This window comes from Sarcophilus harrisii, chromosome 6 (assembly GCF_902635505.1).
Source record: "Sarcophilus harrisii chromosome 6, mSarHar1.11, whole genome shotgun sequence".
In the NCBI taxonomy this organism is placed as follows: Eukaryota; Metazoa; Chordata; class Mammalia; order Dasyuromorphia; family Dasyuridae; genus Sarcophilus; species Sarcophilus harrisii.
The window spans coordinates 170,084,507-170,149,376 of record NC_045431.1 but is presented as its reverse complement, the minus strand read 5'-3'; the positions used below and the strand labels follow the sequence as shown (position 1 = coordinate 170,149,376).

General features: G+C 37.2%; 1 protein-coding gene across 1 annotated transcript; it reads left to right on the top strand.

Annotated features, from left to right (window-relative positions):
* Nucleotides 1-13,894: 13,894 nt before the first annotated feature.
* On the top strand, nt 13,895-60,091 carry ADAD1 (adenosine deaminase domain containing 1). The gene is made up of 11 exons (XM_012551895.3): nt 13,895-14,999; nt 17,387-17,575; nt 21,445-21,612; nt 22,640-22,708; nt 34,642-34,767; nt 36,992-37,115; nt 38,779-38,949; nt 40,956-41,185; nt 44,952-45,189; nt 48,598-48,730; nt 59,752-60,091. The coding sequence occupies exons 1-11, from the start codon at nt 14,804-14,806 to the stop codon at nt 59,863-59,865; spliced, it is 1,758 nt and encodes a 585-aa protein (XP_012407349.2). The 5' UTR covers nt 13,895-14,803; the 3' UTR covers nt 59,866-60,091.
* The last annotated feature ends 4,779 nt before the right edge of the window (nt 60,092-64,870 follow it).

Below are 64,870 nucleotides of genomic sequence, written 5' to 3'. Positions count from 1 at the left end.
TTTAACAATAGGCTCTATGGGAGAAAGTATACCCAGGAAACACTTTTAAGTCCAACAATAAAAAAGCTCCATCTGGGTTGATTTCTGAGATATAATGCTCACACTTATAATTTAACAATAGGCTCTCTCAACCCAGTATAGGCTCCCTCCAGCACACTACTGGATATGAATCATAATCTCAGCCTCTGGTTTCATCGAATAAAGCCTGGAATTATTCCTGGATCGGGCCTCGGTATGCAGCTCTTACTTTTGTGATAATTTAGGTGATATTCTGAATTCTCACTGGAATGGCATGCTCCATTTTGGAATGTTAGCCATTCCTAGGTTAACAGAATTTTTATTCTATGGCAGCTAGGTGATACAGTGGATAGAGCACCAGGTCTATACACAGAAGTCATTTCCTGAGTTTAAATCTGGCTTCAGATACATTTGGGCAATTCACTTAAACTCTGTTTGCCTCAATTTCCTTATCTGTAAAATCTGGAGAAGGAAATGACAAACCACTCCAGTATCTGTAATGCCAGAGAAACTGAGGCAAGATAGAGATTAGAGGTTTTTAAATATTTTATTAATGGAGAGCTTGGACTAGTCGGCTGGATCAGACTATTGTTTCAAAATATCCAGTAAGGAGCGAGGGATTCCAGGGATACTTATAGGGCTTCATCAATAAGGGGAACAAAGGCAAAGTGGGGTAGAGCATTGGTGAGCAGGAACTTCCAGGAATAGACCATAAATTCGATATTGACAGGTTGGGGGTAAGGAAGCATCATAAATTCTGATAAGTTGGGAGGACTAGTAGCCACGATGTCTGAGCTAGAAGAAATGCCTACAGATCTTGAGAGAAACCATCTGTATTTTATGACTTTTTAGAATGCTAGTGGTCAGGGCTCCTAGCCCTAATTATCTTAGTCCTAATGGCCAGGAAGGGGGGTTGCCACTAGAGACTGAGGCAGAACAATTCAGGGAAATTGAGGTAGGGAAATTGAAGCATAACATATCTGTGTCAAGAAAACACCAAATGGGATCAAGAAGAGAACAATAACAACAATAAATAGCTTTATCCTAGTTCATAATACTCAGTATTGTTTTAAAGAACCATATATGGTCCTTGGAAAGATTAGCATCTATCAAGTGATAAAATGATGCAGGTAAATTAAATTGGTCCACTTTTTCCAGAGGGAACAAGGATAGGATATATATTATTTTTTATTTATTTATATATATGAGAGAAATAGCTAGAATGATTCTCTGGGTGTACTCCCTGCACCAAAAGTATTCTATTGTTGAGCCCTGGATAATAAGCCATAGCCATCCCTCTCCCTTGCAATTAAAACTGGGAAAATTCAGTTTAGAAAAGAACCCAGGGATACTAATACATTGTTGATAAAACTGTGAATGGATCCAGCCATTCTAGAGAGTAATCTGGAACTATGTTCAAAAAGTTGTCAAACTGTCCATACATACATACCCTTTGACCCAGCAGTCTCTCTACTGGGCCTGTATCCCAAAGAGATCTTAAAGAAGGGAAAACGTTTGTGGCAGCCCTTTTTGTAGTAGCAAGGAACTGGAAACTGAGTGGAAGCCCATCAATTGGAGAATAGCTGAATAAGTTGTGGTATATGAATGTTATGGAATATTATTGTTCTGTAAGAAATGACCAGCAGGATGATTTCAGAGAGGCCTGGAGAGACTTATATGAGCTAAGGGAAATGAGCAGAACCAGGAGATCCATTATACACGGCAACAACAAGATTATATGAAGATCAATTCTGATGGGCGTGGCTCCTCTCAACAGTGAGATGACTGATGCCAGTTCCATTGATCTTGTGATGAAGAGAGCCATCTACATCCAGAGAGAGGACTGTGGGAACTGAATGTGAATCACAACATTAACATTCTCATTCTTTTTGTTGTTGTTCATTTGCATTTTGTTTTCTTACTCATTTTCTTTCCTTTTTGATCTTTCTTGTGTAGCAAGAGAATTGTATAAATGTTACACATATTGGATTTAACAAATATTTTAACATGTATGATATATATTAGATTGCTTCCCAATAGGGGAGAGGGTGGGGGGAAGGTGGAGAAAATCTGAAAAACAAGGCTATGCAAGGGTCAATGTTGAAAAATTATCTGTGCATATGTTTTGAAAATAAAAATCTTTAAAAATAAAAAAAGAATAAAAAAAAAAGGAAAACAGCCCAGGAAAACCCTGAAGCTCTGACCACCCACCCCGCCCCCTTTACATACCATTATGTCATAAAAGTCCAGGTGCATTATCTCCATCTTTTCTAGGATAATTCCCCCTCCTTTTGAATAATTGCCCCATGTCTCACTGTTTCCTGTCCTAGACATTCTTATCTTGACCCCTATCCTGTTAGGTTTAAGGTATGATCCTGTGAGAAATGCTGAAAAGTTGGGTTTTCACAGTGTTGCAAGCTTTGAGGTAGTGTGAGATAGTGGATATCACTGACTAAGAGGTTTGCAGAATGTGAGAAGTTAAGGAAGCTTAGGATTCACAGAACAATTAAGTGAAGGCATGGGTAGATTCAGCCAATCAGAAAGACTCCTATAATTTTGAGAAAACCACAGTTTTAAGATAATAACCCATCCAGCCCAAACTAGTTGGGGTCAATGACCTGACTTGACCAAATCACTACTTGTCCCTGCTTTATAGACTAACTGAATATTAGACAACACATTCCAGAGGAGGAGTTTTCTGTCATTTTTAAACATAAGATGTATGATGGGGGGGGGGGTGTCCTATGTTTTATACATATTAAATGGAAATATGTAGTGTGCATATCAGAAAGACTGTAACCCAGATATAAAAGGGACTAATCCATTTTCTGAAGGGAAGAGCTTGCATCATAAAAACAAGTATAAAGATTTTCCCACTTTGTATTTGGGGCTCCCTCTTCCTGAAGAGAAGTGGGGTCAGCTTCTGGCCAGAAACGTTAAGACGATTCCTTAAGATTTTTCTTTAATAAATTTTCCTTGATATCTGATTTTCAGTGTCAAGAGTGTTATTTCTAACAATCCTTTCCTGGAATTATGGCTTGTCCATCCTCTCAATGTCCTTGTCCCCCCCCCCTTATCTGCTTTTGTTTCCCCTAAAGCTGCAATATGTTAGAATAAAATTGTATACTCAGGTTATGGATTCTGTTTACAAACTCTAGTTAGCTAAAACCCTATATTAAGCTCTCTGTTTCTGTTTATCTGTACCAAATGCTTTGGATTGTAGTCCCATTCAGTCAGCTAGCTTAAACTCTTCATAATAAAATTAAAAACCAATCTCTATTTGCCTCAGTTTCTCTAGTATTACACTATCAATCCTATCATTCATTCTAATCTAGCCTGTTCATAATTCGTCTCTTCATAGGTACCTAAGATCTGCTTAGTACAGATTGATAAAGTTGTAAATGGCTCTGACTCCCTTCATTTATCTCTGTATAGAACACCACAGACTTTTCTGGGGTTTTTTGTTGTTGTTCAGTCATGTTCAGCTCCTCCTGGGGTTTTCTCATTAAAGACACTCAAGTGGTTTACCATTCCCTCTCTAGCTCATTTTACATATGAAGAAACTGAAGCAAGCTTATTAAGTGTTTTAGCCAGACCAGCAGTTTATAAATGTCTGAGGCCAAATTTTAACTCAAAAAGATGTCTTCCTGATTCCCAGAGCAGGACTCTTATCTACTGTACTACCTTACTGCCCTAACTTTTTTTTTTATTTTATTTTTTTTTATTATAATAACTTTTTATTGACAGACTGCCCTAACTTCTCAGGCTACCCAAATGTTTCCCCCCCCCCCCCAGGATTGCAGATTTAGAGATGGACTGAATCTTAAAGACCTCTCATTTGTTCAGGATAGGACCAATTCCCTGGGGTTTTTTCCCAAAAATCTGGGTACCAAGAGTGGTAGTGACGGAAGCACATGATTCTTAATAATGCTGGGGTTCAAGGAGCCCCAAAATGTTGGGGTTCTAGACTTGTATCTTGAGGTATCTCAAAAGAATTTGTAGTCTTAAATCCATCTCCAAGTCAAGGAGCAAAGTTTATTATAACTGTAATGCCAATTAAAGTGGGCTAAGTTCCAAAAGAAGTTAACAAAGAACCAGGGATAAGAAGATAAATTTGTAGGAAAAAGAAAGAGAAACCAGGTACTTCATATGTCACTGACATGCTAATTTTATGGCTTAGAAGTGGAGTTGAGTAGTGTGGCCTGTTTCTGACTTTATGTGCAGGTATAATACCCATAATTCTCTGGGCAGATCTGAGGGAGGGGAACCTCCTGGAGGTTTTTAGACTTGAAACATCACTAGATTAAATGGTGGACACCCAATTTTGTTCTGCACCTGCACTGATTTTAAGTACCTCATTATTGTTGCTCATTAATCCCAGAAACTCTATTACTGACCAATAAGCTGTTATCTGACAGCCAGCAAAATTTATAGCCAATTCATCCTGGTCATATAGAGTAAACTGGGGCAGGATAACCTAGAGGAAGAAATATATCATTTCCAACTAAACTACATCAGCCCCAGGTCAGATGGCCTTAAGGTTATTGCTATGCCTTCCCTATTATTATTTGGATATATTTCCAAATTGTGAGAGTCTAGTTCACAGTGAAAATCTAGTTCATCCAGTCACTCAAGAGTGGGAAAGACCTAAGCCATGCCAGATCCTCTATCACATTTTAATCTAGATCCCCACAAATTACACATTTGTGTTTGATACACAACTCTATCTAGTCCAACTCTGTCACTTTCCAGTTGGGGAAAGTGATGCCCAGAAAGGAAATTAATTTGTCAAAGGTCCTAAATGGTAATAAGGGTCAGTATTTAAATTCTAAAAGGAACACTTTTGGATGTGTTACACAAATTTTATCTGCCTGGTGGCAAAAAAATCTTGACAAGCTATAAATTCAGCAAGGGGCAGTTTTCACAGGTTCTGTCAGAATGTGGTCAGTATTGCTATCTAGGAACTATCTAGCACCATTTACATTGGGACCAAGCAGAGGGATGGGGATAGACATTTGCTGGTGATAAAATCTTTGGTTGTTATTAAACAACATCAAGTTCAGAAAAATTGGAAGGAAGAATTAATATTTCAGAGAAGCACTGGGTTGACCAATCATCAGGAGTTTAAAAGCCAACATTGCTAACTTCATTTTTTCTATAGTAAAGAGTCCATTCAATCTACATGTGAATAAATAATCCTCTCAGGTCATTTGAAGTTGGGAAGGAGTTGGGATCCTTTGCAAAGAGAGATATGACTAAAACTGGTTATGAATGATGATGAAATGAAACCATTCCCTTAGGACTCATCATTCTACAAGATGAAATCCACCCTAAAATTCATGACTCTTGCTCCTGGGGCCCTTCCCTTCTTCTTGATGAAAAGGCTATAAAGTGAACATCTGGGAACTTGTCCCTGATCCTCCATTATTTAAGAAAACCACATAGGGAATTTGTCATATCACTTACTATGGGGCTGGAAACTCACCATTCTGCAAGATGAAATTAACTTTCTTTTTTTTTTTTTTTTTTTTTTTTTTTTAAATTTAATAGCCTTTTATTTACAGGATATATACATGGGTAACTTTACAGCATTAACAATTGCCAAACCTCTTGTTCCAATTTTTCACCTCTTACCCCCCCCACTCCCTCCCCTAAATGGCAGGATGACCAGTAGATGTTAAATATATTAAAATATAACTTAGATACACAATAAGTATACGTGACCAAAACATTATTTTGCTGTACAAAAAGAATCAGACTCTGAATTATTGTACAATTAGCTTGTGAAGGAAATCAAAAATGCAGGTGGGCATAAATATAGGGATTGGGAATTCAATGTAATGGTTTTTAGTCATCTCCCAGAGTTCTTTTTCTGGGTATAGCTAGTTCAGTTCATTACTGCTCCATTAGAAATGATTTGGTTGATCTCGTTGCTGAGGATGGCCTGGTCCATCAGAACTGGTCATCATATAGTATTGTTGTTGAAGTATATAATGATCTCCTGGTCCTGCTCATTTCACTCAGCATCAGTTCGTGTAAGTCTCTCCAGGCCTTTCTGAAATCATCCTGTTGGTCATTTCTTACAGAACAGTAATATTCCATAATTTTCATATACCACAATTTATTCAGCCATTCTCCAACTGATGGACATCCATTCAGTTTCCAGTTTCTAGCCACTACAAAAAGGGCTGCCACAAACATTCGTGCACATACAGGTCCCTTTCCCTTCTTTATAATCTCTTTGGGATATAATCCCAGTAGTAACACTGCTGGATCAAAGGGTATGCACAGTTGGATAACTTTTTGAGCATAGATGAAATTAACTTTCAAAATTTTAGTTCCTTAGATCATTTCTCACCCTGACTATAGATTTTATCATACTGCTATCTTGTCTTCCTATTAGATTATGAACTTCTTGAAGGCAAAAACTATCTTATGCTTTTCTTTCCATCCCTAGGGCTTTGTGCAATGCTTGGTATATGATAGTTCCTTAATGTTTATTTTTGTTGTTATTCTATAGTTTCGGTAATGTCTGACTCTTTGTAACCCCATTTGGGGTTTTCTTGGCAAAGGTACTAGAATAGTCTGCATTTCCTTCTCAGGCTCATTTTATAGAGGAAGAAACTGAGATAAACAAGAATAAGTGACTTGCCCAAAGTCATACAGCTAATAAGTGTCTGAGGTCAGATTTGACCTCAGGAAGATGAGTCTTCCTGACTTCAAGCCTGGCACTACCCACTTGCCACTTAGCTGCCCAAAGTGTTTATTTACTTTGCCTCTAACGTTGTAGGTCATCCCAAGAACAATGGTTGGGGCTATAACATATGAAGAATCCACTTACTATTGGGAGAACAAGTCTTCCTCTCAGATCTGTGGAGAAGGAAGGAATTTATGGCAAAGAAGAACTAAAGAACATTATGAATGCAAAATGGATAATTTTGATTATATTAAATTTAAAAGGTTTGTACAAAGAAAACTAATGCAGACAAGATTAGAAGAAAGCAGAAATCTGGAAGAAAAATTTACATCCAAGGGTTCTGATAAAGGCATCATTTCTAAAATATATAAAAAATTAAATCAAATTTATAAGAATATAAGCCATTTTTTCAACTGATAAATGGTTAAAGGATATGAATAATTTTCAGATCAAGAAATTAAAACCATTTCTAATTATATTAAAAAAATCCTCTAAGTCATTATTGATCAGAGAAATACAAATTAAGACAACTCTGAGGTACCACTACACACCTTTCAGATTGGCTAAAATGAGAGGAAAAGATAATGATAAATGTTGGAGGAAATGTAGGAAAACTGGGACACTAATACGTTGTTGGTGAAATTGTGAACTGATCAAACATTCTCGAGAGCAGTTTGGAGCAATTTCTAGAGGGCTAGAAAACTTCTGATCCAACAATACCCATCCATTAGGTCTGTATTCTGAAGAAATCATAAAAAAGGGAAAGGGACCCAGATGTGCAAAAATGTTCATAGCAGTCCATTTTGTAGTGGCCAGAAACTGGAAACTGAATGGATACCCATCCATTGGGTAATGGGTGAATAAGTTATAGTATATGAATGCTATGGAATATTATTGTTCTATAAGAAATGATTGGTAGAATGATTTCAGAGAGGCCTGGAGAGACTTACATGAAATGATTCTAAGTGAAGTGATAGGACTAAGAAAACATTGTACACAGCAACCACATGATTATGTGATGAACAATTGAAATGGATGCAGCTCTTTTTACCAATAAGGTGATTTGGGTCAATTCCAGTAGACTTGTGATGGAGATAACCATCTGCATCCAGAAAGATAACTGTGGGAAATGAATTTGGATCATAACATAGTATTTTCACCTTTTTGTTGTTGTTTACTTGCTTGGTTTTTTTTTTCCCTTTCATTTTTTTTTCCTTTTTGATCTGATTTTTCTTGTGCAGCATGATATTTCTGGAAATATATATAGAACAATCACACATATTTAACATATATTGGATAACTTGCCATCTAAGGGAAGGGGTGGAGAGAAGGGAAGGAAAAAAGTTTGGAACCCAAGGTTTTGCAAAGATGAAGGTTGAAAACTATCTTTGCATACATTTTGAAAATAAAAAGCTGTTATTTAAAAAAAAATCCCAGGGATCAAATGAGATAATATTTTGAAACCTTAAAGCACTATAAAATGATAAATTAAAAAAAGAATCTACTTGCTCCAATGGCAATGCCAAGAGAAGTAGGAAAAAATTCCTCAGCATGTTGGGTGGACCCTAGGCTTCAGATATATAGGAAATGGATGGATGGAATTGCAACAGGTTGAAAAGGCAATGATGGGTCCTAATTTGCATTTGTAAGATGAGTACCCATATTGATACATGGAAACATGAAAATACTTTCTTTCTTTCTTTTTAAGCTAAAGGAGAGGTGATTTGACTGTTTCTTAAGAACTAGAGCTGGACTAATAAATTTACTTTCTGTTTATCCCATGACTATTGAGATTCAGCATGGGTAGGTATTAAAGAAAAAAGTGAATTGTGGAATTCGGTAAATGAGGGATTGGGAATGAGAAGCAATTTCCAAAGATAGAAATAGGGCCTTATAGCAGAGATTTCTGGTTTTTGCAATATGACCTTCTTCCAAGTCACATGCATAGATCTGCAGAAAAAGTATATGTTGGATAGAGAGTTTTAGCCTTGATGACTGATAGACTAACAAAAGGAATAACTACTGCTCAGAAAAGAATGCTGATCACAAAGCAAGAAAAACTTCAAAAGAAGAGATATAGATTTGATCAGACCAGCCCCAAAATACTTGTAATACCTGCCCATGGTTGCAAAAATGCTTTGGTTGTGGCCGATATGGTTTCCTGATAATGTTCCTCTACCATACTTCCACAGCCTACGGGATGGCAAAAATCCTCAAAGAAAAACATCATTCCATTATAGAAGGTTCCTAAAGAGATTTATAGCAAGAGAAGTACCCATTTTATACTTAAGCTGCTTTCATCCTAGCCCATTACTCAATGTCTCCATTATGTCTATCACCCCAGTCATCAGGAATAACCATTCCTGATTAGAGTTAAGGGGGACTTAAAACCTCCTTTGCTAAATTGCTCTGAGAAGCTAAGTATCCTCCTGGCCAGAGTCCTTCCTGTAGCCGTGCTAATCCTTAGGTGCAGACCATTTGATTCTCATAAGCTCAGTTCCTATGAGATAGTAACATAGCCCAATGCCTCTGCACCCATGGGTGGGAAGCATAGCAGTAAAGGCTCCTTCCTACAATACTGTACCAGGTTGGCTCAGAAAATATCAGAGACTTATCAATTTGTCTCATCTCATTCTTTAGAAATTCCAACTGATGTTCATGTCCTGTTCCAACTTTTTGGCTGGTTCTCCCGGAAATGTCAACTCTGAAAACACTCCTTGAAGCCATAGTGGAAAGGTCTCTGAAATTCTGCTCACAAACCCCACTGCAACCAAATTCCAGGGAATAGAATCCTTGAGCCACCTGTCACATCTCAAAAAGTAGATTAGACTGTAGAATCTGCAGGTGACTTGACCTTGAAAATCAAACAGTCCAAAGCAATCAACATCTTCTGAAATAGATAGCTGTTCCCAAAAGCCCCAGGCAGATGATGGTCAACATGTATGGATGCCCTGCTCTCACTGAATCACCCACTCAGGAGCCCAATAGAATACTTCTCAAGGACACTTAACCATTGGGCCCAAATGCAGGGCTCCACCCTCCTGAAACTTTAGCCAAAGCCACCCTGCTAGAAGTCTGGCTGATGACCACAGTAGTCGGACTCTATTTTACTGACCCTCCAAGACTGCATGCTCCTACAACCTCTTTTCCTTCCCAGGTTAAACCAAGAAACCCCAATCTGTGTCACAGATCAGTAACTTGTGTAAAGGGAGCAGCTCATAAGCTCTATCCCTATTCTTATGACACCACCATAGTTGTAAGCACTAAAACACCTGCCTATAGGAAAAAAAAAAAAAAGAGTGCCCTGAATGAAGGTTAAAAGACTTCACCATAGATTTTAGAGTCCCTAGTATAAGCAAACCCTTACCTGTAGGGTCCATTACACTCTCAAGGGTCTTCTTAGAAGTTTTTAAAACTTCTTTTTAGGAGTTTCTAAAAAGACTCGGGCTCTGCTCTACATACTAGGTACAAGTGGCAAAATGGGCCTTTATCTTGGATTTCTAAATCTCATGCAATGTAATTCTATCTTCATTCTGAACACCTCATGGATTGCTCCCCTAATTACCCTGACTTGACCCCTCTGGCCAGCTTCTGCAAGCCATAGATTTCCCTGAATGGAACTGGGCCATTTTATAAAATTGCAGATGTTCTCTGTAGGAAGTGGAGTATGGGAACCTGCCCTAACAAAGGAGACATCAGAGTTTTGATCTTTATTCCCAGTAAAAGCAATTAAAGGAGTCTATTCAATTTTCAGAATCCCAGGAAGGCTTCTAGCTCTATCACTTTCCAGAACTAAACATCTATACCTGAAAACATTCTACTCCATAAGATTAACTCACTCTGCCTACGATTCAACTTCTAATCCCTATATCTTTGCCACTGAATCGCCTTTTTCCATAGTACTATTTTTCTTATGTGGCTCTATTCTATATTGCAGTCTCCTTACTTTCTAGGAAGGCCTCTGTACTCGTTTATATTCTATCCAAATTATCCCTTTTTTAAGGAAACCACTCTGCTGAAGTTCCTCTCTGGTTAAGACTGTCCCTCCACTGACAACAGAGGCTTGTTTTCCTGCCCGTTCTGGCCCTATTGACATCTGTTGAATCTCTGCCGGTACAGAAGCCACCTTTGGCACACTGTACCTATATGTTAGGAACTTCTCAGAAAAATTAGCCATGACCCTGGAGTATACAGGGAAACTTGTTACCAGCTTACAAATACAGGTTGATTCACTAATCCTCATGGTTTAGAAAAATTGATGTACTAAGGGAGAAGGAAGGAATGAGCCCATCCTTGGGGAGGAATGTTGTCTCTTTGTCAACAAATCCTCTCAAATAGAGGAGATCTTAGCGGTAAATAAGCAAGAAGAAGACTTATGGAACAGGGGCCAAAACATTCTGAAGCATGTCTCCCCCTCAACTTCCTTTGATCTACTCTCCTGGTTGCCTGGAAACCTTGGCAGCATTCTCCATTCTGCCCTTCTTGGTCTGATGTTTCTCTTATTTGCCTTGCCATCTACCTCGGAAACTAGCTTTTTCTTACGTAAAATCAAAATCACGTATCAAATGAATGTTCCTCATTGATCTTTAAGAATTGTTCCAACATTTGATCAAAAGGAGGGAAAGTGAAGGCAATTATGATTTTCATATTAAATAATATGATATGCCCAAAGAGATTATAAAGAAAGGAAAGGGACCTGTATGTGCACGAATGTTTGTGGCAGCCCTTTTTGTAGTGGCTAAAAACTGGAAACTGAATGGATGCCCATCAGTTGGAGAATGGCTGAATAAATTGTGGTATATGAATATTATGGAATATTATTGTTCTGTAAGAAATGACCAACAGGATGATTTCAGAAAGGCCTGGAGAGACTTACACGAACTGATGCTGAGTGAAATGAGCAGGACCAGGAGATCATTATATACTTCAACAACAATACTATATGATGACCAGTTCTGATGGACCTGGCCATCCTCAGCAACGAGATCAACCAAATCATTTCCAATGGAGCAGTAATGAACTGAACTAGCTATGCCCAGAAAAAGAACTCTGGGAGATGACTAAAAACCATTACATTGAATTCCCAATCCCTATATTTATGCACACCTGCATTTTTGATTTCCTTCACAAGCTAAGTGTACAATATTTCAGAGTCTGATTCTTTTTGTACAGCAAAATAACGTTTTGGTCAGGTATACTTATTGTGTATCTAATTTATATTTTAATATATTTAACATCTACTGGTCATCCTGCCATCTAGGGGAGGGGGTGGGGGGGTAAGAGGTGAAAAATTGGAACAAGAGGTTTGGCAGTTGTTAATGCTGTAAAGTTACCCATGCATATATCCTGTAAATAAAAGGCTATTAAATAAAATAAAATAAAATAAAATCTGCCCAACAAAAAAATAAATAAATAATGCGATATGTGCAATGATAACAATTTACATTTTTCAGCGCTGTCTTTTCTGACTTGAGAGTCAGAAACTCACAATGCAGCTTAAAACTATCAATCATTCCAGCAATTGCTATATTCTTGTACCATACTGCATTTGTGGATGATAGATGAAGTTTACAGAAAACTGTTTCCATCACAGAATTCTGTTTCTGTGCCCTAGGTGGGAGGTTGTCAGGATCCTCAAGATTGGTAATGACCGTCGTATCATCTTCCATTTACGGGCTTGTCCCGCTAAATCACTCAAATCTTGGGAACTTTTGTAACCCACTTATATGATTTGTGTGTAAAATCCCTACTTTTACTGCAACAGATGAGGTCTTCCCAAGAGAGCATCCAGTTTGCAAACCGCATCCCTCACCCCGAAAAAAGATTAATTAAACTGCAACTTGATCCCCAAACACCTTTCTCTAAGCCTGCTCCAGCTAGTCACAGTTTAAAGATGGATGCAGCAGAATTCTGTTAACCCCATAAAGGACTGGAAAATTCCAAGGACAATAGGAATTCTGATCTAAAAGCATTTAATTTAGAATGAGAAATGATTCTTCAAGCTCTTAAACCAGAACAGTCAGCCGTTGACACACCCGAACATGGCCGTATGGAAAAGCCCCGTCCCTGGGGCCTATCAGTGATCACTTGGTTAATTGCAGGCAGCGATAAGGAGGGTTGGAGGTTCAGCAGACGGGGAGGCGGGGAAGCCAGGCCTGAGGAGCTGAAGCAGTAGGCCTGGAAATGGGCCAAGCCTCCGCAGGAAGTGCTCCCCTTCTTCCCCTCCCCCTCCCCCCCGCCCCCTTTCGGTTTGTGGCAGGTTGCGGGGAGGCTAGCTGCACAGGGCGCTGTGGCCCAATGAAGAGCGTCAGCCTGGCTCTTGCCCCCTGTTTTCGGGGGGAAAAAATTGTAACTCCCAGCGCCGGACCCGCAGGGAGCGTTTAATATACGTTTGCGAGGCACCTGCAGTCCCAGTGAAGGATCCCGGGAAGGCGGGAGCGCCAGACTCCACGTATTCAGCGTGGCGAGGAGCCCCTCCGCCGGCGCGCGTCCGCAGGCGCACTCACGAGACGCAGGAGGTATCGCGCCTCCGCCCCCATCCCCGCCCACCTCGTGCGTCCGCGTGCTGCCCGCAGGGGGCGGGGCGCACCGAAGCCATGAGCCAGAGAGCTTGAAGCATGATTGGTCGCAGTGGCGGTAGGGGCGGGCCAAAGCAGGCGTGAGGCGGTTGGTGATTGGGCAAGCCGGCGCGAGCGCGGCCCGGTCCCGCAGGAGGCGCCCGCCTATTTGAAAGACGCGACCTCGCGCCCCGGGGCTTTCTTCGACCCACCTTCCACCCTGGTCCCAGCGGCGGCGTCGGCGACGGAGGCGGCGACGGAAGCGAAGACGGAGGCGGAGGAGGCGGCAGAGGAGGAGGCGGGGGCGGCGGCTCCGAGGCAAGGCAGAGCGGGCCAGCGGGGGCTGGGGCGGGCTGTGTGCCGCGGCGTCCGCCGCTGGAGGCCCGGGCCCTGGGTTCGAATCCCGTCTCTGTCGCCCCCTCCCGGACCGCCCTGGCCCACTCCTCGGGCTGGCCGGATCTTTCTCCGATAGCTCTGAGCCCCGGAGCCCGACATTAGGTCCCCCGTGCGCCCCTCCCCCCCACGTCCGGCGCTTTTACAAAGAAGGAAACTGAGGCAGCGTCCACGAGGCTGGCGGCTGGGCCCGGGCCGAGGAGGGATGAGGGGGGTGGGGGGGTGGTAGTCGGGATTTGCAGACCAAGCGGTGCTGGCGGGAGGTCTTAGTTGGAAAAGTCGACCGTGCAAGGCTGGGATTGCATCAAACCGGAACCTCTCTGATGAGCCCATGCTGGGGGTCTGCACCTTCTGGTCCTTCCCGGGAGGTTGTTGGAAGGGAGATCATTTATGAACCGCCTACTGTGTGCTAAGAGACCGCGGTGAGGTGAAGGCTCCAGCCGGGAGTCACCGTGAGATGTGAGAGTCAGAGACTTGAACCAGTATCTTTCACTCCGGCTGTCTACTTTTCTTTCTCCCACAAATGCAAGGTCAAAGATGGGGCCCCGGACCCCAGAGCTCACGGACAGAGAGAAGACCCTCCCCCCGGGGACCTAGCCGCTTTGCAATTCAGAGTTTTAGGGAGAAAAATTAAGTGCTTCATGTGTTACGCACTTAGAGGCCAAATTTGAACTCAACTCTTTTTTACTCCTCCACCCTGCCCTCTCCTTTTTTTGGTTAAGTTTTAAAATGCAAAAGAATCCTCTTACCTATTAAAAAAAAAATACATTGTTACAACCAGCAAAATCAACTTTTTATACCGAATGGTGGATAAATAAATGACTCTGAATGGGCAGTTTTTCGCCTCTTTTTAAAAGGGTTGAGGATTTGAGTGAATCACCTAAGCAACTATGAATGTGTTGCAATCAGTACTAGTGGAGGGAATCCTGACAATGATTAGTTCTTGGTTCCATTGGAGTAGAAAATGGGAATGTTAATGGCTGCGGAGATATTTATTGTAAATCCATAAACTTTCAGATGCTTTTAAAATGCTGTTATTGATTTTTAAATTGATGGTTTTGCAAGGCATTTATTGAATTGTTCTTGTTTAGTTGACAAACTTTTTTTCTGTCTTTTTTTCTTTAATCCTAATTTTCTCATGATTTCTAGGCTCAAGAAAATGTCTGGTAACAATGATTGGTTTCAGAGTTCCCGGGTTCCTAGCTTTGCTCAGATGTTGAAAAAGAACTTGCCAGTTCAACCTTCTTCAACAACAGTCAATCCTCCTCCAGGATATTCATCATCAGAGAACTATAGTGTGTCAAATTTAGCTTCTAAAGTTACACAAGTCACAGGTATTTGTTTGCAGTAATACCTGGTTCTTTTAAAGTTGCTAACATCTGTTGTATTCCTTTGAAGGGTCTTTTCTTCCTCAGTGTCCTTCTTAAGCCCCCATGGTTCAGATCTTTGTCCCTTTTAGGCCTATACATATTAGAATGGTAACTAGAAATTTACATTAATATATTAGGCCCTCACTGGCTTTTGTGACCAAATAAATACCAGCCATATTATTGCAGGCCTGCTTCTGAATTTTCTATCATAAACAGGTTCTTCATGCCTTCATTCTTTCCCCCTTCCTTTATATGGTTTGGTATATAGATGCCTAATTGACCCTAGTTTATAAAAGCTCTACTTTTATCTTGTTCAAAAGTTTTTCAGCCTTCAAACTCATTGTCCCTGGATTTCTGGAAGCCTGAACTTTTCTAGATTTGAAGGTTCTTCTCAAGTCACATCCCGGAATTGCATGGGCAACAACATGACTCTTTGGCGCGGCTTCCCTTAGGCTAGTTTTGCTGTACCTCCAGCAGACTATGACATGGTGTCTGGTAACCATGATTGGTTTCAGAGTTTCCAGGTTCCTTCTGTCACCCTAGCTTCAGAGGATCTGGATTCAAGTTCTGCCCCAATGCTTCCTACTTGGGTTAGCTTGAGCAAATTATTTCATCTCCTGAGCCTCAGTTTCCTTATTTGTGAAATGAGGTCAGACGAGGGTGATCTTTGAGGTTCTTTGCAGTGCTAGTTCTATGATTCTCTATGAGTATTCTAGCGCTTGGGGAAAAAGCTGAAAAACCAGCATTTTCATCGAGAAGAACCCTGCCAGCTGAACTTGATTTCCTCTTTTGACAGGGTTCCTATTGTGGTTGATGAACAAAATGTAAAGTTGGAGTCTACTTAGATTTCATTTGACACAGAGTCTTATGCTTTTCTTGTGAAGAAGTAAAGAAAAGAAACCTGATGATGGAACAATTATTGAGGGGATTCAAACTTGAACCAGATACAGAATCTTCAGTGGTGGGAATGTCATAGGCTTGGCTCTGTGCTATATATGCCTGTGCCATTTTTATCAGTGACTAAGTGTCCTTATCATATTTTCAGTTAGTATGAAGCTTGGAAAGGTCTCCAATTCATTGGATAAGGAGTGTCAAATTCAAATAGAATAAAGATCAACTTAGAAAATCATATATTGATAATATTTATGTTCCTACTGTATGTTTATTTTGTCCCATCAAACCAGTTCATTTGGTTTGAGCAGTGAGTTTGACACCACCGCATCAGATGACCGATTGAGTATTCAAAAAGTTCTCAACAAATTAGAACATTTAGCTAAATCTTATAAGATGAAATTTTAAATTGTGTGTGCGTATGTTTTTTTCTATACTTAGTGGCGTTTTTTAAGACCCTAGTACAAGTTGGAGGAATTGTGGCTAAACAAAATTTCATTGTTAGGAAGAATTCTAATAAATTGTAAGCTTGCTATGTGTCAGCAGTAGACAAGTGATCATTCTTAGTTTGATGTCTGGAATCTGTCCTCTATACCTGGATAGCTTCACTATACTAGCATATTTTACCCTAGGGAAACCATAGATTGGGATGTGTGGGATTCTCCCAGGATGCCAGATCTGTTTACTGCCTCTCATATAATAGAAAGGAAGTCGGTAGGGCGGGGCCTAAGGTTTCCAATGCTCACTTCCATCCTTCCCCTACTATGTTATGCAGAGAAAGGTTTCAGCCGGACAGGTCTTTAGGCTATAGGATTGTAGAAATAGAGCTGGAAAGGGACTATAACACCATTTTGAATAGAAGAAATTGAGGCTGAAGATATAAAGTGACTCCTCCAAGGTCATGCCGTGCCCAATCTGGGGCCTCAATTTCAGAGCCAGTGCTGTCCACTAAAATGCAGACTTCAGGAGAGGTTCTCTGATTATCTCACACATAAGACACCAAGATGGGACAAGGTAGGATGGAATTAGGGCAAAGAAGATAAGAGATGGAAATTTGAATAGGGAATAAAAGTGATGTTTGTATTATTTCAAAGTGCATACTCATTTTGTGAGTGAAATCACTGAGCTCCATTTTCCACATCTATAAAATGTGGTAGATTAGAGCACCAGATCTATATCAGCTGCAAAATAGTGTAACTATTAATTTAGATACCCTTGATGTTTATTGTTGCCTTTCTTGCAATTAAATGTTTTCATAGATTGTGCTTAGCATACCAGAATAGTTTACTGGCACCCTGTTGTCTAAATGGCAGAGTATCTATGATTGAATTTTATTTATCTAGACCTAATGTCAGTATTGGTTTGGGCGACTAGAGGAAAAGAAATCTTAAAGGCAAGGCAATAGGCTTTTTATTCTGCTTTATCTTTTTTATACTTACTTGAAGCTGTTTGTGTTTTAGGCAACTTTCCGGAACCACTGCTTTCCAAAGTAGTCCTACCTAGTCCAAATACCGTCCTTCCTCCAAAGAAGATTCCCAAGGAATTCATTATGAAGTACAAACGTGGAGAGATAAATCCAGTGTCAGCCCTCCATCAGTTTGCACAGATGCAGCGTGTGCAACTTGACCTTAAGGAAACTGTAACAACAGGCAAGTATTTGCTAAAGTTGTCTGGTCACAGAAAGAATAAATGAACAAAAGAATAATATTTAGGAAGTGTTTTTTAGGATATTGTGCCAGGCATAAGGAGACAAGCAAGACAAACTTGTAATGGGTAGGGATAGAGGTGAAAAAAATGCCTCTTAAGGTCCTTTTCATTTATTGAATTTTTGGCAGGGCCCAAAGACATGGAGGCCAGATCTTTCTTTTTTTGTGTAGTCAGTAGTGGTGATTACTAGGAGTAGGTTGGAAATGGCTTATGATACCCACCAAGGGAGTTGCCAAGTAGCAGTTTTTTGGATTTTGTTCCTGGATGATGGCTTTAAAGGTAACACTACCAATAGTGCTAAATAGAAATACAGTGACCTTATTGCTGTTACCCCTTAACTGAGGTTTGGCAGAAAGTTTTGCTGGATTACCATTAAGCAGTTTTGACATTCTTTAAAAAATTATTTAACATTCTTTTAAAAAAAAAAATAGTTTGTTTTTTTCAATTACCTGTAAAAGACTTTTTAACATTTGTTTTTAAAAATTGAGAATTTCCATTTTTCTCCCTTCTCCTACCCCCTCATTGAAAAGGGAAACATTTTGGTATAGGTTATACATATGTAGTTATAGAAAACATTTATGTATTAGTCATGTTGTGAAAGAAAATACCAAAAAAAAATAATAATAACCCCAAGACCCCTAAGAAAAATAAAGTTAAAAACAAAAGAATGCTTTATTCTGCATTGTTTTTTCTCTAGCCCTAGATAGCATTTTTTCATTGTGAATCTTTTGGAAATGTTTTCTTGTATTGCTGAGAGCAGCTAAGTTTGACATTCCCCCCCCCCCTTTTTTTTTTTTTTTTTTGGCAGTTTTGGTTTTAGTTTTCGTAGTCTCTAAAAGGGAATCTGCAACTGGTGGGTGAAGTGCTTTTTTCTGGGCATAAGTTCTCTACACATGTACAGGAGATTGTGCATGAATTCTCAGCATCTACACCATTTTTGTAGTGTAAGAAATATCATGATTCAAGTATAGGTTTGTCATGGAACTTAATTATGGCCACTTGTAGCAATATCTGAAAAGCAGCATTTAAATTTTTTGTGCCTTCTAAGGAAAGTACATGTGTAGTTGCAAGGTTCTTTGATTTCGTTTTCATTAAGTACCTACTATGTTCCCCTGGGCATACAAAGACAAAATTTGAAAAAAGCCCCCGAGGGTGCTTATATTCAACGGAAAGAAACTATATGTGCCTGTAAGTAAACATAAAGTAATTTGGGAGTAAAAGAAGGCAGAAATAATTGGGAAAGTTGGTAGGTTGAATTTATACCAGGGATAGATATGGTTAGTGTCACTTTGAGCTGGTGTATGTGATCTAGGGCTCTTCCTTAGGCCCAACCTGGAGTGCACAGGCCTCTCTGCAAAATACAGGAGGGCTGTTTGCTTATTGGACCCTGAGGGAGTTTTTCAGATATCAAAAATGTGGCATCCATGTCTATCCATGGTTAGTGAGTATGCCAAAGTCTGAAAGGGCCATTCAATAAGAGGACTGCCTGAAGTACTTCTGTGCCTGGGGTGCTTCATTGCCCAAGAACACGAAGGACCATCCACTGTGAGAAGTCAACAGACCCTGATGTATTGGTCTCATGATTTTGAAGGGATAATAATGGAAAAAAAATATTGCTAAGAGGTGTTACTGGCTGTGAGATGGCCAGGAATTGTTGATTCTGTCAGGTAAATTCTATTAATGAGACCTGGAAACTTATCTGAGCCTGAAAATGTAGTCAAATCATGCAATAAAGAATGAATTGCTTTTCAGATATCTGGATTTGTGATTAAAAATTGTCATGGAGACTGTCACATAATAAGAAGGGATCAGAGGGGTCAGTGAAGATTGGTATCAGCTACCCCTTCTTGATAGGGGTTTTCTCCTCCTACCCTGTCTCAAAAAGTACCCCAGAAGGAAGTGGGGATCCTCTCTATGTCATCTACTACTTGTATGCCCCAGTTCTAGGATAGATGTGTTTTTGCTTTCCCTTCCTAGTATATCTATTCTCTCCTCTCTTTCTCTCTCTCTCTTTTTTTAAAAATTCATTAGAATGTAACAAAACCACTTATTTATTCCCTCCCCTCTCTCTCTTTTTTAAAATTCATTAGAATGTAATAAAACCACTTCCCAAATTCCTCTCTGAGTTCTAGAGATCTGAGGAGTGGCTTGTTCTTTCTGAAGCAGCTCATCTGTCTCTGGAACTTTTTTAACTTCTTTAACTCCTGTGTTTTTATTTGTTTGTTTGTTTTTTACCCATTTTATGGCTCTCAATGACATAAGGATTCTGAAGGGGAATCTTGTACCAGTTCCCTTATTAGAATGGAAGCTTTTCATCCTTCTTAGGCCTCACTTTTAGGGTAATGCCTAGTACAGTGTAAGTGATCCTGATAGTGGCTCTTTGATACTTGAACTTTTTTTTTCCCTAACTGCTTGTGATTTTTTGAGGATACTGATAGATTTCATATTCATTTTGTGCTCTGGTAGTTTTGAATAGTTTTCTTCTATGATTTCTTCAGATACTTTTGTTCTTCTTTTCATCATGGTTTTCAGGAAGCCCAGTAATTTTTTAATCACATCTCCTTAATTTTTTCCTAATCACTTATTTTTGCTATGTTTTCTTCAATTTAAAAATTTTTTCAGTTTTAAAATTATTATATTGTATCTGCATGTAAGGGAAGGTATAGATGATAAGGGTGACTCAGGCTTTGATAAACTTAAGTAGTAATAATAGGTAGTGTTAAAAATAGAAAAACTTCTATCTAGCAAAATGAACTCATCTTCCCCCCATCCCTGAGACCCCATCCAACTCTCAGTTGAATTTCCTACAGGGCATTACCTTTCTTATCTCCTAGTGTGGTAGGTGAAAGATAAAATGACTGAGGAAACAAAGGTTCAATCTTCTGAGCATATGATTTATTAAACAGTGTATGGCAATTATTTCCCAACCATCTGGGACCATGTCTCTTTAGCTTAGGCCTAGACTCAGAATTCAGAAGGAGACAGACTTTTAATATATTAGAAACAGTCAAATTAGAGCAATTGGTTAAAAGGAAAATACAGCATTAGGTAATCTGATTTCTAATTGGGTGAAAGATAAAGGACTTTCTAAGTTGGGCAGGGGAGAGTAAGACATGTCCTTCTCCTCTTAAGTTTCTATAACAAACCAAAGGAACATGGAAACAATAATTGATTGTATGGAGCCAGTTGTCCTAAGACATATGAGTTGTTTGAGATGTACAATTGTGAGAACTCCTTGCATAACTCTGTTTCTGTGTGATTTTAATTGTGAAAAAATTGGGAAGGACAGATGATGTTGATCATTTCCAATGATGCAGCATCCAAGGAGCCAAAATCAGGGTTGGAGACCTTTATATATAACATACCCTTTGAAATCTGAATACCTAGTTTTTGACATTTTGACTTAAACAGTAAAACACGATAAACATTTAGCCACACAGACTTAAAATGTGGAATGGAGTGCCTTATGTTTACTTCTCTGGTAGGTCTTGAAGCAAAGCCTGTATAACCATTTCCTGGAGATATTTCAGGGGGATTCTTAGTTAGGAGCCAGATAACCTTTGAGGTTCCTTCTGACTCTGAGATTCTATGATTCCAAGTAAAGAAAAATAGATAATTGGCTAAAAATAATCCCACAAGTGTTACATATCTATGAAAAAAATTTAAAGCAGCAGTATGGAATTAATGCTCTTATTTTTAAAATAATTTTTCTAAAGAGAAAAAATTACTTTCTTTTGAACCTTTTAATCAGATTCTGAAGATTTTATTCATAATTTAAATTTATACCAGTAACCCTGGATATTTCTTTCAGGTAACGTTATGGGTCCTTATTTTGCCTTTTGTGCTGTGGTGGATGGTATTCAATATAAAACTGGACTGGGACAAAATAAAAAAGAGTCTAGATCCAATGCAGCCAAGCTAGCCCTTGATGAGCTTTTGCAGTTGGATGATCCTGAACCAAGAAATGTAGAAACGTCAGGTGAGTGCTTTGGCCATCAAATAGTAATTCTCTCCCTTCTTCTCACACCTCTCCTCTCCTCTGTTTATTCCCCTTTTCCTTTCTCTATCTCCCATAAATAGGGAGTGGGCCTGTTATTTCATTCTGATAGAGAGCCTTTAGTGAGGAATATCTTATCTTGACCAAGCCTATGCCTGTTTTGTCATTATTTTTGATTCATGCTACTCTTTTTTAAAATTCAGGCTTGATAAAATCTACTTTCTTTTTTTTTGTATTAGAAAAAAATGTGATCTTAAAGTAGAACTTCCTATATAGCTCTGTTGGTTTCTTCAGACGAGTCTTTAGGATTATCTAGTTTGGGATTATATTTCTCAAACCTCTTTTAAGAAATTATTTTTTCTAGCCAGTTACATACATACATACATATATATAATATATGAGAGAGAGCGAATGAGAGAATGTGTGTGTGTGTGTGTGTGTGTGTGTATGAGATGATATTGTTGATCAGAAAGATCAGAGTAGCAGGTACTGTATACCCTGGTTACTTCCTCTCTCTTTCTTATAATTATTGATTTTTAGGTTTAACAATTTTGGCTTCAAACTCCTAATGAAAACTTTTAGACAGATTCCAAAATGATTGTTTTTTCCTTCCTGAATGATTCTCTATGATGGCCCATATTGACCTTCTAGCTAGAAATTATAAAGAAGAAAGCAGAAAGCTTTGATTGTAAGATGTGCCAGAAACCATGAAAAAAGCATTAGTTAGCTGTAGAGTACGTCCAGCTGGTGTTCCACCAAAGACTTGCTGTAATAAATGGACATTCATTTGTATTATTATGTTTCACATGTATGTAGATATTTTCATGATTAATAAACTGTATATTATAAAAAAAATAGCTTTAGTTTATTGATTGTTCACATACTAATTTTTTCATAGAAAATGCTTTTTGCCATGATATTTTATATACCACTATATCAGAAAAACAATGAAGCAGCCACCTTTAAAATTTTAAGAGTCTTATGTTTCCCAATTTCTTTGTTTTAATAGGTCCTCCTCTCATCCCTGCAGAACCGATTATTTCAGCTGAGTCAAATTATGTTTCCAAGGTGCATTACGGTAGGAAAGTCTTTACATTCTTGTTTGGTACCAGCTGTACCACTTAAAGAAATATTACATACATAAACTTGCTTCAAATTTCTGTGTTTTTGTTGAGCTGAGGATCTGCTGAGAAAGATATGATTGATCTGATTTTGTAGATATGTGTTCAAAATTTGGTGTGGCCAAAATTATTTTCTTTGTAGTCAACTTGAAGATGAACTATCTCACCCTTAGTGAGGCTGATCCTTGAATGGCAGCCATGGTAGACTATTAGTGGATTAGGCTTGAAGACTTTCCAACTTAGAAAAGATAGAAAAGCTTCCAAAAATTAGTTTCCACTGGCATTGCTTTTAATTGTTTGGTTACGTTGGTCCCTGGGCATGATGAGTTTTTGGGTGGCAGACACTAAAAGTTAATTCCATTGGAGTTATATATGAAAACTGAATTACTGTGTATTAGCTTTCTGAGCCTGAGTAACACTGCTAAAGGGAAAGGGAATTTGGCTTCACCTGAACTTTTGATTCTTTTGAAAGTTACAGAGGATAGATAAAACTCTACTGGAGGCCAAGGAGCAAACAAGCTATCTAATTCCTCTCTTGAAATTGGAGACCCAGATTTGTGAGCAGCCAGTCCTTCAGTCTCTAGGCTGTTGCTAGAGCAGAGCTTCTTAACCTTTTTTGTGTGCCTTGAATGATCTAATAACACCTAGAAACTCCTCGGAATGATGTTTTAAAATCCGTTAAATAAAATGCATAGCATTAGAGTGGAAGCCAACTACATTGAAATAGTTATCAAAATGGAAAAAAACAAAACAAAACCAAATATTAGACCCCAGATTAAGAAACTTTTGTTCTAGAGCTTGCTGAGCTATATATGTATGACATCTTTTTACCTACATTCCAATGGCAGTGACTTGTCAATGACTCGGGAACACTGTCATATGACTGTTCAGCAGAAAGCAGTAAGATTGTGTCTTACCATTTCTTCTTGGTCCAGAAAACTGGATTCAAAGGACCTGGCCCTTTTCTGTTTCATATACTGAGGACTCAAGTATTTGTAATTTCTCTTAGACTGGGGGAAAAAAGAACACAGATTTACATCCTTTTTATCCCTTTATCTCTGTTGCACCATCTTAATCCAGGCTTTCAACTCCATAGGGAGAAATTTGCCAGAAGTACACTTGATTAAAAAAGTCCCTCAGATTGCCAGTGTTAGTAAAGTGGTCTCTGATTCCATGATAGTTTCTCTAGTCCAAAAGAGCCCTATTCTCACTTTAGATCTCTAAGGAGCCCTCAGTGTTTACCTTCCTTTTCCATGGCATGTCTACATAGCTGCCTGGTTGAGTGAATTTTCTTAGAAGTCCATTTTCATCTGGGTATGGCTTTGCTCCTGAGCCTCATGTGATTTCTTGTTGCCTTTGGAAGAAACCTGAACTCTTTGGCTTAGTTTTCAGGTCAGGTCAGGTCTTGGGGTATCACTGGTTACCAGTGTGAATACTTGACTCTATTTGGATGGATCCTCCTCACTGTGCCTCCAGCCCATCTCTGTGAAGTTGTATTCAGTTCTGGATAGTGTCCTGGAGAAAAAAATATAACTAGAGCATGTCCAAAGAATTTCACGTGTGTGTTGAAAATTCTGGAGGTTATGCTTTTGGGAGAAGGACATGTGATCATCTTCCAAGGAACCACCTGGTCATGGGAAAGAAGTGGCATTGGAGTTGGAATCTAAGGACCTGTGGTTATCTCCCAGCTGTGCTGCTTACTGCTGTGCCACCTTGGGCAAGTCCCTGCCTTTAGTGTTCCCTGTCTGACTAAAGGACCTCAAAGACTCTCTCTAAACCTTTGCCTTGATACTTAAAGCCCTCGAGTAGTACTCAGTTCTGTTGAAAGTAAAATTGAGAATGAGGATATGTAATCCATGCTTTATTAGCAATGCATGCAGTTGCATAACAGATCAAATCTAAGACCCTTCAGTAGGCAGGAGGACATTGAATGATAAATGACAAAGCTTTATTATGTTCAATAATGAAGAACAAATTGTTACATGATCTTGAGAAATGAGGATATTTCTTCTCTCTGAACAAAGTATGACAAAAATCAACCAGAACATTTGCGGTTATTTCTGTGAAATCATGAACTAAGCTTTTTTAGGAACATAAAAATGTCACCATGAATCTTAGTAACAGTATTAAGGCTTTTTTGTTTTCTCATGAGTATTGGAATCAAGTGGAAAGAGCAGTTGGTAATAGCTTGACAATTAAATAGCGATTACATGTTAGAGGTTGAAATTGCAAGATAAATATGGTTGTGAGGCACAATGTAAATGGTAGAGTAAAAAAGTATTCATTAATTGATTTCTCATTCCCACAATTGATCCCACAATGGATCAAAAAGTAATCCAGAATTCTCATGTACAGAGTTAACTGGGGAAGAAGAAACACTGGATGATGGTATTAAGATAAAGCAAAACAAAACAATTTTCAGATACAGACCACACTCATATGAAAACAGTAAGGAGGAGATTTTTACATGGCTATAGTGTGTCCAAGAGTCTTTTTCTCCAATCTTGACTGCAGTTAGGATGGTCAACAATATTCAGCAGAATGGGCCTTCCATTCTGCAAGAAATTCTTGATGTGAATGTTCTCTCCAGGATGGAAGTCATGTAATAGAAAGTCAAAGATCTAGTTTGTACTGTAGCTCCTTTGTGAAGTCTCTTCATTCTGTTTTATAATTCCTGTCTATAAGAAGCAACAGACATATTTCTTCCCAACAATGATGTACTGTGGAGAAGGGTTTTGCTTTTATGGGAAGGTGACCAAATACTATTTCAAAAGGAAAGACCTATAATTCCCATTTCAGTCTTCTTTGCAGATAAAATAAAGCAAAAGGAATTAATTCAGGTCACTAAGTGGGTTTTAGAACATAATTTACTAATAAAGATTTAAGTTTTTTGTTTATACCCTTAACATATATGACATATACTTGAACTCTAGGAGTGATATGGAATATGAAACTTAGGAGTTATCCCAAGATAAGAATACATTTGAGAGTATTGAGCCAATGAAATAAGGATTCTCTGCCCTCCCCTTCTCCCTGAATCCCTATGCACTGGTTGATCATACCTGGGCACTATTTAAAAAAGAAGAATTTTGGCAAAAAGTCTACTGTGGCTTTAACCAATAAGTGCCTTAATCCAGTAAGTGAGGTAGTCTGCAATAGCAAGACAAACTTTTATAGTGGGCAGCTTTGGCCATGCATATAAAATCAGTTTTCAAATGTTCAAACAGAGTATAAGCTATAAGGCACCAAAGGCAATGGTTTGGAAGGTATGTTGGTTTAAATACCTGACAAGTGGACAAGGCAGCACAGTATAGCTGCCGGTGTGGTGATACCTAGAACAACCAACACCCATTGTATTAACCATTCCTTTAATGCCAGGCATGTGTACCTGGTGATGGTAGCTCAGAAAAAGGAGTGACTTATCTTCTATGGCTACCCAGATCCCAGGTACCTTTTTTGTCTTAAAGCACAGTTTCCATTTTTCAACAAAACTCAGAATTGTAGACAAGTGGGTACTCATTATCAATGATAGAAAAGAGGGATAAAATATAAGCAACAAAATGAAAATCTTTAATGAAGTCAGTATTAGCAATAACTTTACCAAATGAGATGAGAGATCTTCATTGTAACTGTGGTATTCTGATGGCATGACAGATTTCAAATCTTAAGGACAGAATAGTATGCCACAGGGTGAGGAGGGGACCCAAACATTTGTTAGGGAAAGCAAACCTCTTTGTTCATGTACAAAAAAATTACTGTAATTTGGGAATCCCAGAACTGGAACAGATAGCCAGCCTTTCTTGAGTTCTTGAGCTGAGTTCAGTGAGATATTGTGATAGGCATTCTGGAGTTTAATCTTTGATTAGAGAGACAAAAGACTTAGTAATCTCACCAAAGAAAGGGATCTACTGTTGATAGTATTTAACTGCTCCCAAACTAGCACACGATTTTCTTTTGGTCATAGGAACAAAACAGTTGTGGAAGAGTCTATATGTGCTTCAGGGAAGTTGCTCAAATGCTAGCAGACAAAATGAAACCAAAATACTCCACTTGGGGAAAGACACCACTGAACCTTTTGTTTGGAATTTTTTTGTGGTCTCTCTGATGAAGCTGAAGAAGATGATAGATTTTATCTAGAAAGGTTTTAATACTGGATACTGCAAGTATTGGACAAGAGAGGAATATTTAAAATAATGGAAATAAAAATATTTAAGGGAAACAGGGTAGGGTTTTCTATGTGTCCTTGAGGCAGATGAGTCCATATCCATAGTAAATTCTTCCAACACAGACAGGTACTGAACTTCATAATCAATGGGATTATTGAAGAAAGCTGAAAAGTAGCCAAGTGGCATAGTGGACAAGAGAACAAGGCTTGAAATTAGGAAGACTTGAGTTCAGATTTGGCTTTAGAAACCAGCTTTGTGACCCTGAGCAAAACATTTCACCCTGTTAGCCTTAGTTTCTTCATCTGTAAAGTGAGTTGGAGAAGGAAATGGCAAATTACTACAGTATCTTTGCCAAGAAAACCCCAAAAGGAGTCATACAGTGTCAGATGTTACCGAAATAACTGAACAGCAACAAGCTGGACACAAATCTAGTGCTGTAAAACGGGTAGTGTGACAAGAATTGGGTTTATAACTAGTGGATGTTTAGGTATAGCAGAAGCATTAATGGAATGTAAATTTTGCATAAAGCGACAAATAGATTTACCATCAGGGCCTGGCTCAGGTTTTTTTTTTTTTTTTTTTACTTTTTTTTTTAATTGTTTTTATTTTATTTATTTATTTATTTTTATTATAGTAACTTTTTATTGACAGAATCCATGCCTGGGTAATTTATTTTATTTTATTATTTTTTTTTTTTTTACATTATCCCTTGCACTCACTTTTGTTCCGATTTTTCCCTCCCACCTTCCACCCCCTCCCCTAGATGGCAAGCAGTCCTATATATGTTGAATATGTCCTAGTATATCCTAGATACACAATGTATGTGTGCAGATCCAAACAGTTTTCTTGTTGCACAGGGAGAATTGGATTCAGAAGGTAGAAGTAACCTGGGAAGAAAAACAAAAATGCAAACAGTTTACATTCATTTCCCAGTGTTTTTTTTTTTTTTCCTTTGGGTGTAGCTGCTTCTGTCCATCATTGATCAATTGAAACTGAATTGGGTCTCTTTGTCAAAGAAATCCGCTTCCATCAAATTGCATCTTCATACAGTATCGTTGTTGACGTATATAATGATCTCTTGGTTCTGCTCATTTCACTTAGCATCAGTTCATGTAATTCTCTCCAAGCTTCTCTGTATTCATCTTGCTGGTCATTTCTTACAGAACAATAATATTCCATAACATTCATATACCACAATTTACCCAACCATTCTCCAATTGATGGGCAGCCACTCAGTTTCCAGCTTCTAGCCACTACAAACAGGGCTGCCATAAACATTTTGGCATATACAGGTCCCTTTCCCTTCTTTAGTATCTCCTTGGGGTATAAGCCCAGTAGAAACACTGCTGGGTCAAAGGATATGCACAGTTTGGTAACTTTTTGGGCATAATTCCAGATTGCTCTCCAGAATGGTTGGATTCGTTCACAGCTCCACCAACAATGTATCAGTGTCCCAGTTTTCCCACATCCCCTCCAACACTCATCAATCTGACAGGTGTGTAGTGGTATCTCAGAGTTGTCTTAATTTGCATTTCTCTGATTAATAATGATTTGGAACACTCTTTCATATGAGTGGTAATGATTTTAATTTCATCATCTGAAAATTGTCTGTTCATATCCTTTGACCATTTATCAATTGGAGAATGGCTTGGTTTCTTATAAATTAGAGTCAGCTCTCTATATATTTTGGAAATGAGGCCTTTATCAGAACCTTTAACTGTGAAGATGTTTTCCCAGTTTGTTGCTTCCCTTCTAATCTTGTTTACATTAGTTTTGTTTGTACAGAAACTTTTTAATTTGATGTAATCAAAATTTTCTATTTTGTGATCAATAATGGTCTCTAGTTCGTCTTTAGTCACAAATTTCTTCCTCTTCCACAAGTCTGAGAGATAAACTATCCTATGTTCCTCCAATTTGTTTATAATCTCGTTCTTTATGTCTAAATCATGGACCCATTTTGATCTGATCTTGGTATATGGTGTTAAGTGTGGGTCCATGCCTAATTTCTGCCATACTAAGTTCCAGTTATCCCAGCAGTTTTTGTCAAATAATGAGTTCTTATCCCAAAAGTGAGGATCTTTGGGTTTGTCAAACACTAAATTGCTATAATTGACTATTCTGTCTTGTGAACCTAACCTGTTCCACTGATCAACTAATCTATTTCTTAGCCAATACTAAATGGTTTTGGTGACTGCTGCTTTATAATATAGTTTTAGGTCAGGTACAGCTAGGCCACCTTCATTTGATTTTTTTTTTCCATTAATTCTTTTGAGATTCTCTACCTTTTATTATTCCATATGAATTTTGTTGTTATTTTTTCTAGATCATTAAAATATTTTCTTGGAAGTCTGATTGGTATAGCACTAAATAGATTAGTTTATCTTTATTATATTTGCTTGGCCTATCCAGGAGCACTTGATATTTTTCCAGTTGTTTAAGTCTGACTTTATTTGTGTGGAAAGTTTTTTGTAATTTAGCTCACATAATTCCTGACTTTCCTTTGGTAGAGAGATTCCCAAATATTTTATGCTGTCGACAGTTATTCTGAATGGAATTTCTCTTTTTGTATCTCTTGCGGTTTTTTTTTTTTTTTAACAGGAAGAATGGAAGTTTTACAAGGAATTTACATGAAACAACAGTATCCTGGTCTTTGTGAGAGTTGATCATGGGTGAAATACCTTCAGTAGCACATGGTAGTGGTTCTCCTTTAGTTCTAATAATGATGAGAATAGCCTATTTTAACAATGCCACATCTGAGGATTAGGCAGCAAAAGTCAAGGATGTCAGATGGAATACCCACATCATTTTCAAGGTTTTTGGGGGCAGTTTAAACCAAAATGGAAAGCTTAAGAGAGGGAGTTCTCAAGGAAACGTAATGTAGTGGATCCATTGGGGAGTGTAAAAACAGGGGCTTTTGGTTTATAGAGAAGATCTTGGCCTAACATATCCTTAGGAGATTTAGGCAGAAGTAGAGGACCAACAGTTACCATACTAGGAACCAATTTGGGGACATTTTAGGGTTTATCAGAAGTTCCCACATCATTTAAAGTTTTACTAGTCATATAGTTAGAATATGACTTTCTTGTCAAAATCAAAGTTCCAGTATTTAATAAGAAAGAAGTCCAGTAATAAACGATTTTTCCAACTTTGAGTAAAAAAAGTATTTTGGTATTTTGGTACATATGATGCACCAAATGTGGGGAGAAGCAAATTGGTTTGGTTAAACCAATTGGTTTAATTTGGGTTGGTTAAAAAGAAATTTTTTTTTCCAGAAATTGTGATCCCTTCCCCAATTTTTCCCACCTCCTTCTCCACCTTTTTATCCATAACTTCATGCCATAGATCTGCCTTAGTTCCTGCTAGAGTTTCCCTTATTCTTCTTTAAGTCTCATTTCTTTTTTTTTAATTTTTAGTAATAATATTTTATTTTTCCAAATGCATGCAAAGAGTTTTCAACATTTATTTCTGCAAGATTTGGATTGTAAATTTTTCTCTCTCATTCCCTTCCCCCCAAGACAGTAAGCAATCTGATATAGATTAAATGTGAAATTCTTTTAAGTATATTTTCATGTTTTTCATGCTGTGCAAGAAAAATTTTTCCCTCAATAGGGAAAAAATTCATGAGAAAGGGGGAGGGGGAAGGTGAAAATATAGTTTGAATCCATATTTAGTCTCCATATTCTTTCTTTGGATGCAAATGGCATTTTTCATCCCAAGTCCATTGGAGTTGTCTTGAATCATAGTATTGCTGAGAAGAGTCAGGTCTGTCACAGTTGATCATCACATAATCATCACATAATTGGGTACAATGTTCCTTCATTCTTTTCAGTTTTCAGTTAACTCAGCATCAGTTCATTTAGATCTTTCCAGGATTTTCTGAAATCATTCTGCTCATATGATGATAGTGCTTTCTCCAGCCAAGAGCAAGTTTTTTATTAAACCAATCCTGTCTCCCCAGATAGGGTTATATATAACCTTTAAATATGTCCTGAAATTGGGTTATTTTATCATCAAATATATGTTATAAATTTAGGGATATCTCTTCTCTATGTGGAGAGCTCAGAGGAACTAAAAGATTGATAGCATACTATATTTTCCAACTGTGTTACATTATAAATCTTTCTTGTTGAAGAAAATTATCTCCAACCAGTCCCTCTTGTTCAAAAAAAATTAAATCTACTATGGTAGAAGGAGAATAAGATTACAGCAGAAGGTATGTGGCAAGAAGAGGGGTAGCAGAACAAGTAGGAGTACATCTTGTAGACAGTACATCCCAGCAAAACCAGAGGTGGGGTTGTTCAATGACCATTCTCAATTTCCTTAATATATAATAATAAAAAGTGCTGAGTTAAGGCCAGAATAAATTATTAGCTGCAAGCCATTTTGGACCAGATTTCATACAGTTTAATGCCCCCCCCCTCTTTTTTCCCCATTTCTGATTGTTCTAGGAGCTTTCTTTGATTCCAAAATATGAAAAAAAAATCAGCATATTACTACCAGTTCCCATTATTTACTTAAGTGAACTTCCCCAACAGTGTCGGGGTTTACCTTAGTTTGAAAAATTGAGATTGAGGGGGAGTCCCACCTCTGGGGTAGTCTTATTATGAAGAATCCCCCTCAGAGAATTGACCAGAATGTTCCAAGAAGTTCTTCTAAGATGTTGTCTTGAAGTCCGTGTTCCTCTTTCAACTTCGTGGCTGACTTGCTAACTGTCATGAATGAAATTAAAACTGAATAAGTGTAATTCTAGAAGCTTCTCGTGCCTTAGTAGATAGAGCGTTGGACCTGGAATTGGGAAGATATGAGTTCAAATCCGGTCTCAGACATTTATTATTTGTATGACTCTGGGCAAATCATTTAACCTGTTTGCCTGACAAAAGGATCCACTGAAGAAAGAAATGGCAATCCAGTATTTTTGCCAAGAAAACCCCATGGACAACCATAGTGTTATGAACTGAACAACAGCAACAATCTGAATAAATCAATTTATTAGCAAGACATGCAGTTGCTTAACAAATCAGATCCAAGCACCTTCAGTGCACAAGAATACTGAAAGATAACAAAGCTTTCAATGATGAGGAGCAAATTAAATTACATCATGATTGGCCAAAGTATGACAAAATCAGAGGGCACTAACTATATGTTGTACCAGAACATTTTGTGGTATTTCCCAAATAATATGACAGAAATATAGAACTTTAAGTCACAAAATGGATGTGGTTCAAAATATGGAGTTGTTTTGGTTCCTTCAGTTTCTTGCTAAGTGAAATTCAAAAATTTTCCTGAAAGTCCAGACTTGACAATTTGGTGTCATTTTATGTACACTTTGGCATCATTTCATATTTTCAGTCTTATTTCAGATCTTTTCATTTCATAATGTTTTCTGTTTTTTAACCAAATTGGTTGTCTTTCTTCCCAGTATATGCATTTTACCTCCTTGCTGTTTTTGTTTCTTTTATTCTTACTGCTTTTGTATGCTTACTTTCCATTGGCATCTTATATGAAATTTAAAACCCCATTCAAACATCACTTCTTAAATTGATGAATAACCTTTTAAAAGTGCCTAATCTGCCCTAAACTGGGCTAACAATTGGCTAAATTGGAGCTACATGAGGAAGGTTTTAGTTGAAAGTTGGATGGAAAGATCCATGGTTCGTCCTTAGGTTATAGGTAAAGCATGTAACATGTTTTTTCTGATAGAGAAAACTATTTGAATTTCTAATGTTGCACCATTTTATGTGAACTACTTCACAATATCAAGGATTTACCTCTTCTAAGAAATGTTCCCTGAACCTCTTTCTCCTTGTCTTCCTTTTTACATGTGCCCTTGAACTTCAACATTGTTTGCACTTTTCATATTTATCATGGATTTTTATAATTATTTGTTTTATTTGTCATGTCTCCCTTTCTACAATTCAAACTTCCATTCTTATTTGAAGATAACCCAGTCTTATTTGAGTCAGTCAGTAAACATTTATTAAATGCCTGTTAATGTGCCAGGCACTCTGGGGATTACCCCCCCCCCCAAAAAAAAAAAAAAAGCAAAAGGCAATATTTATTTCAATAAACTTGTAATGGGAAGAGCTGTCCACATCTAAAGAGAGAACTATGGAGACTGACTGTGGATCAAAGATATTATTTCCACCTTTTTTTTTTTTGTTGTTGTTCATTTGCTTGTTTTTTTTTTCTTTCTCAGATTTCTCCCCCTCCCCCCTTTGATCTGATTTTTCTTGTGCAGCATGATGAATGTGCAAATATGATTAGAAGAATTGGACATGTTTAACCTGTATTGAGTTACTTGCTGTCTTGGAAAGGAGTGAAGGGAGAAGAAGGGAGAAAAATTTGGAACACAAGGTTTTGCAAAGATGAATATCAAAAACTATATTTCTATGTATTTGGAAAAATAAAAAGTATAAATAAAAATCAGGTTAAAAAAAGACAATACTTGCCCCCAAGGAGCTGATAATGGGGAAAAAACAAACAACTATATACAAATAAGCTATATAAAGGTTAAATAAAAAATAATGAACAGGGAAGGCAATAGTAATTAAAAGGAATTAGGGAAAGATCTCCTCTACAAGGTGGGATTTTATGAGAAGTTTATAATTCCTACAATGGCTATCCCTATGCTTGCTCACTCTTTCTTGATGAATAAAATTAGCTCATCACTTATCTGAGGCATATTGAGAATCACCTAGGAAAGGTTATGGTTCAGAGCTTCCAAGTCTAAACCTCTCATTTTAGATTGGAGGAAACTCTGAGTGGGAGAAAGAAGTCAAAGAACTTGACCAGTAGGAAACGATCTTAATGATTTTTTCAGTTGTAGCTTATAGGCTGAAACTTTATTGACCTTCAATATTGTCTCCTTTTTTTGTGTTTTATTGGATTTCCTTGGATATATTTGTTTGGGACACAAAGACCTACCCAATTGACTACTACTATAGAGATCACTCATAGAAAGCAAAATTATTTATTAGAATCTCAAGAAGCGGACCCCATCCTGGTCTGCGAGCCAAATTTCACAGCAGGATAGGGCCAGAGCCTTGAAAATGCTTACAGCTTTTATACATTTCAGACAAAGAACCTCCAAAAATCCCACTCTCTTGGTCACATAAGTCTACTGTTTCCCTAATTGGTCAGTGGAATGCAGTAGACAAGGTGATATACAGCTTCTTCGGCCACGTAATCCTTTCATTGGACAATGGAATGTAGTCCAGGCCTTATCTAAAATCACGTGACTCCAGAGAAGCCAAAACTGAGGCCTATAGGCTTGATCTACTTTAGCTAACAGTCTCTGATCAATATGTGCTTAATCTGTTAAGTTCTTCACCTTTTCCCACACATATGTATATTTTTAATAAAGCTTTTTACTTTCAAAACACATGCATAGATAATTTTCAACATTAAACTTTGCAAAGTCTTGTGTTCCCAAAATTTTTTTTCTCCCTCTTTCCCCTTGTCCCCTCCCCTAGATGGCAAGTAATCCAGTAACATATATATATATTTTTTTTTTCTCCAAATATTGTTAATATGAACTTTGCTAAATATCATTGGCTACCATTGGGACATTATGTAATGAAGGGTGTGATTGCTGCTCTTATCCCAGAGTCCAAGTGCTAGTTTGTACTGTGTTCATGATAACATACAAATAAAAGTGATGATGAAGATCCCTAAACTGGACAAGTTTGATATTCTAATTTTTTTTTTCCGGTATATTCTTCTAGAAGGGAGGCATATCCAGCATGCAAAGATCTCAGAGGCAATTAAGGACACCTTTAATCGTCTAACTGCCAAGCATTCAGAATATTGGAATTGTAGCAGCTCACTGGCTGCTTTTGTAATTGAAAGAGGTAAGTCTGACTAGAAGATGGGGATTTAAAAGGAAAGATAGAAAGCATCATGTATTTTGCATAATTAAGTCATGAATTGAATTGTTAATTCAGTAACCTGTTGATAAAACCTGGCTTCTGCCCCACAATGTTTTTTACTGCTCTTTAACTCTGTGTACAGCAGATTGAGTAAATGTGACAACAGTAGGATTTGAAGTATCACCCACCAACATTACTGCTATGGCTACCACTCACATTGTCAGCAACAGTGGGGAGGAAAGTGGCATGGGGGAAGGGAGAGCACAGTCAAATGTAGCCAAAAATAGTCCCTGAAATAACTTGGCAAGTTTTAAACATTCTAAGTGCTATAAGATTGAAGTTCGCATATCCGCCGATTCATAGGTATTGAGTATCCAGAGAGCTTGATCCACAGCTGGTCTCATAGAAAAATCCCAAACCATTTCATAATAATTATACTTTCCTCATTTTATACTGAGAGAGGAAAAATTCTGTTTTTGAAAAGTGGGAATGGTTTGCCTTGACTCAAATGCTCTCCAGCTTTGTTGGGAAGCATCTCCATCATTGGGCTCTTTTCATAAATCCTCTAAGGCCAGTTTTGTTCATTTCCCATTTTGGTTTCATTAAGCCTCCTAGAAATAATGAACTATTGGAGTGCAGTTACAGAGATGGAAGTATCAGACTTGCTCCCTGTTCTCAAAGAGCTTTGTAAAGACAAGATATTGTGTGAAAAAGCGGGAAGTTAATTGCTAAATTATGTAGTACCAACTTGAATTGTGATAGAAGTTCAGAGGAGACACATGAAGCCAAGTGTAGTGGTAAATGCTTGTAATCCCAGTTGCTAGACAGTCTGAGATTGGAGATTTTCTTGAGTTTGGGAGTTTTTAGTTGTGCTGGGCTAATAAAATGAGAAGGCATTTGAATGAAATTTAGCATTATTATGGGAAACCCCCCAAGAGTGAGGAGCCCCCAGATTACCTGAGGTGTAGTATGTCAATCCAAATCAGAGCTCCTGGGCCAGTTAGTAGTGGGATCTAGCCTGAGCCAAGTAGGGAGACTCAGTCTTAAAACAAACAACGGGAAAAAATGAAGAAAAAGGAAAGGTTGGAATAGTTGGGGGGAAAACATTGTTTGAAAAGGGAGAGTAGTGTCAAGGAAAAGTTGTGTTGCAAGGACAATGAGGCCTCATTCTAGAGTTGATTGCAATTGGAAGTAGTAAAAAATCAAGTTAGCTTGGGTGAAAAGGAGCCAGGTGATAGTAGCTCTTTGTTAGAACGTAAATTCTTTGACCGCATGACCCTATCACTTTGGGCTTTGTGATCCCAGCTCTTGTGCTTTCAAACAGCTGTGGTGCTGGAATTTTGTTCTGGCTTAAAAACAAAACAAAACCCTGTACCAGTGTAGTGCCTCGTGTAGAATTGTACAGATTATACATATTGGCTGATTTGAATTGAAAGAAGAGCTTGACAGCTCTGCAGAGGAGAACATGTAGGAAATGTATTAGCATGAGCCAGAGAATGTTGATGGATTATAGATCTGGTCCTGATAGTGAGAAGTATTTTAAATGATAAACAAAGAAGTTGTAGGTGGAGAGGAAATGGAAGTGGTGAGTGTAAATTCTGTTTGAGGGATTTGTGAGCAGGAAGGAAGGATGAACTTACCAGAGCCAAGATGAAATCTTTTCAAGATGGAGATCTGTGTCTGTTTTAAGGGAGAGGAGAAGATATTGCCCCATTCTACCTCTTTCAGCAGAATGCTCAATTTGGCAACAGGAAGACCTAGTTTGAAGTCTTGGCTTAAACATTTCTCATGGGGGACCTTGGATGAGTTACCTCTGCCATAATTTCCCTCATCTGTTAAATGGGAATCCTAATACCTACTTTCTAAAGTTTTTGAGGCTTAAATGCAATAATTTATGTAAAGCTCTTTGAAAATCTTAAAGCCCTACAAAATGTGGGCTTTTTGCTATGATAATTAATAGTAGTACTGGTGATACTTATAGTGTTATAATTAAACACTTCTGTTATCACCTTAATGGTGTAGACTCATACAGCTAGCTACTCTCCTTACATTTTTTTTGAACAGCTTGAGACATTTTAAATGTATATGGGTACTAGGAAATCTGAAATAGCATTCAAAATCATGGATCCATGAAGTATTTGATATAAATATAAGGGAAGAGAGGGGTGGAAATGACCTTCTTTTTTTTTGACATGTCCTTTTTCAGCTGGACAGCATGAAGTTGTAGCTGTGGGCACAGGTGAATACAATTACAGCCAGTGCATCAAGCCGGATGGGCGTGTGCTTCACGACACCCATGCTGTAGTTACTGCGAGGCGTTCCTTGCTCAGGTGAGGCCACTAGTGTCTTAATAAGCTTTGGTGTCCAGGTTGTTTGTATGGCCAGCCTCCTGTCATTATTTACTGTCTTTTTGACAGGTGTAATCTGCAGGGCTACTGCAGGGACTGGGAGGTGACGGGATGAATTAGGCTGCCTTTCTTTCTCATCTCAGTTGGCCTTCCCTGTTGCTAGAGGGGCCACCTCAAGACTGTTGGTGGTGAAAGGGGGATCATTCTGCAACACAAGAGCTCCTTTGGAACCTGTGATGGTTTGCAAGGGCATAAGGACTATATTTGTCATATAAGCCTTCTAAAATATTTTTATCAGCATAGTCACTCAAAACAACTAATTGGTCAGAGAGAGGAGGCATTTTTGCTTGTTTTGTTGTTTTGATGCTCTTTTAATCATCACTTATTTTTTATTGCTTTTTTTTTTTAATGGCTTGACACTTTATTTTACGCTTGTCCCTTTTGGGTTTAAGACAAGTTCATTTGACAAGTTCATTAAAATCTTGTTTATTATTTTCCATTCTAAGCACATATAAGTTTTCTCATTTAGCCTTTCAGAAAATTTTCATAGAAGTGATTTTTCGGGAAGTCATTTTAATTACAGATTCACCTCTTAGTGATGATGTTTTAGTGTCTGAGCCTGATGTTTTGAACACAGTAGGGGCTGCTATAGCTAGGGCAGTCTCCCTTTCTGTACCCTCATGAGCATCTGCCTTTCCTTTAGGAGATAGATCTTATGTTCTCTGGCAGCAGAGGAGAGAGAAGCAGTCCCTGGGCTCTCCAATGCAGATGAGAGGGAGAAGGGGGCACAAGGGCAAAGAAGCCTCTCCTAAGAAAAGTAAATTTTTTCTTTTAAAAAAAAAATTTTATTTTCAAAATACATGCTAAAATAGTTTTCAATATTCACCCTTGCAAAACCTTGTGTTCCACATTTTTTCCCTCCCTTCTTCCTATCCTCCTCCCCTAAACATCAAGTAATCCAATATATGTTAAATATGTGCAGTTCTTCCTCGTATTTCCCCATTTATCATGCACAAGAAAAATCAGATCAAAAAGATAAATAATGAGAAAGAAAAAAAAGCAAACAACAAAAAAGATGAAAATACTATGTTGTGAATCACATGAAAAGCCATTTTTAAAAGGCATTGGTGGGACAGAAGAGAAAACTGATGTGGAGCAATTGGAAGTAGGATTTTATGTGGAGAAGGGGCAGGTTGGGACACAAATTATCCAACTAGACTGGGTGTTATGCTAGATCTGGGGCAGATACAGAGATAAGTGAGTCGTGGCACCCACCTCATGGAACTTAAGAGTCTAGCAAGTCAATGGGAAACCACATGTGGACAGAATAAGATAATAAGATTGTGTTTTAGAACATATGAGAAGAGAAAATCTCAGCCTGCTTGGAGCTAGAAGATAGGACGTAGGAAGTAGGAGATGGGCTTTGGAAATGTGGATGGGATTTCATTATAGAGCTCTTCAAGGTGGGAGGGAGCAACAGATATGTACCTGGAATCACCCTTAAATGGGACCAGTCAGGTCACATGGTACTGGATTGTATATGACTGAATACCAGACTCAGGAGGCTGGGTCTATCTCACACATCTTGCACGTACTGCGTCTCTAGATAGGTTCTTCCTCTTTAAGTTTTCCTGCTTTATTTTAGGTACTTCTATAGACAACTTCTGCTCTTCTATAGCAAAAACCCTGCTATGATGGAAAAATCAATATTTTGTACTGAACCTGCTTCTAATCTCCTCACTTTAAAGCAGAATATCAACATTTATTTGTATTTGAACCAATTACCAAAAGGATCTGCTCAAATTAAGTCACAACTGTAAGTATTTTTCAGGTATTTGTAAAAACTGGTCCTGTATTTTATTTTAGAAACAATCATTTTAGTAACTGAGAGCTTCTCTTCTTGGACATTTCAGATTAATCCCTATCTCTCCTTAGACAGAGTTGATGACTTGTGAGCTATAGCAGCCCTAAATTCTCTTTCTGCCTTCTCCCCCGACACTGGTCCTTCATTGCTACCATTCACAATGGTAACTCCCACTTGCTGCTACTTCTACTACTACTATTACTAAAATCTCCCATTCCCCTTTTCATTGAACCAAAGACCTTATTTTAGGTTTAGATCCCTCCCTGCCCAAGTGACTGAGAGGGCACTATGCTTCCTACTGTGGTTATATGAGGGTCCTCACCTCATGAAGAGAGGGTTCCCAGTCAAGTTTAGGGAGGGCAACAGGTTCTGTAGTAAAGGCTCAAAAGATAACTGGTGTGGGAAAAATCAGTCTAATGTGAAAAGGGAGGTCATAGATGTATTTGCGTGTTGTATAATTAAGGGATACCTTAAAATAATGTGGCTAAATATCGTTGTTTCTTCTAATACTACTTATTATTTTAAATATTATTTCTCTTAAGTGATCTTTGGAAATTAAACAAATTTAGAATAACTTGTTATGAAATCAGATCACATACAGATAACAATTTTATGCTCAGACTTTCTGACTCTAGAATCATGCTGTTAAGTAGCTCTCAGAAGGGACATTTGAGCATATGTTTGAGGTATCATTGATAATGAGAATAGTAGAATCTGGGCCTGGATTGGAATACTATATCAGATACTTGGTACTTGTATGATACACGGGTCAATCATATAACCCTCTTGAGATTGATTTTTCACATTGCAAATGAAGATTCTATCTCTAAATTCTTGAGTCATTAGGTTTTTGGGAGGTTCAAGTACTTTATGAATTGTCAAAGTGATATCTGCCGAGTAGTTGTTATAAACAAAGGCAGAGACAGGTTTTCTAGATATGAGCCCTAAGGTGGAAGTAAATTGAATTTCATGCATTCCATAAGAAAGGGACAGAAAAGAGAGAATTTTGAGCTTTTTTGATGGTTGTGGCAAGTAGAGCTGCATCTCTGGACCAGATTCCAATTTTTTCTTATACTTTTTCCCCACTTCTTTTCTTTTTTTGCAATCATGATGGGAATAAGAAATAGCACCTTTGTTCTTATTCTTGTTTTGGCTTTTCTTTCCCTCCTAGAAACAATAATATGGTTTGGTCAAGACAGTGATTAGTTAAGCCTTTAGCTTGTTTTTCAATAATGGTGTTAATGTAGATTTACTCTTTGGAATACTTTGACAGAATAAAAGCTTACTCTTCCTTTTTGTGTGCTGTGAGGGGCTAAGAGCTCCATCCTTCCAGGTCTTTTGTGTTTGTCATCTATTGTTATCACTCATTTCCAAGACATACAGGCAACTGTAACATGTCCTAGTCTTTAATAATAAGTGACATTTATAAGGATATTCATTTGATCCTCACCCCAACCTTGTTTGCTAGGTATTATACCTGTTTTACCTAGGATGAGAGTGAGACTCAGGAACAGGGCCACCAGTGAGGGAGGCAAGGTTCAGACCCAAGTCTCCTGCTCCAAGGTGAGCACTTGACATTTGCAAATTGTTCCCTCTCAACTTCACTGTATTAATTTGAGTGAGAGAGTCTTTGAACTTCAGCCTCCTTCCCCACTTTAATTCTCCTCCATGTCAGGCCTTGCCCCAAACCCTTCCTCCCTCACAGGGGTATAAGGACAATCTTATAAATCTTGAGGTTACTTATCTATGTGGGGAGGTCGTGGTGGTAAAGATCATAGTCAAGAAATCAGAGCAGAGGAGGAAGTATTGCTTTGTCTTCAAGAGTGGGGCCATTTCCCAGAAGAATCAACTCTGAATCCTGGCCATTTTCTTTTTTTCTTTTCATTAACATTTAAATATGGATCTCTTGTTTTGGGACATGTGCTTTAGGAGTTAACTCCTCACTGTTTCCTTTTTAGACGTCTCAATCCTCGATCCTTATCTGCATTTGAAGCTAATGAGGAACTGAGTCTCCACGTAGCAGTAGAAGGCAAGATTTATCTCACAGTTTACTGCCCTGCAGAAGTGGTTAATCGAGTGAGCAGCATGTCCTCCAGTGACAAACTGACCAGATGGGAGGTGCTTGGGGTGCAGGGAGCCCTACTCAGCCACTTCATCCAGCCCATTTACATTAGCAGTATACTTGTGGGTAAGCACATATCTTGAAAGCCTTTCGATGAGCTTCAAAAGCAATCTACAATGTGACCAATTAAGATTAGGTATTTGCTGTATGAAAGAAAACTGGTAAATTTAGTGGTCTTAACATTTGGGTGATAGCAGCATGTAAGAAACAATAATGTACCTTCTAATTCCTCACTGTCTCTTAGTTATGAGACCTAAGCCTGAAGACATTAGTCCAATTAATAATAAGTAATAACTGGCCTATATTTTGATTCTCTCCTTTTGTTCAAACTGTGTTGCATTTTTGTTCTTTTCTTTTAAAAAAAAGTTTTGTAGATGTTTTTTGTTTTTTATAACACAATCTTTTCTGAGTGTTCTTCCCTCTACCTTCTTTTGTAACTGAGGGAAACAGGTGAAAACAGACATGTAATCCAATGACTCCCTCTGGCAATGTAGATAACATTGTTCCTCCCTTGTTTTCCATCTTGGCCAAGAAAAAGGATGTGTTTCATTATCTTTTCTCTTTTTCCCTTTCCTTTGGAAGGGAGAAGAATGAATGCTTCCTTGAAACTGATAAAATTTTAAACTGGTATGGAATTTAGCACTCTGAAAAGATAGAAGTCTAATCAATAGATTCCCAGCTCTGTAGAGGCCAGTCCAAGAAAAAAATGTTTGACCTTAAAGAGAAGATATTTAGGCTGCATCCTAGGAAGTACTTTTTGTGTCGAATAATCATTAGACATCAGAGCTAATTACTGAAGTAGTTAGTTATTGAGGAATATTCTTAACAAAAGTTTTAGTTGTAAAGGTTTAAAAGAAATCCTGCCTCCCTTGGACCAGTTGAATTCTTCTGTATTTAATTCTATGATTGACCTTTCTGATTTAATTCCTAGAAAGCACTTGGAACATAAAACTAGTCATGCAGCAGCACAAGTTGTGACTTTGTTTCTTGTTTCTTTATAGCTTGAAGAATATTAGAGTGAATATTTTTCCCACAGAGATGCTATAATTCCCTCTTCCTCAGAAAAGATTCAGCATAGATTGGAAAATGGAAGAAGCAATCTCTGTGTCTGCCTAGCTGTCACTTCCTTCCCTTCTTTCTCTCTCTCTCTCTCTCTCTCTCTCTCTCTCTCTCTTCCTTCCCCCCTTCTCTCCTCTCTATTTCCATCCTTTTTATCTGTCCCTCTCCTATCCTCTCCCCTTGTTTTCTTCTTGTTGGAGGAAGATTGCCATTTATTCTGATGCATGGTTTCATTTTGATGGAGTTATTTCTTTCATTTGAAGGCAGTCTTAACCACTATTAGAAGCCTCTCTTGATAACTTTAAGTTTTATTATTTTGCCCAGATTGGGGGGTGGGGGTTTCTGTAAGAAGGTTTTTCCTCCCCCAATAGATTTGCCCCATATGTAAAAATGATGGTTTTTTTTTTTTTTTTTTTTGCCATTTTAAAAAAAATAAAGAGTGGTTATTTATAATGATAGCTTTTTGAAAGCATATTCTTGTGGCTGATTATTTGACCTCCTTCAAGTTTTATTTGTTAAAATTCTTATTTCTCCTTGATTTCTAATATATTTTGAAGTAAAGATAATTAAGATATTTGGCTGTGTGTGTGTGTGTGTGTAGGGACGAATTTGTGCTTCAGTGATAGCTGTCTTTTTCCACTGTGACACTTAAGTGTATTGCTTTTGTGTTAATGAATTCTAGATCTACTAATGAGCCTTTAAGAGTCACTTAGTCCTCTGCAGTTGGTAAGGCTGAGATTGGACATGGTTATTTTGGGTTGTCATCTTGCCACTGTTGGTAGCCAGGAATAGAGGAAACACAGAAACATTTTATTAAAAACTGTTTTGTTTGCTTTCCCTTTTCTTTCATTTCCATTATTTCTCCTCTCTGAAAAGAATTGTTTTGTCAAAAATTATAGGTTGTTTGAACCAAAATATGAGGTGATCCTACTACTAATATAGTATAGATATTGATTAGCTCTACTGATGCAGAGTTGAAAGGAATGTGTTACCATCTTGGTGTGAGTTCCGAATTTAATTTTAAAAATTGTATAACGTGTCAGCAATTGTACTGTACATAGGTGCTAGGGATGCAGACAAGAAAGAAAAGTTCCTATTCTCAAAGAGCTGACATACTACCATATTTTTCAGATTGCTCTTAGTAGCTGATTCATTATTTGGAACTATTACTACTTTCTGTTTAGTATAACAGCAATTGAAGTGCGCTAAGTTCCAAAAGAATTAATTTAGCCTATTTTCTGTAATAACAAAGAACTGTTCCGACATAGTTGTAAGTATTTGAAACAAATTGCTCCATCGGACTCTGTCCAGATTTCCTTTGCCTAGGCCAAATGCTCTTCTTGTGATTTTCCTCAGGGTCATTTGTTAGTTTGTCAGGGTATCTCCATAAAATAAGATAGTCAGAATTGAACATGATGGTCTGTTGACCAGAGAGGAACATGATAGGATCATCTCCTCTTTTCATTTCTCACTCTCCTTTTGTAATCTAGGCCAAAATTTAGCTAATGTAGTACCCACATTATACACTTGGGGGCTCCTATACTTTTGGGAAAAATTTTGTTTGTTTTTAAATTTTTATACTATTTTTTGACCTGATTTGGAGTAGGAAGGTATTAGATATGAAATCCAGATAAAGGATCATAGAGCATCAGGATTTCTGATACGTGTATTCCTAGGCCTTGGAAATTGTATAGCCTTTTGGAAATTCTTATGTTTATGACTACAGACTTCTCTGAAACAAAGGCCCATCTCTTTGACATCAGTTTTCTAGTAATGTTATTGTATGACTGGTCATCATGGAATAACATAGCCCACAAAGGATTAAAGGTAAACAACAAGAATGGAACAAGGATGGTGGTGAGTGTGAGCAAATTTCCTACATGTCATCATTGGGGAATTATGTGGATTTCATCAGAGATATGTATGCCTTGAAAAAAAAATATGAACTTGGCTATGTGTAGTGAGAGTGAAAGATGACTGATACTCTTCCTTTGGAGTCTGTTTATTGTGAAGGAACTCTGAAGAAGGCTCCCAGGCTGTTTCTGGACTTACTGCACTGAATTCTTGGACAGGAGTCCAGAGAGTAGATGGGCTTTACTTTGTGCCATTAGAAGGGATACCCATCAAAACTGATCATGGCTACATTGGAATATTAGCATGTAGCAGTTATGGAAGCCAAAGCAAAAGTTGTTCTTCATTTCCATTTTCTTAGAATCTCTAAATTAGCTTAAGCACCATCTTGTGCTTGAAACCTTCCCTGATACCCTTAACTGTTGATATCCCCTCCAAGATGCTCTTCTGTTTATTTTTTTTCTTTTAAAATAGTATTTTATTTTTCCAAATTCATGTAAAGATTTTTTTTATTATGTAACTTTTAATTTACAAGGTATATGCATGGGTAATTTTTCAGCATTGACAGTTGCAAAACCTCTTGTTCCAACTTTTCCCTCCTTCCCCTCCCCCCTCCCCCAGATTTCAGGTTGACCAATACATGTTAAATATGTTAAAGTATAAGTCAAATACAATATATGTATACATGTCCATATAGTTATTTTGCTGTTCTTGTCTTTATTTTGTACATCCTTAGTATGTGTTAAATGGCTTACATTTTGTTTTTCCATTAGGATGGAAACTCCTGGAGAGCAGGGGCTATTTCGCTTTTGTCTTTGTATCCTCAGTGCTTAGCATAGTGCCCAGCCTATAGAGGTCTTTGAATGTTGTTGAGTGTTGCCTGCCCCATTCCTGTTAGTACAAATTTTTTTTCTGTTTCTAGGGGATGGAAGCTGCAGTGATACTAGAGGATTAGAAATAGCTATAAAGCAACGTGTTGATGATGCACTTACTTCCAAGCTTCCTATGTTTTATTTGGTCAATAGACCTAACATTAGCTTGGTACCATCTGTATATCCACTTCTGACAGACTTGGAATATAAATCCCTGAGTCTGAATTGGGCACAAGGGGACATTTCTTTGGAAATTGTAGATGGAATAAATGGAAAAATCACCGAAAGGTAAGAATCATTAATTTCTCCCAAAAGTTATTTATTAAGCCAAGAAAGTTGATTTTAAATACTTTATCAAGTTTGTGTGATGAGTATCATAGATTATAAATCTGAAATATCTATATGCTATATATCAAACTTACAAAGTTAAAAAGTTAGTGTCTTTGGGGGGGCATTTTATTTCTGAAATGTGGCTATTCTGTATCTTTAACATTAGATGATGTTAAATGTTGGTGTTACCTTACAACACCATACAAAAGATGGTGTCTTCAGAGTTGCTGTTATAAGAAAGTGGTAGGTACATAATGTAAAAAAATTAAAATACAATTTTTCTCTTCCAAAACAATAGCCAGTAGTTTTGAGACTATATTCAAGTGAAAATTGTCCTATACCATGCATATATTGAGTTTTAGATAGAGCTTTATTTGTTGTTAAATGATGCTATGTACTCTGGAAAAATAAAATGGCTTTTGCATGTAAGATTTCTCTTAGAATGAAATATTGCATGCAGGTTATCTCATATAAGGCCATCCAGATAGAAAGCAGAAGGCTTTAGAAGTCTATGAGAAATAGCAGTAGTTTCTGAAAATAGAACGTGAGCTCCTTGAGGACAGGGACTGATTTTTATCTTTTTTTGTATCCTCAGCATTTAGTTTAGTCCCTGGCCCATGGTAAACACTTTAATAAGGGCTTCATGACTGAATGAATCAAAAGTGGTTTACAAGTATGAGAAGTTAGAAATGATTCTGAGTTAAAGGTCAAATAGAGTCTTTGATAGAAATGTAAATGTCTTTGAAAAAAATAACCTGAGTTGCAATCAGTGTTTTTCTTCATATCAAACTTGCCATTTCTCTAGCCTAGATGTGCCATTGTAGAAAATACCAAGTTTCACAGGTACTTGGAAAATGGATTAAATGCCCGATGAAATTTCCCTCTTTGTCTATTCCTAATCTAATTAGGGACTCTCCTTGCTCTCCTATGTTTAATCATCCAAAGGAAGCTTCAGATTTTCCTGTCCCAAATTCTGTAAGTCTAATAAACAAGCATTTTTTCTAATTTCTCTATTGTAATTAGGAAGCTTTTATAACATTCCATTGATGAATGTGCCTTTTAGTTATCCAAAAAATTTCATCAGCTAGTATTGTTTATGATCACGATAGTTGAAATCTCTGTAGCACTTTAAGGCCTGCAGAGAAAACATTTTATATCCCTTGTTTAATGTGAGTGAGATCCCTCAGCACACAGAGAGATTAAGTGACTTGCCTTTAATCACACAGCTAAGGATGGAGGTAGAATTTGTATCACGGTTTCTTGGTTCTGAGGCCATATTTCCCCTGGCCTCCTCCAAGATGACAAATTAGAATGTTGGTGCTGTGATCTTTTAACTACTTTTTTTTCTGAATATTTCATTTTGGAAAGGGTTGTCCTTCGCTTAGAAGCCCCCTAGAATGAATTTGTGCCCTTTAAATTTTACACAGTGGAACCGTAGTCAATCAGGGTCTTGAATGCAGAATCTGGCCTGGCCTTGACAGCGGAATGGAAGGCCATCAGTTGGGTTACTTGGAGTCTTTGCAAGTGCATCCCCATAGTACCCCTCTCATAGATATGTATTCTGGTAGAGTCTAAGACTCCAATGACACCAAATTACTTTTTTCTTTGAAGGGGGCTGCTAGAGGACTATCCTTTCTGGCTGCTTGTAACTTTGGAGTGGGGGGGGGGGGGGGGGCTGTTGTGTAAAGGTATAATGGAAAGAATCTACAGATTAGGGAGACACTTTCCTTGCTGATTCTTCCCAAAATGGCCTTGGGTAAATTGCCTCCCTTCTAATCCAGTGAGTAGAATTGTGAGTAGACAATGACTTCTGCTTAAGTTTGGATGTCCCATGAGCCTGTGAGCTCTATAGTACTTGATTCTCTAGGGGACATCACAAAATTCACTAACATGGATTCCAGCCCTGCTTGGACACCAGGCTTTCTAGGGGTAGCTTTGTGTAGTCTCTTAGGGTTTAGTAATACTGGGTCTTATTTTGTTTTGGTTTTCTTTCTTTTTAAAAGTTTTATTTCTTTAGGTGCCCTTAATATATGAGACAGGGGGTTTCATTTAGCTCATGAGCTCTGATCTTTGGGCCAAGCCATTTAATCTCTTTGGAGTAACATTTTTTCATCAGTGAAAAGAGGGATATGGATTAATAATCATTTCTATAGCATTGTAAGGTTTGGAAAGCTCCTTGAATATCTTATCTAATCACTTATCATCCAACAGGGCTTAGTGTTACAGAACTTGTCTAAGACCCAGTGTTTGAGGTAGGGTTTAAACTCAGAATTAAACTAGCCTCTTTCTCATCTACTCGCTGTCTAGCTGGATCAGATTATTAAATCTCTTTCAGTCCTAAATCTTTACTATGCTAACCCTGTTATCTCATTGACACATGCTAATTAAGAAACTGGTGTGATGGATAGAGGTGGCTTTAGAATATGGAAAACCTGGATCCGTTTCCTGTCTGTGTCACCTGTGTGACCCTGGGCAAGTAACTTAATTTCTCAGGACCCCACTTTCTAAGATTGTCACTTCTAGGTAAATTCCTAAGTTGTATTGGAGGAAGTTCTTTCCTCTCTAGGAGAATCCACAATTGGAAGGAATCCTTTCTTTAGCCTTCCCCTACCACTCCCATTATATTATGAGATTATACTGACAAATGCTTAGCTATCCAATTAAGTACATTCTTGTGCCTTTTTCCCTCTGGTCCCAGACTTGTCTGTTAGAAGGAGCCCTCTCCCTCACTGGAACCTTTTCTTTTTTTTGCAAGGCTACCATGATGAGGCCATGTCTGCAGGCATGGAGGAATGCTGCTGTACTCCCTGAGGGCTGATTACTTGAGGATGTTGGTTGAGGCCTTAATTCTCTGTGGGCATATAGGATAACGAGAAAAACAAGTGTTCTGTAGTTCTGGGTTGTCTTTTCATGAACCTTATTTCTTCCTCACTGGGAAGAGTTGGATGGGGTTAACCCTTGGGGCTCTACCCTAAAGGCTCTACCTTTCCTGCTGACTCAGCCACACTCCTTTTTGTAATGAAGAAAGCAGGTAGAGGTAGAATTCAAACATTCCTAATCTTTAATATAAAGGGCAGACTATTTTTACTTGGGTTTTATTTAGATGTACATGTTTGATATATTATTTTGCTAAAAAGAAATAAGCCCAGAAAAGGACTCCCAATAGTGGGATAAATTTTTCTTTTAAGAGTCCTTGCCTCAGCAATTCTAGTGCAAACATGAAATGTTTTCAAGCATCATATGGATATTTTCATTGCCTGAGAATAGCGAGTACTCAGTTACAGTGTGTATTAAAATGTGTCAGTAAATGTTAGCAGAGTTAACTTAATAATTTGGTCATTCATGGATGTTTATTTTCCACTTTAGTTCGCCCTTCAAAAGTGGTATATCAATGGCGAGTCGTCTTTGTAAGGCTGCAATGTTAAGTCGCTTTAATCTGCTCGCCAAGGAAGCTAAAAGAGAAGACTTGCTTGAAGCTAGTACTTACCATGCAGCAAAGGTGAGAGTGGTTGAAGGGAGTGACCATTTTATTTATTTTTTATATTTTAAGTTCTGAATTATCTCCCTCCCTTCTTTCCCACCCCATACTACTTCCATTTGACACAGATCTTTGTAGCTATATATAGAAAGATAAATAGATATGTGTGTGTGTATATATATATATGTATGTGAGTGTATGTATATCTGTATAACATATATATATATAACCATATTATGCATATTTCTATTTATCAATCTTTTCTTTTTCTGAAAGTAAATAGCATCTTCCTTTATAGCTCCATTGTAGTTGCTTTGAATATTTTTAATACTAAAAATAGCTCAGTTATTCACATTTATTCTGTGAACAGTTTTGCTCTTCCTGTATATAGCATTCTTTTGGTTCTGCTCATTTCCCTCTTCATTATTTCTTGCAAGTCTTTCCATGTTTTCCTAAAATCAACCTGCTTATCATTTCTTATAATGCAGTAGTATTTCATCAAATCACATACCACAACTTATTTAACTGTTCTTCAATTCATGAATATCCCTTTAATTTTCACTTGCCACCACAAAGAGAGCTGCTAAAAATATTTTAGGATATTTAGTCATTTTGGAAAACAGGCCTAATAGTGGTATTGTTGAATCAAAGGGTATAATCCAAAGGTTCCTTTAACCTCTTCGTAACTCTTTGGGCATAATTTCAAATTGTTTTTCAAAATGGTTAGATCATTTCACAGTTCCACAGCAGTGTATTTGTGTTCCAATTTTTCTGTACTAACTCCAACATTTGTCATTTTCTCCTATCACTTTAACCAATCTGTTTTTCTGTACTCCCTCCAATATTTATCATTTTCTCCCATCATTTTAACCAATCTGTTAAGTATGAGTTGAAATCTTATGATTGTTTTACTTTGCATTTCTCTAATCAATGATGATTTAGAGCATTTTTTCATAGTACTATATGTAGCTTTGATTTCTTTATTCAAAAACTGCTCTTCATATCTTTTGATCATTTATCATTTGGGGAATGATTCATATACTGATTCAGACTGAGACCTTTTCCCAAGAAACCATCTATAAAATTCCATCCCTCCCCAATTTTCTGTTTTTCTTCTAATCTTGGCTACATTAGTTTAGCTTTATTTATAATTTAAGGTAGGCCATTTTATTTTAAAGCTCATACAAAAATAAAAATGCAAGTATAAGTTTTGTGAAATATTCACTATGATTATTAACAAATATCTTCTGAATAAAATGTATTGAGGTATTACTATATAAAATAATAAATGATTCTTTTAAATAATCATTTAAAATTCTGTATATTCTTAGAAGTCTATTTGACTCGAGACACAGTGTTGAGTATTTGAGGTAAAGAACAAGTTTTAATGCAGTCTAAATCAGATAAACATATAACTGGGAAATGTTTAACAAAATAAATTAAAATATACCACCAAGATAATATTAATTTGTGGTTTTCTAAGTCAGTATATGGCCTGCTGGTATCTGTTTCTATTTGAGTTTGACCCATCTGTTCTACATAATATTACATGATTATAATCCAAAGCCCTTCATGAAAGGTCTCTGATGTCTCCTTGTGGGAATGAAGGTGACTGGTTTTTTGAAGCTTATGCCATTTAAGTTTAAGCTCCGATAAGTTCTATAGGGTTGGAAAAACTTCCAGTCTGGTTTTAGTGACAAATTGTGTCTGTTTTCTGAGATTCAACATAATTAGGTTTGGTGGGGCCCATTTCCAGGAAGTTAGTTGTTCTCTGAGTACTGGTGTATCTTTTCTACTGTGGTTATGGCAGAAGGATGGAAAAAAGTAATAGGAGTTAATCACAGCTCTTAGAACATATGGAAGCTGTCATTTGATGTTAGGCATTCTTGGAGAGTGTCCTGTAACAACATCAAAATTTATATTTTTTTGCTAAAAACAAGGCTGAAAGAAAAGGAAGTTGCATCTAAGTGGAAGGAAGGTGCACAGGTTTTCCTTGGAGACTCATGTCAAGAAATTGTTCTGATCATATGTCCAAAGGCAACAAGAACATTTGGGATTCTTAGTCATCCTTAAATCTTCATGATGAGCAAAAATAAAAAATCACCGTGAAAATAATTATGTTTGTGTGTAAACATCTGCAAAGAATGAGGTAGAAAGGAAACCAAAATGAAGAACTTTAACAGGATGCTTCAAGCCAAGTCAGTGTAGATTTTGGTGGCAAGTGGACTTGCCTTGACTTAGGTGGACAGAAGGAAGGAGGAAAATGAAAAGCATATTGACCAGTATAGTTTGGTTTTAAGAAATAAAAGAGGTCAAGTTTTTAGATTATTCAGAAGCCATGTCCTTGGCATCATCAATATTTTTTCCAAAAGATAGTTCACCATAGTGGACATGGTGAACAAAGAACATCATATGTTAGTTATTTTGTATGTATTTTAACAAACAACTGCCACTGAATATGTCAATATTAGATCAGAAGAAGAGATGAAGATAAAAAACACCATGCACATTTTACTAAAGCTTCAAAATACCTATTTAGCAATGTTATTAATGTTAAAAAGTGGGAAAAAGTTAAACTTTTGACACAAGTTAAGACTACTTCCTACAATATTTAGTTCTTGCTATAAAGCATTCCTCATAATGATGAAGTCAAAAGATCTCAGAAGAGCCCCCAGCCATTAAGTGCTTGATCTTACCAACATCAAATATGGCAACCCAGGACAAACCTGACTTCGAATGCAAAATTGTTGTGTAAAAGATTATGGAGCACCAGCCCTGAATTCTGGAGAACCCGAGTTCTACCACTTCCTAGTTGTGTGACTCTAGGCAAGTCACTTAACCCCAATTGCCTCAGGAAAAAAAGATTATGGAGAAAGGTTAATAATTTGACCTTTTAACAAAAACAACAAAAAAATTAAGTTCACCCAATTAAGACACTTTTTTCCAAGAACATTCACAACTGAAACTGGAGGGATTGCAGCCAACGTGTGAAAAATCTACACAGAAGAGTAGAACCCCCACAGTTGGATTCATAATGCTTCAGTGAACCCAGGTACCATAAAAAGCAAGTAGAGAGGTAAAGTTGGGAAGGACAGCTCCAGGAAACCAAGCCAACGTAGGCTTTCTATTTAAGATTGTTTTATATGATCTAGCTTAGGGAAGAAATCACAGATACTGTTGCCATCAAAAGGCAGACCCATTCCAAAATCTTGAGAATAACCTATTCTTATAATGAGGACATCTTTGAATGTGAGATGGGAATTAGGCATATGTTGATTAATATCTGGTGATCAACACATGTTTCTTAAATTCTGTGTTAAACCTGGGATGAACTAATATTCTAACAGAGGAGTCAGCATGCAAATAACTACATATGAGACATAAGCAAGGTGAGATAATTGGGAAAGACCTTTTGTAGAAAGGGGTTTGACCTGGGTCTTAAAGGAATCCTGAAAATCCAGGAGGAATAGATGGAGGTGGGAGAGCGTCCTAGGTATAGGGGATTACTAGTGAAAAGGCCCAGTGTATGTAGGGATGGAATATCATGTGCAAGAAATGGCTAGATAAGGCTACTATTGCTAGATAGGAGAGTGTGTTAAGGGAAGTAAAGTATCAAAAATTGGAAAGTTAGGAAAAAAAACAGGAATTGTAGGACTTTAAAGTCGGAAAATTTTATTTAATTCAGGGGATAATAGAGAACCACTGGGCTAAGGATTATATGATTTTCACTTGGAGAGACCACCTTGCCTATTGCAACAGTCCAGGCATGAGGTGATGAGGTGTTCTCTACTGGGGTCATGATTATGAATGGAGAGAGAGTGATGCTTATGAATGACAAGACTTGGTGACAGATGGGATATGTGAGGTGAATGCAAGTAAGATTTGAGAATAACCCTGAGATTGTGAGCCTTGGTGTCTGAGAGTACAGTAGTATGTATCATCAACAGTAATGGGGACTTTGAAAGAGAAGTTTGTGAAAAGTTTTGTTTTGGACATAGTGAGTTTCAGATGTTTGTACATAGGTCTGATAGTTGTAAAAGTACAGTAAATAATTACTTATATGCACCTAGAGATCAGTAAAGAGACAAATAATGGGTATGTAAATCTGGGAGTCACCTGCATTGTATTCATTTGAAATCCTGTGGAAACGGATAGTGGAGTGGAGGAGGAGAACCAGAATAGAGACTAATGGAGATCCAGTAGACTTAGGAGGAATAGTTGATTAGGTAGAAGAACTAACAAAGAGCAAAGTCATGAAAACCTAGAGCTATCCAAGAGAAAAAGTTCATATTATAAAAAGTTGCATAGATGTTGAAAAGGACAAAGATTAAGAAAATGTCATTAGCTTTGACACTTGGAGATTATTGATAACTTCAGAAAATAGTTTCAGTTGAACAATGATGTCAGAAACCAGATTACTGAAAATTTAGAATTGAGTGAGAGGTTAGGAGGCAATGAGCATGGATGGTTTTTTCAAGAAGTTTAGTTATAAAGGAGAAGAGCTATAGCATAATGGTAGAGATGTTCAGATCAGGTCAGGGTTTTTAAGAGGGAGACAAGTTTGCCAACAAAAAAGCAGCGAAAAGGTTGAGATTGAAGATTAACAAGAGTAAATGGTAAAAGGGCAACCAAATGGACAAGAAGACCAGGATGGAATGAGATTAAGGGTGTGTGTAGAAGAGTTTGGCTTGGTCAGAAAGGTCACTTCTCCATATAAGATTAGAAATAAAGAAGAGAGGAAGACATCCTGAGTAACTTCCCCTCCTTCCATATTTAATCCTTCCTTTTGAAGTACAGTGTAATCAAAAATACCTGATAGAGTAATGATTATATTTGAAAAGATTTAAAATTAACATCCTGTCCATAGAGTCTTCTTGCTCTCATGGAACATGAGGACAAAGGTATGTTCTCTCTTACTGTTTTTTCAGTTACTTAGGGTTTCCCACAATATTTTTTTCCTACTCTGAAGGTTATTGTTGATTGGGTGTTGTTGTTTATGCTTGAAAAGGTCCAAAATGACATCACTATATTAGGGTCAGGGTACAGTAGATCTGACAGTGGCTAATTAGACTGTCTAATTAGACCAATGATACTGTGCAAATGATGAAACCAAATTATGGTTGCGCTTTCCTCACGAGTATCAAAGAGGAAAAGCTTCATAGTAGTACCATGGATAAAAGGGCTTATCTAGTGTGATTTGCCAAGATAATAGTTTATTGAAACCATCCCTTAGTATATTTATATTGAGAAGAAATTACAGGAGGGCAAAGAATTTGGCCCATAATTTAATAGAAGTAGAGGCCAAATTGTCCCGTTTGGGAATTTGGCAGTGATCCTAAGATGATCCTTACATAAAGCTCATCTTTAAAAAAAAAAAAAAAAAAAAAAATTTAATTCCAAATTTTTTCCTCCTTCCTCATCCTTTGAGAATGCAAGAAACATTATACCCATTATACATAGGAGACCATGCTAAACATATTTCTGCATTAACCTTATTGTAGAAAGAAAAAACGAGGGAAATGCTTCATTCTGTCCTGAGTTAATCATTTCTTCTCTGGATACGGATAACATTTTTCATCATGATTCTCTTGGAATAGTCATAAAATTCTTTTTTTTTTTTAATACAAGTATTTTCCTGTATAGTTGCAAAATTCTGGAATAATCACATTTCCTAAAACAATCAGTTGAATAATTTATTAGGTACTTGCTGTGTGTGTCAGGTACATGGCAGATCCATCTTTCACATAGATGGCTAATTGATTTTCCTAAAATAAGGAAAGACCCATAGCCTCTTCTGCTCAGGAAATTTGTGTCTATTGGCTCTAGGATAAAATACAAGTTCTTTTGGCATTTAAAACCTTTCACAGTCTGGTTACTACTTCTTAACTGATTAATTTCATACTCTTTTCCCTTATATCCTTCTTTAGGCTGAATTTCTAACTTCTGAACTTTTTCTACCAGGTGTGCCATAGAAACCTCTTCATTTTGGAAGTTCACCTCATTCCTAGACTTTTCATGGCAGAAATACCCTTTGCTCTTGCTGCCTCTGTTTCTGATTTGCTAATTCCTTCCAGAACCTCCATATTCTCTTTTTTCAGCTTCCTTTCAAATGTCACTTTTTTCCCATTAGATTTAGGCAGAAATTTTGTTTATCTGTCTTTGCATTCCCAATTCTGAGCATAATACTGGCTCATAAGACTTCATAAATGCTCATTGACTTGACTCACAAGTGGATCCCTGGAGTTTTCAGGAGATAACATTTCCATGTCTTGTGTCTTTGTCTTTATCTAACTTCTCCCCCCTGCCATATCTGGAATGTTTTACCTTCATTCCAGGGGTTTCACAGAACCTTTACTCCCAACCCAAGGACTACTGTCCTGATACATCTGTCCTGATTCCTCCAGTTGTTGTAGCCCATGAACTTTCTTCTTATATAGTTTGCATTTCCTTGTGTTTGACCATTCATTTTTCTCCTTGGGATGTAAGTTTATTGAGAACAGAGTCTTTTGCAGGGGTGCTTTTGTGCATCACAATGCCTGGCACCTTACCTTGTAAGTGTTTAATAGTTGCTTGTTGGATTGACTTAATTTATGAATGACTAAAAGGGCAGTGGACATGTGGAATGTGATCATAGGTGGGCTACAGCATGTTTTTTTTTTTTTTTTGGGTTTTGTTTTGTTTTTTTTAAATAATGCTTCCAATGATGGCAGGAAGTGGTTTAACAAGATATCCAGAGAGTCTGATTGCACATGAAAGTGGGCCAGGAGCACAAGAACTAGTAGCTAGATAGTTTGAGGGGCCTTAAAGGAGGGTGGCCTCTGGAAGATTTATAGAAAAGATAGTCAAGAAGAAAGTATGAATGAGAATAATCTGCACCAGTAGAGGGAGCACACATACAAAACCCTAGATCTTTTGGAGCAAGTACTCTGCCAAAGAATACAGGTTGGTTAGACCCCTGTAGGGCATGGGTTGGAGCTAGGGCAGAGAAAAAAGACTTCAAGGAAGAGGTGCATAAGAGTTGGATACAAAATTAAGGTAGGAATTGAACAAACAGGAGTAAGATCTGAGATGTCAAACATAGGTAATGGCAGCAGTAGGAAGACACAAGATGTCTTCTGGGTATTGGGGATGCTGAGAGAGTGAGAACAAGACTTGGGAGGTAGACAGGATATTATCAAATTATGCGGGGATCTTAGGATCATTGTTTTAGAATTGAAATCCAGTCTTAAGTCCTTATTTTATTGGTGGAATCTATAATGATTTGCCCAAGATAACACAGGTCCTGAATAATGGAACTAAGATTTGGACCTCGGCTTTCTGACTTTAAATAGGGTGCCCTCCTACCAGTGCTAAAAACTTTTCTTTGGTATGCGTTAGGGAGAAGGGTAATAACTTAATCAGATCTGTGTGGAAGGATGACTCTGCCATCATCTATAGGCAGCTGGAGAAAAGGGTGGGGAGGACAGAAAAATCTTCTGGGGACAAAGAAGTGCTGCCCAAGCGAGTATGGTAGCAGTGAGACCAGAGAAGGGAAGGAAGAAAAGCAGACAATCCAACATTAGAAAGTCACCAATATTGTGAGTTGAATAAGAAGCAAGTGAGAATATAAATTTACCAGATTTGAAAGATTAGGTAAATGGTGATGACCCAGCTAGAAAGAAGAAAAAGAAGCAGGTTTTAGAGGAAAGATGATGATGGTCTCTGTTTTATCATAGATTTACAACTGTTAGGGATCTTTGAGGACATTTTCAATCCTTTTATTTTACAAATGAAGAAACTGGGACAAATATTAAGTGACTAGTTCGGGGGTCATTCAGCTAGTAAATGTCAGAGGCTGAAAATATTTATGCTACAATTGTGTATCCACAATGGGGTTCATCTCTCACTTTTAAAGAAGAGAATGGCATTTTGACCTTGTCAGGAATATCTTTTGGAAGAATTATATGTATTTTTCTTTTTTTCTTAGTAGTATTTTATTTTTCCAAATACATGTAAAGATTGTTTTCTGCATTCATTTTTGTAGGACTTTGTGTTTCAAATTTTTCTCCCTCCCTTTCTTCCCCCTCCCCAAGATAGCAAGCAGCCTATATAGGTTAAATATGTGCAGTCCTTTTAAACATATTTCCATATTTATCATTCTGTGCAAGAAAAATCGGACTAAAGGGGAAAAAACATGAGAAAGAAAAAAACAAACAAAAAAAGGTGAAAATACTGTGCTTTGATCCATATTCAGCTTCTGTAGCGGTCTCTCTGGATGCAGATGGCATTTTAGGCATATTTTTTAAAGTAAGAAAATGTATTTAAGGTATTGAGATGAAAATTGTTCAGCCTTAAATCTTTCAGGCCACTTAACACTCCAGCATCAAACTTGGACTTGGTTTAATTAGCTTTTATTTGGATAATGTAAGTACAATCACTCAGTTCCTCTGATTTGTAGTTCATTTCACTCACCGGAATCTCTTTGGGAGGTGATGACTTGATACTTTTTTTGGTGGGGAGAGGTGAGTGAACTCTGCCTTTTTACTTATTTTTTATTTTCAAAACATATACACGGATAATTTGACATTTTGCCTACCCTTTGCATACCCTTATGTTTCAGATTTTCTCCTATTTCTCCCATCCCCTGCCCTATATGGCAAGCAATCCAGTATATATTAAACATGTTAAAATATATGTTAAATCCAATATGTATAAACATATTTATACAATTCTCTTGCTGCACAAGAAAAATCAGATCAAAAAAGAAAGTAAATGAATAAGAAAACAAAATGCAAGCCAACAACATCAAAAAGAGTGAGAATGTTATGTTGTGATCCACATTAAGTTCCCACAGTCCTCTCTCTGGGGGTAGATGGCTCTCTTCATCGCAAGATCATTGGAATTGGCATTAATCATCTCATCATTGGAAAGAGTCATGTTCATCAGAATTGATTGTCCTATAATATTGATGTTGCCGTGTATGATGATTTCCTGGTTCTGCTCATTTCACTCATCATCTGTTTGTGTAACTCTCTCCAGGCCTCTCTGAAATCATGCCGAATAGTAGATAAAGAGTTCCTATGTCTTTCCTCCTGATCATTTCTTATAAAACAATAATATTCCATAACATAGCTTATTCAGTCATTCTCCAGCTGATGGGCATCCCACTCAGTTTCCAGTTTCTTGCCATTACAAAAGAGGCTGCCATAAACATTTTTGCACATGTGGGTTCCTTTCCTGCCTTTAAGATCTTGTTGGGATATAGGTCCAATAGAAACACTGCTGGGTCAAAGGATATGCACAGTTTGATAATTTTTTGAACATAGTTCTAAATTGCTCTCCAGAATGGCCCGAATCCAGTTCCACCAACAATGTATCAGTGTCCCAGTTTTCCCACATCTCCTCCAACATTCATCTTTGTCTTTTCCTGTCATCTTAGCCAATCTGAGCGGTATGTAGTGATATCTCAGAGTTGTCTTAATTTGCAATTCTCTGATCAGTAGTGATTTAGAGCATCTTCTTTTTTGATTAGAAATAGTTTTAATTTCTTCATCTGAAAATTGTCCATATCCTTTGATCATTTATCAATTGGAGAATGGCTTGAATTCTTATAAATTTGAGTCAATTATATATTTTAGAAATGAGACCTTTATCAGAAAGCTTAAATGTAAAAATGATTTCCCAATTTATTGTTTCTCTTTTGATCTTGAATGACTTGATTCTAATGTCCTTATGATTTAACTAAAAGGAAACTCAAAAATATATCAATTTTCCACAATATAATTCTTTCTATCCCATTTCCTCTCTTGATTAAAATTTTGATTCTGAACTACCTAAAGCATTTTAAAAAATATGAATAGATCTTTTAAAAACTTTTTGTGATTATCCTTTAAATTAGAAAAATCACCAAAGCTTATATGGTTTCTGTGCATTAAAATTATTGGAGATTAGAGATGGAAGAAACTGTGAAGATTGTCTCATTGAATTTTCTCATCTGTAAGATAAAATCGAGGCCTAAAGAAATTCTCATGTTCAAAGTCTCAGATCTAGTTAATTTGTTGGAACTTCCCCAGTTTTGTGGGGAAATTTTGCTTCTCTGAGTTTAGTGTGGATATATTAATGCATTGTTAATAGTGCTTTAAGGTTCCTCCTGCCTAAATATTCTCATATTATGAATCGGTAATCCTAATACTTTTGTAGCCATGCTAGGCTAGTTAAGTTGCTTTTCTAATTTCTACAAGAAGTAATTGCAGAAAATCCCCAAAGGTGAGAAAAAGCAATTTTTCTATTCAATTATTTCTTTGTTGAGTGGCTTATTATGGAGAATATTCTTTGACTCTTTTTTTTTTTTTTGATAAGAATCATCTGTCATTACATGTTTAGAATATTTTCTACTTAATTGAATTGTAGTAAGATTGTTGCAGTATGTTGTTTTTTTAGGGATATCAATCATAAGAGTGCTGGAGAATTTGATCTCTGATCTCTCTCTTTTTATTCTCAGGATTCTTCCATCATCTCAACTATAGCATGCCTAGGGTCTCTTAGGACAAAAAGAGAGTGTAGGGTGGGACTTAGTGAAAATTCCCACAGGTCTGCCTATTCACTTTGTAACATGAAGAAAAGATGAATCTGCTGGTGGCAGCCCTAGGGGAAGCCAAAGGAAATGAGTTGTGGCTGGTGACCCAGCAGTCACATGGATTTTAGAAGGAATTAGTCCTAAGGCCCCAAAGAGGAATGATTCATTTTCTGAAAGTAGTCTTTACTAGATTAAGAACCAGCTAAGAGTAATTTTGGAATGTATATTTATATTTGGGATTAGAGAAATTTCTGAGCATGGGTGCTTTCAGAAAATTTTTTAAAATGTAAAAATTTTGTAAAAATGGAAATAGAATTTTCTAAGAATATTTTCATCTTCCCCTTAAGTTAAAGAAGTAGTTAGGCTTACCTTGTTTATTTAAAGATCTTAATGTTCTCAGAATATTCCTGAAATTTCCACTTACCAACTGGATCATCCCTTTTTCTGTTTTATTACCCTCTAATATGGCATGTTTTTCTTTCCTTAGTGCATGTCTGGATCCTATCAAGAAGCTAAAACCTTGTTGAAGTCGTACTTACAGCAGCATGGCTATGGGTCCTGGATCATGAAGTCTTCCTGTATTGAACAGTTCAGCATGTGACCATCTGTGTCATGTATAAACACTTGTATTTTTTTTTGGTGTGTTTTGACGAGTAAAAATGTTTAAAAAAAAAAAAAGAAAGAAAAGATATCAGTAGTGTTCAGCTTTCAAATCAGTGTCTTACAACAGCAATGTCCAGCAAATGCTGAAAATTTGTAAAAATTCATGTCAATTTACATTGAACCATTAGTTGTTTTTTTTAGTAAAGCAATTACTTTACTCAAAATGTAGACTTCCTGCATTTATTTTTTTGCAATTATTTTAAAATCATCACCCTCTTGCAGCCTAAAAAAGAATTCTTGCTCTTGGCACCTTTTTACTTCTAACCATTTATACATTTTCTTCTCCATAATTGTGCATTATTGCAATATACTGGTTTTCCAATATGCTTTTATTTTAAAAAGCCCCACAAAACAGGGATTTAAAGAAAAATAGTATATAGCTTGTTCAATCAATCCATTTGTGGTATGTGCTAGGCCCTAGAATGTAGTGACAAAAATCATATGATAAATACAAAGAATTTGGAAGTAGGGAGGCACTAATACTTTGGGCAATCTGGAAAGGGCACATGTAGAAGATGCCTCATGATCTGAATTTTGAAGATGTATATGGGGGTTCTAAGGTCAGGTGAGCAAAGAAGGGATTCCAGGGATGGCACAGATAGAATGGTGGGTGAGTTACAGAAAGAAATGTGAAGGAGTAATGTTCAATATGCTTGGAAAGTAGATTGGGGCCAAATTGTGAAGTTAGTCAATAAACATAGTAAGTGCCTTCTGTGTGCCAGAATGACAATTCCTGATCCTAAGATTACACTCTTAAAATGAGGACAAGACACAAAAGGAAGTAGAATCGGGGAGAAGGGGATGATAGAGCCCAGTCTAGAGGAGGGCAGTGTGGTGGGAGGTAGATGCTGTTGGCCTGGAAGCCCTTGTTAAATGGAGATTTTGAGAGGATGTCTTCACACTTTCTTATGCATGTGTCTTACTATTCAACCAGTGAGTTCCTATATCATGGGCATGTCCTTGACAAAAATGAGTTGTTTAGGTTCTCTTTCAGGCAGGTTGTTTGAGATGCCTGCAGGAAATCGAATTGGAAGATCTCCATAGGTAGACTAGGGATATAGATATGTCTATCCATACAAGCGTGCGCGCACACACACACACACACGGCTGGACCTTATGTAATAAGGTCAAGGTCATTATATACCTTTTATTATATATGTATGTGTGTGTATATATATATATATATATATATATATATATATATATATGTCAGCTAGAGGTTAAAGGATTTGCCCTGGGCCAAATTTGTAGCCAGGTCTAGGTCTTCCTGAGAAGTTTGAGAGCAGCCCAAAGCATACTCCTCCTCCCATCCAAATCTTAATCTTTTGATGCCTTCCCTGTCATCACACAAGCTACAGATCCTTACTTCAGGATAGTGAGAAATGCCTTCTGTGAAGCATTTAAATTTGGTTTATCTGACATGTGATGCGCATGTGTTAGATAAGCTGATTTTGGAAGTTTCCCTACTCTGAAATCATATTTCACCTTTATCAGTTTGCTTCTTAGCTCCATAGTGTCCATCATCCTCTTGTTCCTCTTGTTATGACCATGCTTTATGGGGAGTCTGCTTTATCATTTTCCTCTCTCTGTCACCTCATACACAAACTCCTTGGTAAATATGCATGTGGTAAAGGGTTATTTAGGTAAATGTGATAGAGTAGACAAAAAGATTCTTCTGAAATGATATGTCATTTTTCCAGAGCTGTTTCTTTCTATTGGGTAATAATGCTTTGGGATTACTACTACACTTTTCTGGTCCTCACCAGATTTCTTAACATCAAACGATCCCTGTTCTTTATTTCTCTGATCTGATGTTTTCTTCCTTCCTGAAACAAAATTCCTAACTGCTTATATATCTTTTTTCTCTTCAGCTTCCAACTTTCTGTTATAGTACATTTTCTTTGTGTTAGAGAAATTCTTGCCCTCTCTTCTCCATTCATTTAGTTTATCTTTTGAAAGGCCAAGTGAGAGCACTGCTCATAAGCTGAGTCTCTTTCCCTACTGTTTTTGCATTTTTTTTTTCTGTGAATACTATACTATTCTATGGAATGTGAAAGGCTGTGTATGACTCTTCCTTCCATTCTGTCATGAAATCTCTTGAATTGTGTATTTGTGAAGGATTCACAAGTCCTTCCCTCTATTTAACAGCATGTTGTTCCTCCTATGTGACATCATGTCTTCCCTGGGCCCCTGAAACAAGGTAAGAGAATTGAAATAATGGTTAGATTCAGCCAGGAATTTGCAAATGTGTGACTTAGACATGAGTTTACTCAAATGAACCTGAGAATTTTTGTAGTAAGCATAGCATTAGTAATAAATGCAGCAAGAAATAAGAGCATTTTGTTTTAGATAAGGTCAATTTCTTAAATAAACAGTTGTAGAATTCTTATTAGACATTTTTTCCCATGTCTCGCTAATGTAATATGTGTGCATGTGTGTTTGCTTCTCTATGCCTATAAATGTAGAATCCAGAAATGTTCATAGATACTGAAAATACACACATTAGTCAGCTTCAATTTTCACTGAATAGGAAGGGAAAATATTGCTAGGCTTTCAACAACAAGTTTGATTCTTTGAGAACGAACTGAAATAGATGAATCTAGATAAAAGTAATTATGGTTTGATTTAAGATATGACAGCCTATTGTTGGGTAAACAGGAAATATGTGAATTTCCTTTTTAGACCTTTTGATCCAAATGGCATCCTGTGAAGTATCAGCTTTAATCTTACTCTGCTTAGCTTAATGGTTATAGCAGGCATAACAATGATAGCCTGATCATTTAGATATTTTCTTGCCTGAAAAAATGTGTTTTTCATTAATTATGCTGCAACCAAATCATCTTTTAAGGTTTACCTAACTTGTTTTTCAAGGTTGGAGATCTCTTTCCATGGACAGAGACTAAAAAAAGGCAGAAAATGTTTCCTGTTCCCAAGGTTGGTGTCACCATTTAAAACTTACATATTTTAATGAATATTTTCCCCAAAGTAATAATTTTAGCTTGTCTAAATTTAAAAGAGAATTCTAATTTGATTATATCACTCTTTATTTGCTAGCTTTTTTTCATCTTAAATTTTGGCTGAAATGCAATTAAATTGCTGTTTTATGGAGGCATATTAAATGTGAATTTATGTGGATAAATGCATTCAAGACTTTTAAGTAGCATCCATAAGAAGCTTTTCTATAATATTTTAATACTGACTTTAAAAAATGAACATCCATAGGAACATTTTTTCAGTATTATTAAAAGTGTTCATGATTACAGTTTGAAGTCTTTCAAAGTAAAATTTGAACATTTCTAAGTATATGTAATTCTGAACTAAGATTTGTGTTGGATAATGGTATATTATACTCTAAATAACATCTTCTATCCTTTGGGATTATAGTTATATCATTCTTGTATCCTGAGTATAATTGACCTTACCCCCCTCCCCCCTACTTCCAAAGGCATTAGCAAAACAAATAGTAGAAATTGGCTTGTATTTTAAGAATGAAACTTTTTAGTTTGATCTAAAAATGCAAAATATCAATGGTTATACAAAAATGACTAGATAAGCTAATATCACTTGCAACAGAAGCATGATTTGGAGGGGGGGGGAATGTTAAGGTATATAGCTGTTTTGTCAAGTCACAATCAAGGTGGCTTATCATAGTCATGATAATGTGGCATTGTAAGGGTACCAACAAGCATACTTTGAAAATGAATCCAGCATTCTAAAACATAAAGAACCATTTTTGACCTGTATTATTTGATGGTTTTTGAAAAATCTATGTCTTAACAGCATGGTAAATTTTAACACAACAGAATTGAAATGTTATTTCATTTTGCTTTCACAGTAGACAAGTATGGAAATAGATTTCATTACCTAGCATCTCCATGATCAGCTTGGAGTCAGGAAGACCTAAGTTCAAATACTGCCTTTGACACTTTCTAGCTGTGTCTCTCTGGGAAAGTCATTTATCCTTTTTGCCTTACTTTCCTCATCTATAACATGAAGAGTTTGGACTTGATCTAGAGAGCCTCTTCCAGTACTAAATTTATGTTATCTAAATCAAATTCAATTCAAAAAATTGCTTTAGGGTTGTTTTGTTTTAGATAATGATTTATACTCTATTATGGCACTACTGTCAGAATCAAAAAGTAGATAACCTTATTTGTGATTTAAATCACATCCATACAAAGCTCAAATAGGTACTTCATCCTGAGATAAAGATTTTGTATTTTATTTAGTACTTATCAGACTACCTGATTTCATGTATATTTCCCAAAGACATCTCTGGAATTGCCTTTTCAAGTGAATATGCTCCTTTCTTTGGTACTGAATTTTAAATGGTTACCTTGACTATGTTTCTCCTCTCCTTTCCTTTTCCCTCCCATGCCCCCTCTACATATCCATGCCCAAATCCATCCGTAAATGAATGTCCTTGATTTTTACATCAGTCATTTTTGGTTTTACATACCGCCTCCCAATCATGCCTTGTAATGAAGAAGTCCCAAACTAATGCCATGATCACAAAGACTATGTGTTATGTCCTGCACCCTCAGTCCCAGATGTTTCCAGTGTTAGAAATAAACTTTTGTCACTGAAAATCAGATCTCAAGGAAAATTTATTAAAGAATGATTTGGCCAAAAAGGGGTCCCACTCCTCTTCATGGAAGCCAAGACCAATCATAAGCATAAGCATAAGGCTTTATTTTAGTATTCTCATTTACATAATATTTGTTTTCTGTGTTACTCTCCTCTGCTGATTTCTCTAAATGATAATCCTTGCTAAGTCCAAGGGGTCAAAGGCACTATATCCTACATCCCTTCTACTTCAGACTTCCTTTCTTCTCTGGACCTTTGCACACTGATTGGACCAAATTCAGTCTTGGATGTGCCTTTGGCTCATTAAATCTTCATCACAGTGTCTTGGGAAAATATTATTTAACGTTTAAGCAATC

Excerpts from the sequence above, each read along its gene's own strand:
- ADAD1 (XM_012551895.3), top strand. The coding sequence starts at position 14,804 with ATGATTTCTAGGCTCAAGAAAATGTCTGGTAACAATGATTGGTTTCAG. Across the intron at positions 22,709-34,641 it reads TGTTTCCAAGGTGCATTACG|AAGGGAGGCATATCCAGCAT; the intron begins GTAGGAAAGTCT and ends ATATTCTTCTAG. Across the intron at positions 38,950-40,955 it reads GCTCAAATTAAGTCACAACT|ACGTCTCAATCCTCGATCCT; the intron begins GTAAGTATTTTT and ends TTTCCTTTTTAG.